Here is a 72,089-nt window from a genome sequence, read left to right on the forward strand (position 1 = left end):
GTACACCAGCAAATTTCAGCCGGAAAGTTTTATAACCCCAACGAAGACTAAATACCACATTTCAGTCGTTTTGGTGAGATATTAAGACTACAACCTTAAAATTCCGAAAATCAGGAGGTACCTTTCTATGGGGGCTATATGAAGACGTGGACCTGTACCGAAATATTTCAGTTGGAACGTTTTGTACCACCAACGAAGACTAAATACCAAATTTCGGTGGGTTAATGAGGCTTAAACCTTTAAAATACAGAGAGTCGGGGCACCGTTCTGCGGGCGCTATATGGAGACGTGGACCGACAAATTTTAGGTGGAACGTTTTGTACCCCCAACGAAGGCTAACTACCGAATTTCCAAGGAGTAATAGAAACTTCTATACCAAATTACAAAACTTGCTTACTTAGCTGGCCCATTACAGAACATTTGTTCCATAGACCGAACTAAGAAAAGATCTCCAATCCTCTCTGTTTTTCGCTTCGCTTTTTGGAATACCGCGCCTTTTCATTTCTTCGTCCACATGTATGCTCCATCGAAGCTTAGACCTGCCGATTCTGCGTGCACCGCCATGTGGCATGTATTCATACGCCTTTTTAGGGGGTCATCATCGCTCATTCTTATGATATGGCCTAGCCAGCGCAATCGTTGCATCTCGATACGTTTAACTATATTCATGTCTTTATATAGCTGATATAGCTCGTGGTTCATACGACGTCGATATTAATTGTCAACGCAAATCGGCCCGTAGATCTTTCGAAGAATTTTCCTCTCAAACACACCATCACTGCCTTGTCTGCTTGCGCAAATACCTATGCTTCGGAGCCATACATTAGCACGGGTAGTATCAGCGTTTTGTATAGTGTTATTTTTGTTTGACGAGATGTGGCTTTGTTTTTAAATTGCTTACTTAAACCATAGTAGCATCTGTTGGCCAATACAATTCTTCTTCTTGTTTCACAACTGATGTTGTTTGTTGTGTTTATGGCAGTGCTGAGGTAGACGAAGTCTTTAACTATAGGCACCAACCTTCACAGTTGGTCAATTTGGTTTTTTTTTGGGCGTTTACCGCCAGACCCACTTTCGCAGATTCTGCTTCCACCTTCCTAAAGGTATCAGTTACTTCCTTTACTGATCGTCCCATAAGCATAAGCAAGTAACATGTGGCTATTGGTGTAAATTGTGAAATTTCTTTTGACATTTGCATCTCGTTTTTTTTCCTTTGTGGAGGTCTCTGGAATCCAAATATGGATTTTGCGGCTGTTTGCATGGAGTGGGCAATATGTTGCCATTGTGTTGTTATGTTATCGGGACAAGGAGTGCTCGCATTAAGCAATTGGGCTAGTTGAGTGGAATATGCTGTGGCTATCTGTTGTGTTTGCAGCCTATCGATGTCCAACTTCCGCGGTGTGTCTGTTCGTGCTTTATTTGCAACGTTTAGACGGGTACGTACCTTTGCTACAACAATGTTTGCGCCTCGGAACGATCGTACATCCAACACACTCGATGAATGTCTTCCATCTATCACAACATGATCAATTTGATTACTTGTTCTTTGCTCTGGAGACAGCCAGGTGCCCTTATGAATATCGAGATGATTAAATCTGGTACTGCTAACAACCATGTTTTTGCAGCTGCAAAGTCTATCAGCCTCATACCATTGTCAGATGTTTCACTGTGGAGACTGAATTTCCCGACTGTTGGGCCAAAGATATTCTCCTTTCCAATTTTGGCACTAAAATCGCCTAGTATAATTTTAATATCATGGGCAGGGCAACGGTCATATGTTTCTTCTAAGCGCTCGTAAAACATACCTTTGGTTTGTTCGTCCTTTTCGTCAGTGAGAGCATGAGCGCAAATAAAGCTGATGTTGAAGAATTTAGCTTTTATTCGAATTGCAGCAAGTCATTCATTCACTGGGGTGAAGCTGGATACCAGATGTTTTAATCTCCGACTAACTACAAATCCGCTACCATACTCATGCTTTACGTCATGGCAGCTATAATACAGTGCGTCACCCTTAGGGGTATTGTTGGGACGCCTTTTCCAATCCATCGTATTACCTGTATGGCAGTAATATCGGCCTTGTACTTTTCAAGAAGGTCTGCCAATGCGAAGACTGCACCTTCTCTATAAAGAGTGCGAACATTCCAGGTGCAGGTTCGCAGATCATGGTTCTTAAAACGTTTGCGGGGTTCGTCAACTTTAGAGGGGTTTGTTTTTCTTTTCTTTCGTTTTTTCATAGTAGGCTGTTTTTTCTAAGGAAGGTTTACTAAACCGACGCCCAAGCCCATGTTTTTAACGTTCTTATGGGTAAACGCGCGGCACATGTTAGCTCACTACCTTTAAAGGATGTTAAAGGCAGTTCCCTAGGTGACACCACGGGGAGGTCAGTGTCCACTTGAGATGAAAGAGGGACCAAGAAAAATCCTGGGCTTTGCCATGTTAAAACGGGTCAGGACCGTTCCTTGGTATCTTCCATCCCATACGTCACCCAAAGTGTATCTTAAAAATTGCGAGCTGTTTCTTGATTTGAACAGAAGGACGGACGGACAAACGGACACGGAAACTAAATACGGAATTAATTCCAATTTTGATCGGAATTTGTTTCTGTTACATGCCCTAAAACCCAAAATTTGATATCAATTTAAAGCTCAGAATGTCTTCATTAATATAGGCCGTGTATGTTGAAATGCAACCAACCAAAGCTGGAACATTCGTCAGTACAATTCAAATCAAAGAATGGAATAATGGGATGTATGCCATCTATTTTGATCATTGTAGAGGTCATCTTTTCTTCTTCCATTGACGGGCTTTGCTTTTAGAATACCCGGATATATTAGCATTAGAATAAAACGTTGAATTTTCCTCGACATATGCAAGTTATTTTTCCAATTCTGACTGCTGAATATTGCCCCACCATCACCAAAATCAATAGCCTTCTTCCTGCCTGGTACCCCCATCATCCCCCAACATTTCGTTACAATCCGATCTGACCTGTAGCATGATTGCAGAAAAATAGGATGGACCAGACTTTAATTTTGGAAGGCCACTCGCTATTAAATTTAAAATCCCAACAAGTAAGATAGTATCATTCAACTGTGCTGACGGATATATAACATCAGCCACCGACAAAACAAAACAAAAACAAGTAAAAAAGCGTTAAGTTCGGCCAAGCCGAACTTTTCATACCCTCCACCATAAAATATTCTGAACTAAAATGGAATAATTAGTTTTCATTCCTGTCCCCAACTTTAAGTGGGTACGTTAAACTGTCAGATAATGTACATAAAATGTTTCATTCGGTAGGCCCTTTTTATGGTGCCTATATCTAACTATGTATGTTGACACTTTTTGGTGGGCTAGAAATTGGGAGGTACCGTTATATAGGGGTTATAATAAAACATGGACCTATGTTGACAGTTTTTGATGGGAGCCTTTAATGTCAAATAACTCCTAACTCTATTAAAAATTGTAGCTACAATCCTCAAAATACCGAAAATCGGTACATAACGTGGGAACTTCAAATGTCATTAACAGCTAGTTCGGAGGTATGTGGGCTATACGAAAATATGAACTTAAATGAACAATGTTTGTTGCAGATTTACATTTAGATTACAGAAAGTTCGTCCAAAAAATAAAGCAAAGGTACGGAAAATCGTGAGGTTTGTTTTGGGGCTATACCAAAACATGGACCTACGTTCGGTTAAACATTTTAAATAAAATCCTCAAAGTACCGAAAATCGGGAAGTATCGTTACATTGGGGCTATGTTGAAAATTGTTGATGCAGATGTGTGGTGACCACTACAACCTTCAAAAGTCAAATTACAGTTAGTTCGGTTAAAAATTTTAGCTAAAATTGCCAATTACTGAAAATTGGGAGGTACCGTTATATGGGAGCTACATATATCCGAACATGGACCTATGTTGACAATTTTTTATGGAGAGGTGTTGTGACCACTAAGAACTTCAAATGTCAAATTACTGCTAGTTCGGTTTAATATTGTAGTTAAAATCATCAAAATACTGAAAATCGGGAGGTACTTTTATATGGGAGCTTTATCAATACATCGACCTTTCTTAACAATTTTTGGTGGAGAGGTGTGGTGACCACTAAGAATTTCAAATGTCAAATGTTCAAATTACAGATAATTCGGTTAAAACTTGTAGGTAAAATTCTCAAAATACCGAAAATCCGTTATATGGGGATACCGAATACCGAGGTACCGTTATATGGGGCTATACCAAATGATGGTCCTACGTTCATAATTATTTCGAATATAAGTTTTTTGGTCACTAAGAACCCTAAATATCAAATTATAGCTAATTCGGTCTAGAAATGTGAATTTACACGTCAAAATACCTGAAATCTGGCGGTAACGTTATATTGGGGCTATTCCAGAACATGGATATATGTCCACTAGTTATATAAGTTTATTGATATTTTAGAACCCTAAATGTCAATTTATAGCTACATCGGTCTGAAAATGTAGCTAAAAACTTCAAAATACCGTAAATCGGGGGTACCGTTATATGGGGGCTATACCAAAACGTGGACCTATGTCCACAACTTTTGTTATATAAGTTTATTGACACATAAGAACCCTAAATGTCAAATTATAGCTACAAAAAACACAACAAACATTGTTCCACAACATCCCATACGGGACAAGGGAGACTTCTCTCATATCAATGAGTGCACCCCGATTCATATTTAGCTCAATGATATGGGACCTACTGTTTATCGCCGAGTCCGAACGGCGTGTCTTAAGACACCACTTGTGGAGAAGTTTTTCAAGGCTGAAATACTCAGGAAATGTCGCCAACATTACTGAGGGGTATTTTGCCACCGTTGAAACATGTTTGATGTTGCTTGGCCGAGGAATCAAACCCCCGACCTTCTGCGTGCAAGGCGGGCGTGCATACCATTGCACCACGGTGGCACCCAAAATTATAGCTACATCGGTCTGAAAATGTAGCTAAAAACGTGAAAATACCGTAAATCGGGGGTACCGTTATATGGGGGCTATACCAAAACGTGGACCTATGTCCACAAGTTTTCTTATATAAGTTTACTGGCACTTAAGAACCCTAAATGTCAAATTATAGCTAAATCGGTCTGAAAATGTAGCTAAAAACGACAAAATACAGTAAATCGGGGGGTACCGTTATATGGGGGCTATACCAAAACGTGGACCTATGTCCACAACTTTTGTTATGTAAGTTTACTGGCACTTAAGAGCCCTAAACGTCAAATTATAGCTAAATCGGTCTGAAAATGTAGCTAAAAACGACAAAATGCCGTAAATCGGGGGGTACCGTTATATGGGGGCTATACCAAAACGTGGACCTATGTCCACAACTTTTGTTATGTAAGTTTACTGGCACTTAAGAACCCTAAATGTCAAATTGTAGCTACATCGGTCTGAAAATGTAGCTAAAAACGTCAAAATACCGAAAATCGGGGGGTACCGTTATATGGGGGCTATACCAAAACGTGGACCTATGTCCACAACTTTTTTTATGTAAGTTTACTGGCACTTAAGAACCCTAAATGTCAAATTATAGCTACATCGGTCTGAAAATGTAGCTAAAAACGTCAAAATACCGAAAATGGGGGGTACCGTTATATGGGGGCTATACCAAAACGTGGACCGATATAGCCCATCATCGAACATGACCTGCCTGCAAACAAAAGACGCATTTTCCCAAAATTTCAGCGTCCTATCTCCATTTTTGTGGATGCTAGAGTGATTAACACAGACGGACGGACGTGCACAGATCGACTCAGAATTTTACCCTGATCAAGAATATATATACTTTATAGGGTCGCAAATGAGTATTTCAATGCGTTACAAACGGAAAAACAAACTTAATATACCCTCCATACTATGGTTGAGGGTATAAAAAAACCAAACACGTTAAACAAAGTTTGGAACAAATTTTTGAAAATTTAAGAGTTGTCTTGCACAGTAACCATTGTATCTCAGGAAGTATTGACTTACTCCGGAAAAAATGTGCCGTTGTAAATGAGGCCGTTAGAACAACCTACTGAAAAAACGATGCCAGGGGAGCTCTTAAACTTCACTTTACCCGAATTTTGTTGGGAGGTACCCGAAGGAGTGGACTGATATAGACCATATTCGAACCCGATCCATATCTTGAAGGAATAATTGGATGTGCAAAGTTTAGACCAAATCGATTGGTCCCTTCGAGAGTTATCGTTCACACCATTTTACAGCAAATTTTGAACTTTTGTGGGGGGTACCCGAAGAAGTGGACCGATATGATACATCTTGGAACTTAAACTAAGTTTGGACAAAATATTACCATCCCCAAAATTTGGTTCGAATCGGTTAATCCGTTCGAGAGTTATCATGCGCACCGTCCAGCCAGACAGACGGACGGACATGTCCAAATCGACCCCAAATGGTCTGAAACGAATTTTATCCAAAAACCGTTATTTTGAGATACATTTTTGGTCGTATCAAAGGGTATATACCCTTTCTTGCCTAAATTCTGAGGGTATAAAAATGAAAACTTGGGTTGGATTGCGATAACTCCGTTGTATAACCACCTACGCCAACATACTTGGCATTGTTGTAAAAGTGAAGTTTTCTACTTTCATTATAATGCATTGCTTTTGGAATGCTCTTAACAAAAGCGGAGATAGTTTAAACCTTGTCTTCTTCTCCACATAAGTTTTTTACCCATTCCGGCACCAGAATATGATCCGACCATTACCAAAATTAATAGGCTTCTTCCCCACCAAGAATCTCATCAACCCTCGATTTCGTTACGATCCGATCAGTATTGCTAGATGTAGCGTAGTTACAAAGACGGCAATACGACAATAATTTCGTACGTTACAAACTTTTTGGCCAAAACTATCTTATAATCCCCTCGCCACATAGTGCTGTAGGGTATCTTCTTCTTCTTTATTTGCACATTCGTTTTCCGAATATTAGCAACCAATACAATTTAATTACAATTATCATATATACATTATTTGTTTTCATACATTATTTATCAAATCTGCAAATCCCTCTCTGTCTCTCGCCATGCTTAATAGATTTGTGACATCTCGAATACCAGTCCATTCCGTGATGTTATCAAGCCATGTTAACTCTTTTCTTCCTCTAATGGGGTTTCCTTCAATTTTTATGCGGGTTATATTTTGTAATAATTTATATTTTTGATTCCTCATAATATGGTGTAGGGTATAACATTATTAAAGTTGTCGCGCCCCACATTCAACTATTATAGAGAAAAATACAATCATACATACATTTGTTCCCACAATATCCCCGAAGAGACAAGGGAGACTTCTCCCATATCAATGAGTGCATGCCGATTCATATTGGCTCAATGATATGGGACCTACTTTTTATTGCCGAGTCCGAACGGCGTGCCTTACGGCACCACTTGTAGAGAAGTTGTTCGTGGCTTAAATACTCAGGAAATGTTGCCAGCATTACTGAGCGGGGATTTCGCCACCGTTGAAAATTTTGATGTTGCTTGGCCTGGGATTCGAACCGCAGACCATCTGAGTGCAAGGCGGACGTGCTAACCATCGCACCACGGTGGCCCCCGAAATACGAAAAATACAATTATTATAATCAATTCAGTTCTGAAGTTAGCATCTCTGGAAAAAATAGAAGGATTATCATAGCTATAGAGACAAAGAAAAAATGAAATGAATGAACATATTCACATTGGTTGTGCACTACTGTAAAAATAAGCTACTACTTAGAATACGATTAGCCAGTTGATTGTGCCTGTTGGGACTAGTACCACTTGTTTTGGCACATTGACAAAAATGAATAGGAAAACGGAAATGCTCAAATAAAAACAACAATAATACTCACATAAAAATATAGTTGAAATGGGCAAAAAATATAAAAACTGATTGCCATATTATGCTTATTATATTGTGTCGTAAATTCTATATAAATCTGCTGCAAATACTTTCTGTCAAACACATTCATTTATCTATTTGTCGTCTACTTATTTGCTATGGGAAAACAATCATTTCTGGTTGAATGTTGTAGATTCAACGAATGTCGATAGTATCGGACCAGTTGTTGTGTAAATTTAGACAACCAAATTGTGTTTGTAGCCTATATATAACGATGTAAATGTATGTTCATGTGGATTTAGAAGAGCAATGTTGAACTCATCAATATAATTAGCTATTGACCTAATTTTTACCCAATATAAGAAATAATATATTTAAATGAGAACATGAATTGGAGTTCATCACTCTATGTCAAATACTATAATATGGATTTAGCTTTAGATCCAGCCAAATATATAATTAAACCATTGAATTTTAGGTTAATGAGATTTTTTACAAAAACAAGTAAGAACGGCGTTAAGTCCGGCCGCGCCGAACTTGTTATAACCTCCACCAGTTGTTTTATTGATATAAATTGGAACAATTATGAAGAAGCCTAAATACCAAATTTCAGCAATTTCGCTAAAAGTAAGTGGCTTAGCTAATCTTCAAAATACCGAAATACGGGCAATACGTTCTAAGGGGGCTACATCAAAACTTCGATCTATACAGACAAATTTCTGGACGAAAGTTTTTAAACTCAAAGAAGACTAAAGACCAAATTTCCGATATTTCGGCAAGACAATGTGGATACGAATTAAAAAATACAGAAAATCCAGAGGTACGCTTCTATAAGGGATATTGGTAGGCGTGGACCAATACTGACAGTTTTCTTCTGGAATATTTTATAACCCCATGAAAGACTAAATAACAAATTTCATTCATTTCGGTGGGATATTGACGTCACAAACTTCAGAATTACGAACATCGGGAGTTACTGTTCTATGGGGGCTATATCGAATATATCGAAATGTGGATCTATACCGACGAATTTCTGTCGGAAAGGTTTTTACCTCCAACGAAGACTAAGTACCAAATTTCAGCCATTTTGGTGTAATAATGAAGCCATTTTCCTAGGGGAGGTGGCCGCCTTCTCTGGAATTCAAAATACGTTCGGGGGCCATCCATGTTCATCCCTGGCAATTTCAGGAAAATCGGTTCAGTAGTTTTTGTAAAAAAAAATGAAAGTGAAAATTGAAAAAAGTGGCTGTGCCAAAAAATGTCTTTCTATAAAAACCTCAGATGAATTATGACGGCATTTGGTTTTTATTCATACAGATATGGGCTTTTTTAAATATGGCAAAGGGAAGTACTCCTATCTTTTTTTTACCGTAGGCCATACCTGTACATTCCCTGAAAATTTCAGGAAAATCGGTTCACTAGTTTTGTAGATGTAGCATATTTTAAAAGTGGGCATGACCAAGCCTTTGGATTCTAAAAAAGTAGGTAAGGTCGGAGACACAACCACAAATGTCACGTAAATTAATTTCTAAATTCCCAAATTTTGTGTGGGAGGTGCTCCAAGGACGGGACCGATATAGTTCATATTCCAACCTGATACATGCCTGGATGAACTTTTACGATGTGCAAAGCATGGACCAATCAGAAACTCTCTGCTAGTGTTATCTTGCGGATTTGTTTTTATACCCTCCACCATATGGAGGGTATAATTAAATTTGTCATTCCGTTTGTAACACATCGAAATATTTGTCGGATACCCTATAATGTATATATATATTATTGATCAGCATAAAATTCTATGTCTGTCTGTTGAAATCAAGATACAGCTCGCAATTTTAAAGATAGAGAGTCAATATTTGGTACAGAAGTTTTTATTGCTTGCAGGATGGTTGGTATTGAAAATGGGATATATCAGTCCACGTTTTGATATATCCCCCATAGAACGGTATCTCCCGATTTTTGGTATTTTTAAGGTTTTAGCTTCATTATCCTACCAAAATGGCTGAAATTTGGTACGTAGTCTTCTTTAAGGGTATAAAAATTTCCCCCAGAATTTTGTCGGTACCTGTTCACGCCTTCATATAGCCCCCATACAACGGTACCTCCCGATTTTCGGCATTTTGAAGGTTTTGTCTTCATTATCACACCGAAATGGCTGAAATTTGGTAATAAGTTTACGTTGGTGGTATAAAACTTCCCCCAAAACTTTGTCGGTATCGGTCCATGCCTTCATATAGCCCCCATAGAACGGTACCTCCTGATTTTCGGTAGTTTGAACGTTCTGACCTCAATACTCCACCGAAATGGCTGAAATTTGGTATTTAAACTTCGCTGGGGGTACTCAAACTTCCCCTTCAAATTTGTCGGTATAGGTCTACGCCTTCATATAGCCCCCATGGAATGGTACCTCCCGATTTTCCGTATTTTGAAGGTTGTGGCTTCAATATTCCACCAAAATGACTGAAATTTGGTATTTAGTCTTCAATGTGGTATAAAACAGTTCGCCAGGAATTTGTCTGTACAGGTCCACGCTTTCATATTGCCCCATTTCCGACTATAATTCGTCGGTATAGGTCCACGTTTCGATATAGCCCCCGTAGGACGGTACCTCCCGATTTTCGTAATAATGAAGATTGTGACGTCAATATCCCACCGAAATGGCTGTAATTCGTTACTTAGTCTTTCAAGAGTTATAAATATTCCAGAAGAGTATTATCAGTATTGGTCCACGTCTTAATATATCCCCATAGAAGCGTACTTCTTGATTTTTGGTATTTTTCAAGTTTTAGCCATTCTCTTACCGAAATATAGGAAATATGGTATTTCGTTTTCTTTGTGTCTATAAACTTTCCGTCAGAAATTTGTCGGTATAGATCGTAGTTTTGAAATAGCCCCCATAGAACGGTGCCTCACATTGTTTTACCGAAATTGCTGAAATTAAGTATTAAGTCTTCTTCATACACGAAAGGAAACTAATTATTCCATTTTACTTCAATACAACTTGTGGTGGAGGGTATAACAACTTCGGCCCGGCCGAACTTAACGCCGTTCTTACTTGTCACAGCTTACACGCAAATTATCTTTTAAGGCCATATTTCTTTCCAAGAGCGGCGTTAAGTTAATTTGTATAATCACAAGTCGCGTGTTCTAAAAGGGTAAACCGTGGCTTAAGCTACGTTAAATTTTCAAAAATATTGGTGATATACACTGTTAGCCTAAAGGCTGAGGGTATAAATATAAATCTGGTTCGAATATGGACTATATTTGTCCACACCTTCGGTTACCTCCCACACAAAATTTCAGATAAGTTCACTTCAAGACCTGCTCTCTATTCACTTTCATTTTTGTTGAAGCAACTTGCATTCGGTGCCTGAATTAAGACGGTAAAAATTGTTTTCAAGGGCAAGTCCATACTTCTTGAGAAAACAGCCTGATAGGTGTGAAAACCCAATATGGCACCATATGTGCCGATTTGGTCTAAAATTTGGTTTTCGTCATATTTTTGGCAATACCGGCCCACAAATACCGGTACTTCCCCCAATATTTAGAAAATGTCACAAACATTTTTGTCCAAATTTAGGTTAACTTCTTAAATTCCCGGCCAGGCAACATCAAACATTTTCCAACGGTGGCAAAAAACCCCTCAGTAATGTTGGCGACATTTCCTGAGTATTTCAGCCTTGAAAAACTTCTCCACAAGTGGTGTCTTAAGACACGCCGTTCGGACTCGGCGATAAACAGTAGGTCCCATATCATTGAGCTAAATATGAATTGGGGTGCACTCATTGATATGAGAGAAGTCTCCCTTGTCCCGTATGGGATGTTGTGGAACAATGTTTTTTTTTTTCTTAAATCCTACTTACTTAGTTACTTAGCTGGTCCATTAAGGAACATTTGTTCTATAGGTCGAACTAAGAAAATATCTCCATTTATCTCTGTCTATTGCTTCTCTTTTTGGAATACGTCGCCTTGCCATATCTTCATCCACTTGTTTGTGCCATCTATTCCTTGGCCTGCCAATTCTGCGTACACCGCCAAGCGGGTCATATTTATACGCCTTTTTAGCGGGTTCATCATCGCCCATACTTATGATATGGCCTAGCCAAGGCAATCGTTGCATCTCAAATCCTAATCCACATTTTTGTCGGCAAGTTCAAATGCCCAAAAAGGGCCACACAATTCTGAAAAGACCCTAAATACATTCGATATGTCCGTAGATGAAAGTTTCAATTAACATAGGTTGAGGGTAACACTCTGTCGGCAAAGCCGACTGATACTTTTTTACTTGTTTTTAACTCATTTACACTGTGCGGCATTTGCAAGAAGATTAAAATTTCTCATTCATATGAGAGAAGTCTCACTTCATATTTTCGTAACAGGTTCCATTATCATCTCTAGCAAAAGTTCCATCCTAAGTACTTGCACAAGAAAGTAAAATCCTATAGTTTATAATACCACCAATCAGGCAACTGTACAACCCTTTAAAATCCTAATAAACGAAAATTTGTGTAAATCATTGTTTAACATGCCTTAGTTTTAAAATTTAATAGTTACACATATTCCCACATGTAATTCCAGCAATTACAATATTGCTTGCGTTTTAAAACATGTTGTCGCTAGTTTATTTGTATTGCAAATGAATGACTGACTACTACACTTGTTTACACGATATCAAAATCGAAAAATATCGAGATTGCAAAACAAATCCTCCCTCCTATCAGGAAGAAAAACACTATCCCAAAAACAAGCCGTGTTCCAAAACAATAACAAAACTATGTATGTATACCGCCATAAGTTTTATTCGCTGGAAAATGTGTGACATGTATTGCTTACCATAAAACAAGTGTAAATTGTTGACGGTTTATGGTAAAAGAGTACAACACAAACAACAATAAAATAAACAAATATGTTTGTATGTATATACACACATGTTGCAGCATGACAGAGAACAACAGGATAGGAAAAATGCAAATCTGTCCACTGGTGAGCATAGAAGGGCATTGCATTGCAAGAGGGAATATTTTAAGATTGAAATTGAAATAGGATATTTTTTCACGAAAAATAAAAATATTTTTTTGATGAAGACAAACGTTAACAAACAAATCTCGGCAGGCAGTGAGGACTAGCATGCAATCTAGATTTTTCTATGTAAACCGAGAAAGCTTTAATGGAATGGAAAATAGATAGCATATGTGGTTATTCGATTTGATTGTCATCAACTGATTTTCTGTGCAGTATTTTTGATCCCTATTTACTATATCAAATATACTTACTAGTCATTGGCAAGATATTCTAGAAAAAAGTCCTGGAGTATATATATAAAATTTCTCATATCTTTTTTTGAAATGTTCGCATAACCCAACTTAGGTTTTTATGCAAAGAAAATTTGACCACGCCCACTTTTACGCCCACTTTTTTCGATGTTCAATTTTAATCTTTTATACAAAAACTACTTACATTATTTCGTGAAATTGTCAGGGCATGTACAGGGATTGCCCCCGGTGAAAATAGGCTACATATTTTGTTGAATTTCGGAAGAGGCGGGGTACTTCCACTATACCCTATTTCTTTAAAAACGCTATATCTATATAAATAACAAAAATAGGTAAAAACACTTTTTAAGTTAAACGGTTTTATGTTAAACATACATTGCAATGTTTAAGATAAATGTACTAAAAACCAAAAAAATAAAAAATAGATACAGCCGTGGGAATTATAAACATTTGCATAGACTAGACTAAAATAAAACCGTGGGGCACGTCAATTGCCTACAATCGTTGATTAAAATGTTTGTTTTGTAATGTTACACTATAATTAGGCAGTTGTTCAACCGACAACGATGGACGTGTGATAAGTAGGGCTAGAATGTGGAAACAAGCTAGCAAGCTCGATTATAAGCGAGTTTTAGGGTTTCATAGTGTTGAGCGAGTAGTACTTTGTCGATTAAAGACAAACTACGAGCAGTGAAACGCTTCCTCGCCAGGCAGCAGTGTGAATGTCCAACGATAAACTAGTTGAAACATCTCTTCTATTTACATGGAGTGTATAACTATTGGAATTTCCATGAGCAAGGAAATAGTAAGTAATTTCCTCACCGTCTGCGGGCCAACTGCCTAACGACGAATTGAACGATTCTTCTATCGCACATTAAGTCGATAATTTGTAGACAATTGACGTGCCCCACGGTTTTATTTTAGTCTAGTCTATGCATATGTTTATAATTCCCACGGCTGTATCTATTTTTTTTTTTTTTGATTTTTAGTACATTTATCTTAAACATTGCAATGTATGCTTAACATAAAACCGTTTAACTTAAAAAGTGTTTTTACCTATTTTTATTTTCTAGTTTTTAGTTTTTATTTCGCATTCTGTTTAATTCCAACTCCTCTATACGTAGTCCCTGCAAAGATCTTACTCTACTAAGAGCCACGTAGGCTTGACCTTCTTCAAACAGTTTCGCACCTAAGTATACGACTGCGTGATCCACAGTGCTGCCCTGCATTTTATGTACTGTAGAAGCCCATGATAGTATGAAAGGCAACACACATCTGTGTGTATCGCTCCCGTTGTATTGTTAACCTGGCTTCATATTCTTCAGGCGTTTCTGACGCTATCATCTGTGTGTATCGCTCACGTTGCTTTGTTAACCTGGCTTCATATTCTTCAGGCGTTTCTGACGCCGTCATTTGTGTATATCGCTGACGTTGCTTTTTTAACTTGGCCTCATATTGCTCAGGTGTTTTTGACGCTAATTGTTCCCGTCGTTTCTGTAATCGACTATTTCTATCACCTTCACTTTCTTTAGCTCGTTTTGCTTTATACTTTTCTTTCAATTTTTGAAGCCTTCGTTTACGTTGTGTTGCAGTTTCTGTTTTATTTATGTTTGTATTTTTATATATTTTTTTACCATTTTGTTCCCACGAGTAATGGACATTTAAACGGTCGACCCCACAGAGGTCCAATAAAGGGGCAAGGCTATGTACAAGAAGATGCGCCTGAGTCTTGAGGGAAAAACGCTAACGACATATCATTTTTATCCACCCTAACGCCATACAGTTCTCGGCGCGTTTTAACCTTTCACCTTTACTTGGGCGGTTTACCGCTAACGACGTATCATTTTTAGCCACCCTAACGCCACACAGTCCTCAACACGATAAAAAAATCTTGACTTGGGTGGTGGATTCAGGCTGTATTAATCAGATACTTAAATTACAGATTCAATTTCTAAATTTAAATCTTAATTATACGCCATTTAGTGGCTGCGCCCATCTTAAATATTGAGCTTGTATAGTGCACTGTATTGTTCTTGTCAAGCCCTTTTATTTGATACCCATATTGGTGGGATTGATAAAAAATTGTTATCAGCCATTTGGTAGCGGCGGCCATCTAAGATTTCAATTTTGCATAGTAAATGGTATTCTACTTGTTGAGACCTTTCACTTGATACCCATGTTGATGGGATTGATAAAACCTAAGTTATCCGACGTTTTGTAGAGGCCGCCATCTTGGATTTTAATTTTATATAGTACATTGTATTCTACTGGTTGAGCACTTTCATTTGATACCCATATTGATGGGATTGATAAAGCCTACGTTATCCTCCATTTTGTAGCGGCCGCCATCTTGTATTTCAATTTTTTATAGTATATTGTATTCTGCTTATTGAGCCCTTTCATTTGATACCCATATTGATGGGATTGATAAAACCTACGTTATCCGCCATTTTGTAGCGGCCGCCATCTTGGATTTAAATTTTTTATAGTGTATTGTATTCTGCTTGTTGAGCCCTTTCATTTGATACCCATATTGATGGGATTGATAAAACCTACGTTGTCCGCCATTTTGTAGCGACGGCCATCTTGAATTTATAATGATAATGAATAAACATAATTGTATTGTCACCAAAATCCAAAGTGTATACAAAATTTCAGATTAATCGGTTGACAGGAAGAGGGTGAAATTTGAATTACTAAATTTGACCCAAAAATAAATAATAAAACAAACGGGGTGAGCTAAATAAAACCATTTAAAAATCAAATGTCGTTCATTTGTCGTTCGTTGAGAACGGCTGGACCAATTTGGATAACTCCCTTTTTGAAATGTTAGTCATAAGCCAACTTAGGTTTTTATGCAAAGGAGATTTAACTACGCACACTTTTACGCCCGTTTTTTCAAAACTGCTGAATAGGGATATAACTTTTTGCGCTTTTTTGCAAATATCAAAAATACCACCACATAGCCGTGTAGAGCATGAAAAACTATTATGAAATACGGTGTTAATTTTTCTCTATCGCGAAAAAAGTTTCCGCACCAAATGCATCGAAGTTCAGTAATGCATTTTTTAATTTTATCTGTTATAACAACATATTTGCTTTTCATTAAAATTTTTATTTTTTTGTAATCTAATTTAAAATCAATAACAAACTGTTCTGGACCATTTTGTTCTCAAATCGCGCAATTTCGGAGCATATTAGGAACTTTTTACACTATTGCAATTTTTGGTTTTTCTTTATAAACTCGTGAATTTTATGTTTATATTTTTTGTACCTATCGGACAAGAGAATATGGTGTCAGTTGCAAAAAATTCGCGAAAGTTACAGGCCGTTTTTAATGACTGCCTGTGAGAATTGTATTTATTTTCTATAATTATTTATTCAAACAAAGCAAATTTAAAATTTTAAGTAGAAAAAATATCAAAAGGGTTTTAGTAATCACAGTCGGCGCGGAAACTTTTTCAACCGAATCGATCTTAGAAACGCGTTTTCATTATTAGGACAAAATTCCCCACATGGTACTGGTGTTGTATTTTTGTAGAAAACAAATACGATTCTTACAGGTGAAGTCAACAAACACAGCCTGTAACTTTCGCGAATTCGTTGCAAATAACCCCAAATTCTCTTGTCCGATAGGTACAAAAAATATAAACATAAAATTCACGAGTTTATAAAGAAAAACCAAAAATTGCAATAGTGTCAAAAGTTCCTAAAATGCTTCGAAATGGCGCGATTTGAGAACAAATTGGTCCAGAACGGTTTGATAATGATTTTAAATTAGATTACAAAAAAATAAAAATTTTAATGAAAAGCAAATATGTTGTTATAACAGATAAAATTAAAAAATGCATTACTGAACTTCGATGCATTTGGTGCGGAAACTTTTTTCGCGATAGAGAAAAATTAACTCCGTATTTCATAATAGTTTTCCATGCTCTACACGGCTATGTTTTGGTATTTTTTTGGTTATAGCCCTACTGCTGAACTTATTTTCCTGAAATTGTCATAGAATGTACAGGGATGGGATTGCGATAGTTTTAAAAATAAGTTATATTTGCAAAAATTGGGAATGTATCGGTTTAAAAATTTGCGAATTAATCTACAATATAGATACTTCTTTGGGGCCTAAAGACCCGACCACGCCTGTTTTTATTTTAAATGCGTTATACTACGATTTCCATAAAATTGCCAGCAAAAGTCAAAGGTTTGCCGTTTTTATGTATTTTTTATGAATTTCGGAGGAGGTGGGGTACTTTCCACGCCTTTCTTTCAAACGCTATATGTATAAGCATACTAATGATTATATCGGTTTCAGCATAAATTATGGGAGGCAATGTGGTTGTGTGTACCCTAGGTACATATTTTGAGCCAAAATACCGCACCACGCCCAATTTTTAAATATGTTATATCTTGAAAACTGATGACAACACCCACTCTTTTCAACACATTTGTTCCAAAACTACTGAGCCTAGTTTCATGCAATTTTCACAACATGTTCAGGAATGTCCCGTGGTACAAAATGCTGTAAATTTGTCAAACATGACACCTATGTTGACAACATTGGTGTAGAAAGCTATTGGGATTACGAAGTTTAGCTAAAATCTTCAAGATACCGAAAATCGGGAGGTACCCTTCTGTAGGGGCTGTACCAAAACATGGAGCTATGTCTACAATTTTTGGTGAGGAAGTTTCGTCACAAATGTCAAATAACAGGTAGTTCCGTCATAAATTGTAGCAAAAATCGGGTGGTAATGTTATGTTGAGGCTAGACCAAACAATTTTTTGTGATGAAGTTTGGTCACCACTGGAAAATTCAAATGTCAAATAACAGGTAGTTCGTAGAAAAAATGTAGCTAAAATACGGAAAATCGGGATGACAATTTTCAGTGAAGAAGTTTTATGACCACTGGGAAACTCTAATGTAATATGAAAAATGTAGTTAAAATCTTCAAAATAGGAAAATCGAGAGGTATCGTTATATGGGAGCTATACGAAAACATGTTAACAGAATTTGCTAGAAAAGTTTCATGACTGCAGGGAACCTTAAATTTCAAATTACAGGTAGTTCAGTCAGAAAATGTTGCTAAAACCTTCAAAATAAAGCAAATCAGGAGGTACCGTTATATGGGGCTATACCTAAACATGGGATTATGTTAAAATTTTTAAGTGAAGTTTTATGATCCCTAAAATCCTTAAATGTCAAATTACAACTAGTTGAACAAAAACTGCATCTAAAATCCTCAAAAAAAACTAAAAGCAGAATGTACCCTTATATGGGGTTTGTACCAAAACGTGCTACAATGTTGACTAAGACGTCTTGTTACCACTGGGCAACTCAAATAACAGTATATTTGGTTACAGAATGTTGCTAAAATCCTCAGAATACCGAAAATCGGGAGGTACAATTATATGGACAAACAAGTAAGAACGGCGTTAAGTTCGGTCGGGGCGAACTTTTTATACCCTCCACTACGACTTGTATTAAAGTAAAATGGAACAATTAGTTTCCTTTCGTTTATGAAGAAGACTAAATACCAAATTTCAGCAAGTTTAAACTACCGAAATTCTTGAGGTACCATTTTATGGGGACTATATAAAAACTTCGATCTATACCAAAAAAAATCTGGCGGAATGTTTTTATACTCAAATAAGACTAAATACCAAACTTCCGATATTTCGGTAGGATAGTTTGGCTAAAACCTTCAAATACTGAAAATCAAAAGTGTGCACTTTTATGGGGGATATTGAAAGATGTGAACCGATACAGATAATTCTCTTCTGGAATATTATATAACCCCATGGAAGGCTAAATACCAAATTTCAGTCATTTCGGTGTGGCTTGTGGCCACATCCTTCAAAATACCGAAAATCGGGATGTACCGTTCTATAAGGGCGATATGAGGGCGTGAATCTATACCTAAAAATTTCAGGTGGAAAGTTTTGTACCTCCCCACGAAGACTAAATACCAAATTTCAGCCACAACCTTCAAAATACCGAAACTCGGGAGGTATTGTTCTATGGCGGCTACATGAAGGCGTGGACCTATACCAACAAATTTCATATGGAAAGTTGTGTACACCAAATGAAGACTAAATACCAAATTTCAACAATTTCGGTGCAATAATGGTTCCACAAACTTCAAAATACTTGAAATCCGGAGGTACCATTCTATGGGGGCTATATGAAGGCGTTGACCTATACCGACATAATCCTGACGGAAAGTTTTATACCTATAATGGCGACTAAGTGCGAAATTTCAGCCTTTTTGGAGGAATATTGAGGCCACAACCTTCAAAATACCGAAATTCGGGAGGTATTGTTCTCTGGGGTCTATATAAAGGCGTGGACCTATACCGTGGTGTCGATGCGCAAAGCAGCCATAAGCTCGGAACAACTGTGGAAGTTGGTACCTATAATTTTGAGGTAGTTAAAGACTTCGTCTACCTCGGCACTGCCATAAACACAACAACCAACATCAGTTGTGAAATAAGAAGAATTGTATTGGCCAACAGATGCTACTATGGTTTATGGCGCGGTATTCCAAAAAGTGAAGCGAAAAACAGAGAGAATAAGAGATCTTTTCTTAGTTCGGTCTATGGAACAAATGTTCTGTATTGGACCAGCTAAGTAAGTAAGTAAGGTCCTATACCGAACGCTTTACACCGCAAATGAAGACTAAATGCCAAATGTCAACAATTTCAGAGGAATATTGATGCCACAAACTTCAAAATACGCGAAATCCGGAGGAACCATTCTAGGGGGGTTATAGAAAGGCGTGAACATCTACTGAAAAAAAGCATATGGAAAGTTGTATACCCCAAATGAAGACTAACTACCAAATTTCAGTCATTTCAGTGGATTATTGTGGCCACAACGTTAAAAATACCGAAAATCAGTAGGTACCGTTCTATGGGGGTTATATGAAGGCTACGTTAACGCCTTCATATAGCCACCATACCGACAAAATTCTGGGGTTGTATACCCCCAACGAAGTCTATGTACCAAATTTCACCCATTTCGGTGTGACAGTAAAGCTAAAACTTTCAAAAAAATAGTAAAAGAAACTCCACACCAAATTTCAAAGCTCTATCTTAAAAATTGCGCGCTGTATCTTGATTTTAACAGACGGACGGATAGACGGACATGGTTGTATCGACTTAGAACTTTACTCTGATCAGTAATATACATACTTTTTATGGTCTCCGATGAACATTTTGATGTGTTACAAACGGAATGACAAATGTAATTATACCCTCCATATTATGGTGGAGGTTATAAAAGTTTACCTGAAACCTCAAAATACCGAAAACAGAACAACAAACTTGATATACCCGCCATACTATGCTGGAGGATATAAAAACCAACTTTTGTTAAAACGGGTAAAATCATAATATGACACACCTCGTCGCTGATATAATGAGCCTCAATATCCTACACTCACTACAAAAATCAAAGTATTTTTTTTCATTACGCTAATGATGACAAAAATAAAATAAATAAATTACATCTAATCTAAAAACCGCCCTTGCCACAAAATCCAAGAAGAAAGAATTAACACAAAACTTTGAATTTTAAAATTTACTTGCAGGACGTGTTCTAGGTTTGGTATTAATCAAATCAAACAAACTTGAACAAATATAATTACGTTCGCCATTTGAAAGAACTTTTAACATCATCACCACCATCGTCATCATCAACGACCAACAACAACAGCATACACAATATTTTTTACGAAATTTAACACATAAAACTTTTGTTTTAAACTTATATTTACAGAGTGAACACTTCGTAAATAAGGAACTGTTTATTCGGGGGATGTGTGATCTCAACCAAAGAGACAAAAGTATGTATGAAACAATATATTCTATTGAAGTGGCTTCTAAATCTAATCAGAAAATAAAAAGACATACGTTTTACGTTTTTACAATAAAAGCAAAAGAAAAGAACATATGTAAATATATTTTACCGCAAATTAAATATGTGCCTCTATTTTGATTCAAAATGGAAAAAGTTACTTTGGTAAAAATGTGATGCTATACACCTTTTTCAAATGTAATTCGAATTATTTTAATTGTAATTCGAGAATTATATTTGTATTTCGTAACATTCCATATGTAATTTGAAATATTCCATTTGTAATTCAAATTATTCCATTTGTAATTCGAAATATTCCATTTGTAATTCGAGTTATTCCATTTGTAATTCGAATTATTCCATTTCTAATTCGAATTATTCCATTTGTAATTTGAATGATTTCCTTGTGTTTATATGTGTGATGTTACTCATATATTTGACACCCTCCACCAAATATGGAGGGTTTATTAATTATACCCTCCACATAATATAGAAGGTATAATTAAATTTGTTATTCCGTTTGTAACACATCGAAATATTCATCGGAGACCCTATAAAGTATACATTAGGGTTATGACTTTTTGACATTTTTTCTCAAAAATGATTTCCTGTAGCAGGGATGAATGAACTTTTGACTAATAATCACTACGCTATCGTTTATTCCATTGAAATATAAAAAAAGTTCACGCACAAATCGATTTTAAAAATATAATTTTTTAAAAAAATTTATGAAATGAAAAAAAAAATTTTTTTCAAAAGTTATTTTTTGTTGCACGTATGAATAAATATAAGCCTACTAATAACTATAATAATGTTTATTTCATTTAAATATTGAATAAGGTTATGCACAAAACACTTTGAAAAAAAATTTAAGTTTTTTGTTTTTTGTAAAAAAATTATATCTTTAAAAAAAGGGGTTTACGACATTTTTACGATTCTCAGAATTGCAGAAAATTAGTGACAAATAAATGTTATGTCAGTTTAGTTATCTCATGTGACTCTAAAGTTTATTTTCAATTGTATATCGGCTTGCAGTGACTTCAAAAATATTGTCCATAATTTTGAGAAATTCAAATTTTAAAATCATTTTGTGCGTGAGGTTTTTTCGCCGAATCACCTTATAATTATGATTTTATGTAATCTTATGGCAAAACTCATCACGCTATGATACAGGGATATGAGGTTGTAAAAAAGTCATAACCCTAGTATACATATATTCTTGAACAGGGTAAAATTCTAAGTTGATATAACCATGTCCGTCTGTTGAAATCAAGGTACAGCTCACAATTTTTAAGATAGAGCTTTGTAATTTGGTATAGAAGTTTCTATTACTCCTAGGATGTTTGGTATTGCAAATGGGCTATCTCGGTCCCCGTTTGATATAGCAACGCATTGAAATAATCATTTGCTACCCTATGCAACATAGGGCTTCTACAAGATTGTTCCAACTTATTCTATCGTTACATAATAATTTGATATCATGTAAAGTTGTGTTTTTCTTTCTTCAGCTCATTGAGTATGGTTCTGCGCCATGTAATTTCTGGGCGGCCAGGGCGTCTGCTTCCTTGTGAGTTCCATTCCAAAGCTATTGTGTGGTTTTCGCAACGTATGCCCTATCCATTTCCATTTTCTCCTTGCAATCTGCCGGTCGATTGGTTCATCATTTGCCATTTGGTATAGTGCAGGGTTTGAGATTTTGTTGGGCCAAAATATTTTGCTTATTATCCGGAGGCATTTGTTGACGAATACCTGGAGTTTTTGTGTTCTGGCGTTTGTTACGGGCCAAGTTTCGCTTCCGTAAAGCAATGTGGATTTCACACGTGCATTAAACAAACGCAGTTTTGTTTTATACGATATTTGGTTTGATCGCCAAGTTTTGCTGAGTCTTCCGAATGCGGATCTAGCTTCTTGTTAACATCCTCTTCTACACCATTTTCTGATGACATAGTAACCCCGAGGTAGCAAAAATTGTCTACATATTTTAAGGTTTTGTTTTTGATATTAAATGCGTTGTCGCTGGTGGTGTTTATTCGCATTGGCCCTGTTTTACCAATGTTTATTTCCAGTCCAGCTTTGTTTGCAAGCACAGTCAGGTCGTCCAGTTCACTTTGCATATCGCTGAATTTATGGGACAAGAGACATATATCGTCCACGAAGTCCAGGTCTTCAAGGCGATTGTTGAAACCCCATACAATGCCACGTTTCTTTTCGCATATTTTAATCATTATTTCATCGAGAACTACTGTAAATAAGAGAGGTGAGAGAGGACATCCTTGTTTAACCCCCGCATTGGTATAAAAGGATTCGCTTTTTCTGCCTCTGTGTAGAACGCAAGTTTCTGCATTATTGTATAGGCCTTGGATTATTTTAATTAATTTCATAGGCACGCCTTTCGCTTTTAGTGCGTTTCATATTTCAGAACTTCTTATCGAGTCAAAGGCTTTTTTGAAGTCTACGAAAACTATAAAAAGAGGTGTTCTCCATTCTAGCGTCTGTTCAATGATTATTCGTAGGCAGCTTCTATGGGGGCGAAATCCGGCTTGTTCGTCTCTGAGCTTTTTTTCGATGACTTGCAGTCTATCGTTTAATATGATTGCCATTATTTTGTGGATGGTGTTGTGTAGCGTGATACCTCTCCAGTTGTCACATTCAGATAGGTCATTTTTCTTGGACAGTTTTATTATAAGGCCTTTGTTCCACGAGATGGGTAGTTGCTCGTTTATCCATGCGTTTCGAATATGGGGATATAACATCTCTGCTGAAGTTGCTGGATTACCTTGTAGGAGTTCTGGTGGGATTCAATCTTCACCTGGTGCCTTGTTTCGTTTCAGTCTTAAAATGGCTTGTTTTATTTCGTTCGGATTTGGTGATTCTGTGGATATTGAATTGTTTATGTGGTGCTCCATTAACAATTCTGGGTTCGATAGATTATCTTCGTTTACGTTGCTTATAAACTCAAAGTGTTGTTTCCATCGGTGCGTTTGTTCCTCAACTTGGGTGATGGGTTGGCCGTTTTTATCTTTCACAATGTGATCACAATTTCTATTTTGATTACTTAGTCGCCCGATAAGTTTATGCAATTCCCTCATGTTTGCTCCTGCAGCACCTTCTGCATCATTGGCTACATTTTTAAAATAATTTCTTTTATCTTTTCTGGCAGATTTTTTCACAAATGTGGCTACAGTTTTGTATCTTTGTAACGCTTCATCACTGTCAAGTTTGCGCCTTTTCCATTCATTTATTTCCTGTATAAGTGTCCACGTATCTTCTGATATCCATGCTTTTCGATTTTCCTTTTGTTTGTAACCGATTATGTCTCTTCCGATATCCTGTAGTATTTTGCATGTGTCTTCCCATGATGTTCTTTCTACACTTGATTGCGAATATTCTAAGATCTTTTGATCAACGAATCTTCTCTTTGTTTCATCTCTGAGTGATTGGAGATCCAGGCGCCTGATGCCTTCTGTTGAGCCAGCCAAAGATATTAAGGAGCCAGCTGCCACTCCTTAAGCTAGATTTTGGTCACCCCAGGTATTTTATTTCCCTGGTACTCCACCTTTCGGCCAGAGCGTCCCCAATTCGCCAATGGGAGGGTCCCGATGGAGGATCTAGCTAACCCCACACGGGCCCTATGCAATATATATCACCAATATAGTCAATTATTTCAAGTTCCATTTCAAAAAAGGTTATTTTTCATGCACCTATGTAACAAGGTTAAGAAAAAATTCTCAAGTACGAATCTTCTCGCGAGCCAATTTTCGGTTGTTGTGGACAAAAGTTATGGCGGTTTTTATTTCGTCTTTTAAGAAAAAAAATTAAAAGAACGATAATTATTTTAATGAACACAATAGTTAATAAAAAGTTCTCTCGAAGTTTCTTCAGCGAGTAGATTGCATAATACATGTAAAATGTTACTCAGTATTCGCGGAATGTACACAAAACCGATAAATTATTGAATTTATGACAAATTTTTTCAAAACAAGTAAAAAAGTATCAGCCGACTTTGCCGCCAGAGATATACTCTCAGCCAAAGAAATACGTTTTTTCCAAAAAAAAAAAAAAAAAAAAAAAAAAAAACTGTATGGGCGTATGAACGGACAGAAATATGGATTGGATTAAAGCTCATAAATTTGCGGGGAATATCGATATATAGGGCTTTTGTACCATACTAGCCTACGAAAAGCATAATATCGGGCCACTAGGGAAAGCTTTTGTACAAATGTCCAAAGGATCCTCGAGTAGACCCTTAACTACACAAATATGTTAAACATTTGTATGGGTGGTACCCCAAGGATTGGACCGATAGGGCCCAAATTTGAACATTGTTAGCCTATGGACAAAATTTGGAGCAAATCGGTAGCTACGCTTGTGAGATATTGCGCTTATCATTTTAGCAAATATTTTCGAACTTTTGTGGGATAGGTACCGGAAGCAGTGGACCTATAAGAACTACCTTCGAATTCCATCTAATATTAGAAGAAATATTACGATATCCAAAGTGTGGAGGAACGCAGTATTCGGTTCGTTCTCTACAGCCACTACATATGGTGCCATAGCGGTTTTTTACTCCTTTCGGGCTGCTTTCTCAAAAAGTATGGACTTGCCCCTGAAAAAAACAGACTCAATTGAGGCAGAGAATGCAAGATTCTTCAACAAAAATCAATGTGATTCGAGATAGGGTCTTAAAGTGTATTAATCCAAAATTTTGTGTGCGTGGTACCCCAAGGAGTAAATAAAACAAATAGAGTTCATATTCGAACCTGATCTATACCTGGTAAATATGTTAGGATGTGTAAAGTATGGACCAAATCGTTCACTCCCATCCAGAGTTATCCTGCGCACAATTTTTCCGAACATTTTTGAACTTTTTTGGGGGAGGTACCTGAAGGAGTGGACCGATATGGCTTATCTTCGAACTTTAACTAAGTTTGCACAAAATATTACGAAGGCCACATTTTGGACCGAATCGGTAGATCCGTTAGAGATTTATCTTGCAATCCAACCACTACACACGGTGTCATAGAGGATTTTTGCACCTTTAAGGCTATTTTCTCAGGAAGAATCGACCTGCCCCTGACAAAAATCAAAGCGATTCGAGAGATGGCCCTAAACTGAACTTTTCCGAAATTTTGTGTGGGAGGTACCCGAAGGAGCTTACCGATTGACTCCATATTGGAATCTCACCTAAGTGTGGTAGTAATTTCACGATATGCAAATATGTGGACTAAATGCATTACACCCTTCAAGAGTTATCGTGCGCACAAATTTTCCTAACATTTTCGAACTTTTGTGGGGGAGGTACCGGAAGGAGTGGACCGATATAACCCATCTTCGAACTTAAACTTAGTTCGGACAAAATATTACGATAGCCAAATTTTGGACCGAATCTGTTGATCCGTTCGAGTGTTATGGTGCGCTCGAGCCAGTCAGCCAGCAGACAGATGGACGGACATGGCTAAATCAACTCCAAATTGTCTGAAACACATTTCGTCCAAACATACTTGGCGTCTACAACCATTGTTTCGATGAGACACATTTTGCCCGTTTGAAAGTGTATATACCCTCGTTGGCATAAATGCTGAGGGTATAACAAAGGTCCATTTAGCGGTCATAAAATTACATACAATTTATTGTGGATCAAAACATAACGGGAATTAAATGAGACTAAAATCATACAGATTATATTATACTAGCAAAGTACCCGCTACTTCGTATGCGGAAAGGATATACAAAACAAATAAAAATATATAATATAGAACATTGAACATGGACAAATTTTTGTACTAATACCTATTTTAATTGATATTTATTTTTATGTAAGCACTATTCGTACCACATAAGTCCGATTTTCCTCACGCCTACACATCAAGAGCCAGCCATAATTGTTGATATATTTTAATTGGGGTGCTCAGCGCCAAGACGGCTTAACCCACCAATCGCGATTCTCATTTCCAGTTTTATCTGTTCCCCTAAAACAATATATAGTACTATTTAGTACTTTACATATAAATACGAACCTCCTCCTAATATTTCAAAATTCCCTCTTACACAATAACAAATTGTACCAAATCTTGTGCCATATAGTACAATTCGTATATTTATGGTACATATTTCGTAAATCTGGTGTTATTACCAAATAATAACAGTAATCTTAGTTCTAAATCTAACGACTCCAGGTCTATTCGTTAGTCCAATACAAAATTGTATCATGCATTGAACCATCTTCGTACCCCTAAGACTACAAAATCCTAATTGTACCAAATTTAGTACTTTTTGTAAACATAAGTACGAATTTCCCAAACAAACTCCAACAGTAATATCAATTCCAAATTTCAAGATTGCAGCTCTAGCCGTTCGCTCAAATCCAAATTGTACCAAATTTTGGTACCACTTATAACCAAATATTTCCAAAACTACTTCAATCCTACACTTCAACAGGTATTTTAGTTCCAAATTTAAGGATTGCAGCCGCATCAGATACAAATTTTCAAAACTACATCAGTGCTAAGTTCAAACAATAAGCTTAATTCCGAATTTCAGGATTTCAGATAGATCCGATCACTCAAATCCAAATTTGGTACCATTTAGTACATTTCGTATCCAAAGTACGAATTTCCAAACCTATCTCTATCAACACTCCGACAGTTATCGTAATTCAGAATTTCAGGATTCCAAATGTATCCGATCAAACAAATCAAAATTGTACCAAATTTGGTACCATTTAGTGCTCTTCGTACCCATAACTAAAAATTTCAAAAACTTCATCAATCCTACACACACACAGTAATCCTTATTCCGAATCTCGGGATTCCAGCTATATCCGTTCACCCAAATCCATATTGTACCAGATTTGGTACGATTTCGTACTTTTCGTACCCATAAGTACAAATTTTCAAAACTACCTCAGTGCCATGTTCAAACAATAAGCCTTATTCCGAATTTCAGGATTCCAGATACATCCGATAACTCAAATCCAAATTTGCTACCATTTAGTACTATTCGTATCCAAAGTACGAATTTCCAAACCTATGTCTATCAACATTCCAACAGCACTTTTAATTCCGAATTTCGCGATTCCAAATGTATCCTATCACTGAAATCCAAATTTAGTACCACTTAGTACTTTTCCTACCCATAACTAAAAATTTCCAAAACTTTATCAATCCTACACTCCAACAGTACTCCTTATTCCAAATTTCGGGATTCCAGCTATATCGTTCACCCAAATCCAAATTGTACCAAATTTGGTACTATTTAGTACTATTCGTACCCATGAGTACGAATTTCCACAACTACCTCAACCGTACACGCCAACAGTATCTTAATTCCTAATTTCAGGATTACAGCTGCATCCGATCACCGTAATCCAAATTGTACCAAATTTAGTACCATTTAGTACTTTTTGTTCCCATAGGTCCGAATTTCCAAACCTACCTCTATCCAACACTCCAACAGTAATCTTAATTTCGAATTTCAGGATTCCAAATGTATCCGATCACCCAAATCCAAATTGTACCAAATTTGGTACCATTTAGTACTTTTCGTATCCATAAGTACAAATTTTCAGAAGTATCCCAATCCCACACTCCAATAGTAATCATAATTTCAAATTTCATTATTCCTGCTCTATACGATCACTCAAATCCAAATTGTACAAGATTTGGTACCACTCAGTACTTCTTGTACCCACAAGTACGAATTTAGTACTTTTCGTTGCCATAAGTACGAATTTCCAAAAGTATCCCAATCCCACACTCCTATAGTAATCTTAATTCCAAATTTCACTATTCCAGCTCACTTAAATTCCAGATCACTTAAATTCATATTGTACCAAATTTGGTACCATTTAGTACTTTTCGTACCCAAAAGTACGAATTTCCAAAATACCTCCATCCTACACTCCGACAGTAATCCTAATTCTAAATTTCAGGATTACAGCTCAATCCGTTCCCCCAAATCCAAATTGTACCTTATTTGGTATTATTTAGTACCTTTCGTACCCATATGTACGAATTTCGAAAACTACCTCCATATCTCAAACCTACACTCCAACAGTAATAGTTATTCCAAATTTCAGAATTCCAACTTTATCGGTTCGCCCAAATTCAAATTGTACCAAATTTAGTACTATTTAGTACTATTTGTGCACATGAGTACAGATTTTCAAAACCATCTATCCGTTCACATAATACAAAATAGTACCAAGTTTAGTACATTTTAGTACTTTTCGTACACTTCGATTTCGAATTTCTAAAAACCCTGTGGTACATCTATCCTACACTCTATTAGTGACTCTCGTTCCAAATTTCAGAATTCTAGCTCTTCCCGTTTGCCTAATACAAAGGGTACCATATTTAGTACCTTTTAGTACTTTTCGTGCCGTTCTAGTTCGAATTTCCAAAAACCCAGCCTTATCTGACACCTTCGGACCAAGACTGACCTTCACCCTAAATTTCAAGATTCTAGCTTCAGCCGTTTGGTCTGTGCGTTGATGAATCATTAAGTCAGTCAGTCAATCACTTTACTCTTTTATTAATATAGATTATAGTTGTATTATAGTTTTGATGTTACAGCCAAAATAAACACATAGTTTAGTCAAAAACAAATAATAGCGGTATTCACTCATTGTGGTAGATTTACAACTCTTGTTAATGTACTATATGTACCAGGGTTTTTTACAACGAAGTGTGAATGTCTTTTTTGTGAATATCGTAAACAAATCAAAGCATCTTAACGTCGTCGTAAGTCTATCTTTTAGTTTCAGTTTTATTACACTTTTTTCATAAAAAAATATTTTTTTCTTGGCCTCCATTATTTTATTATCTTTTATTCTTTTTATTTTTCCCATTTTTCCACCAAAAAAACAAAACTCCAACATAAAATAAAACTCACAACAAAGTGACGGCACAACAATCAGCTGTTCTAGCCCTTGTAAAAGTACAATGGAATGTTTACAAGACTTTTAGGTCGAGTAAATTAACAACCCTGTGGTAAATTAAACTTTCATGTATTTTGTTGTTGTGGTATTGTAAACACTTGTAGATCTACAATATTAACAACATGTACAAGATCTACAATGCCACTTTACAACGATGAGTGAATACCGCTAATGTTTTGTTTGAAAAAAAATTTTTTCACATGCTTATGTACTAGAAAACACTGAAAAAATCTAAAGGAATACTTCCTTCATTTTGCTTAAACCTCCCAATAAAAAAGACGGATTTTGCTTTATACAAATTCATATTAAAGCTTTCCCATTGCGGAAGATATTTGGGTTTTTAAGGATATATCTCAAAGCTTCTGATATGCATTTTAAAATACGTGTAAATCAAAAATTATTTTGTCCGCATGTGATTTTCATGTACAGCAAGAATATATCTTTTAAGTTGTATATATTTTTCGAAATTTAATTTGGAGGCTAAGATGTAGCATCGGCTGCATCTTAGTGTTCTAAAAGCTATAAAACATCGTTTGCGCAAAGTGCATAACATTTTTGTCGGCATCCGATTTCAGTGTTCACCATGACAATCTGTATCGAACCGTGGATGTAGCATCACACACTATTTTTTGACATAAAATGATAACGAAGCTATAACAGTGAAGTTTTAAAAATTCCGTTTAAGCAAAAACGAAGATGCTGCACTTGTTTCTTCATGTCAGTGGAAACGGCCCGCCGAAAAAACGCGATAAAATACGCGATATATTAAAAAACAATTTTAGGCGATTTTCCTACTTTGGAATTTTTCGTAACACCCGTTTTAGTAGATAGATTTTCACGGGGAATGATTTATTAGATACGGAAAGTAAAAAAAACTAAAATGTGAATAGAGTACGAGCTAATCGAATGACAATTGCACATATTAGACTCAAAAATATGATTTTAGAAAAATGTTCGCACAAAATGTCCTCATTTGGATGCAGATTTCTGTGAAGCTGTGCAGACTACATTTACGATATTCGTACCAAATAATTCAGAATCGCAAGTACTACAGTCCTATAAATGATTTTTTGAAAAACATGTTTGCGGAACGCAACTTGAAGAAAATGTAAAAAAAATGAAAATCTGGCTTCAAAATATCAGCATAATTTATTGATAGAAAATCGAGAGAAAAGACAAGGCTTCAGCCCATTTTGTAACATTAACATAGTTACAGCTTCCACGCAAATTATCTCTTAAAGCCAATATTTTTGCCACGTACAAAAACATTTAATTTTATCCATATATATTTAACTCTCGAACGGATCAGCCGATTAGGTCTAAAATTTGGCGTACATAATATTTTGTCCAATCTTAGATTAAATTCGAAGATATACCATGTCGGTCCACTCCTTCAGATACCTCCCCCACAAAAGTTGGAAAATGTTCGGAAAAATTGTCGCACGATAACTGTTGAAGCGAGTAACCGATTCGGTCCATACATTGCGCCTCGTGAAATTTCTACCAGACATAGATGTGATTCCAAATTGGACTCAATCGGTCCACTCCTTCGGGTACCTCCCACACACAATTTCGGAAAAGTTCAGTATAGGACCTACTTTTGAATCGCTTTGATTTTTGTTTGCAACGACTTGTGTTCGCTACCTCCATTAGGACAATACACTTTTTTTCAGGGGAAAGTCCAAACATCCTGAGAAAATAGTCCGAAAGGTTTAAAATACCCCTATGGCACCATGTGTAGTGGCTGGAGCGCACGATAACTCTCGAACGGATCAGCCGAATCGGTCCAAAATTTGGACTTCGAATCCCTTTGTGCTTTGTTGTAACAACTTTTATTCGCTTTACCCATTACGACGGTACACGTTGTTTTAATGGGCAAGTCCTTACTTCTTCAGATAAATGTCCAGCAGGCACCAACTAAACTAGGCAGTAGTAAGATAACCCTCGAATAGACGTCAGAAGTATTTTGTGTAAGTTATTTTCTTTAGGTCCGATACTGAGTGTATATCTTTGTCGGCCAAGCCGACTGATACTTTTTAACTTGTTCATTTTGCATTTTGGCCTGCAGCAGCCAAACCATTGAGATTTTTGATGCAATACTAAGACAAGACTTTTAGCACATAACAAATAAATTGGAACGCTTCTTCAGGGAGTTCTGACCTTGTGAATGTGCAAATTCTGGTAATTTATAAATATTTTAAATTTTTTCACAAGCAGGCTACGTTCGAAAATGGGTTACATCGGCTCACGTAGTGGTATAGCCCCCGGTTCGATATACTGAGGGTTTTAGCTATAAGTAGTTAACGAACTAGCTGTAATTTGACTTTTAAGGTTCGTGGTAGTTCCACAGCTTCTATACTAAGAATTGTCAATATAGGTCCATGTTTTGGTATAGTCCCAATATATCGGTGCCTATCGATTGTGGTATTTTCAGAACCTAAGCTACATTCTATGACCGAGCTACTTGTAATTTGTCATTTGAAGTTCACGGAAGTCACAACACTTCTCCACTAAAAAAATTTCGGTATAGGACCACGTCTTCATATAGCCCCCATAAAACGGTACTCTCCGATTTTCGGTGTTTTGAAAGTTTTAGCCACATTATTCAAAAGAAATATCTTAAATTTTGGTATTCAGTATGCGCCAAAGATACAAGACAATACATCCCTCGAAAAGGAAGTCAGACTGTATAGGTTCACGTTTTGGTATAGCCACCATCATTTTTGGTTTTTTTGAAGATTATAGCCATATTTTTCTACCGATTTGTTCGTTAGGTTGAGCCGGTATTGCCCAGTTTTGTGTATTTCGAGGTCAAATTTGCGAACCGAGATTGCTGTAATTTAATATTGTGTTTTGCCAAGAGTTCAAAAGCTCAATTCGGAACGGCATTAAGTTCGGCCTGGCCGAAATTTTTATACTCTCCACAACGAGTTGTATTGAAGTAAAGTGGAATAATTAGTTTCCTTTCGTATGTGAAGAAGGCTAAATACCAAATTTCAACAAGTTCGGTAAAACAATGCGGCTAACCTTCAAAATACCGATATTCGGGAGGTACTGTTCTATGGGTGCTATATGAAGGCGTTTAACTATACCGACAAATTTCGTATGAAATGGTTAATACCCCAAATGAAGACCAAACACCAAATTTCAACCATTTCTTTGGAATATTGAGGTAAGGTTGTGACCTCCATATTCCACCGAAATGGTTGAAATCTGGTATTTGGTCTTCATTAGGGGTATTAAAGGATCCATACGAAATTTGTTGGTATACTTAAATGAGTTTCCGCAAATGGGGAGGTACCGTTGTATGGGGGCTATTTGAAGCGTAAATCGATATAGCCAATGTGCAATGCCAAACATCATAGCAGTAATAGAAACTTCTATACCAAATTGCAATGCTCTATCAAAAAAATTGCGAGCTGTATCTTAATTTCAACACAGGGACGGACGGACGGACATGGTTATATCGACTTAGAATTTTACCCTGATCATGATTATATTTGGATGTGTTACAAACGGATTGGCAATTTTATTATATCCTCCATATTATGGTGGAGGGTATACAAATCGGGAGGTACCGTTCTATGGGTGCTATATCGAAATGTGACCTATACTGAAGAATTTCAGAAATGTTTTTACCTCCAACATAGTCTAAATACCAAATTTCAGCCATGTCGGTGGGTTGTGTGGCCACAACTTTCAAACTACCGAAAGCCGGGAGGTACCGATCTATGGGGGCTATATGAAGTCGTGAAGCTTTACCGATTAATTTCATATGGAATGTTTAATAACCCATGTGAAAACCAAATACCAAATTTCAGCCATTTCGGTGGAATATTGACCTTCTATGGGGCTAGATGAAGGCATGGACCTATACTGACAAATTTCTGGGAGAACATTTTATACCCGAACGAAGACAAAGTACGAAATTGCAGCCATTTCGGTTTAATAATGAGGCTAAAACCTTCGAAATACCGAAAATCGGGTGGTACCGTGCTATGGGAGCTATATCAAAATGTAGACCTATATAAAACCTTTTGCATACCTAACATCCTAGGAATAATGGAAATTCTATACCAAATTACAAAACAATATCGTAACACGTAAAAAAGTATAAGTCGGCTTTGCCGACAGAGATATACCCTCAGCCTGTGTGGATAGAAACACTTTTTCCCAAAAAACTAATGTATTTAAAGTGGAGTTTTCAAAATATTGGGCTCAAAAATATGCGGGGGATATATATAGATAGGGCTTCTGTACCATACTTGGCTAAGAAAAACATATAATCGCTGTACACAGGAAAACCTCCGTAAATTTTCCAAGGGATCCTCGAACAGACCATAAACCACACAAAACTGTTGTACATTTGAACATAAATAAAGTTTGGACCAAATCGATTGCTAGGTTTATGAGATATCGCTCTTACCATTTTAGCGAATATTTTCGAACTTTTGTCTGGGAGGTACCGGAAGGAGTGGATCTATAAGCACCACCTCCGGATTTCATTTAATATTCAAAGAAATATTACGATATCCAAAGTGTAAACGAACGCAGTATTCGGTTCGAGTTTTCTAGCCACTACATATGGTGCCATATGGGTTTTTACACCTGTCGGTCTGTTTTCTCAAGAAATATAAACTTGCCCTGAAAAAATTTGTACCGTCGTACTTGAGGCAGCGAGTACAAATTGCTTCAACAAAAATCAAAGTGATTCGGGAGCAGGTCTTAAAGTAAATTTATCCAAAATTGTGTGTGGGAGGTACACGAAGGAGTGGACAAATATAGTCCTTAATCGAACTTGATCTGTGTCTGGTAGATATATTAGGCTTTGTAAAGTATCGGTCACTCTCTTCAATAGTTATCGTACGCACAATTTTTCCAAACATTTTTGAACTCTTGTGGGGGAGGTACCTGAAGGAGTGTACCGATATGCTTTATCTTCGAACTTAAACTAAGTTTGCACAAAATATTACGAGGGCCATATTTTGGACCGAATCGGCAGATCCGTGCGAGAGTTATCTTGCGCTTCAACCACTACACACGGTGTCAAAAGGGTTATTTGCACATTTCAGGCTATTTTCTCAGGAAGTATAGACTTGCCGCTGATGAAACTTGTAACGTCGCATGGGGGGTAGTGAATACAAGTTGTTACAACAACAAATAAAGCGATTCGAGAGCAGGTCCTAAACTGAACTTTTCCGAAATTTTGTATGGGAGGTACCGGTAGGAGTGGACCGATTGAGTCCATATTTGAACCTCATCTAAGACAGGTAGAAGTATTAAGATGTCTAAAGTATGGATCAAATCCGTCACCAGCTTTAAGAGTTATCGTTCGCAAAAATTTTCCGAATATTTTGGAACTTTTGTGGGTGAGGTACCGGAAGGAGTTGACTGCTGTAACCCATCTTCGAACTTAAACGAAATTTGAACAAAATATTACGAAAGTCAAAATTTTGATCGAATCGGTTGATCTGTTCGAGAGTTATCGTGCGCTCCTGCCAGACAGACAGACGGACGGACATGGCTTTATCGACTCTAAATTGTCTGAAACACATTTCGTCCAAATATACTAGGGGTCTTAACCCATTATTTCCATGAGGCACATTTTGCCCGTATGAAAGTGTATACAAAAATTAGGCACATTTTGCCCGTATGAAAGTGTATACAAAAATGTCCAAATCTTCTGATACAGAAGGACAAATATAAATAAAGGTCGAAGAAGGCTACCATAGTATTTATAATAAAAGCATTGAAGAATAAGGTTGCCAGCCAAGTGGGACTATAGGAAAGGTTTGGAACTAAATAACTGACATTAATTCGTATATACAATTTTCAAATGATTTACGTAAAAATGGTAGTTTCCAAACTAAAATACCTGATGATTGGACTTAACAACCCGTGAAATGTAGCATAATGTTGGGATTTCGGAGAACTCCTAATTTTTCATAGGTCACAACAGCTTAACTCGAAAGGAAATTAATTCAAATTAGGCATTTTTTATATGTTTGAGCTACTTAGCTGGCCTTTTACAGAACATTTGTTCCATAAGCCGAACTAAGAAAAAATCTCCAATCCTCTCTGTTTGCTGCTGTATTTTCCCAATCTGGGATATGTAGCTTTGTGATATCTCGTTTTACTTGTTCGCTCCAACGAAGCTTTGGCCTTCCAGATCTGCGAGAACCTCCATGCGGCCCGTATTTATACGCCTTTTTAGCGGGTTCATCATCACTCATTCTTATGACATGGCCTAGCCATCGCAATCGTTGTATCTCGATTCGTTCAACTATATTGATGTCATTGTATAGTTGATACAGCTCGATGTTCATACGACGCCGATATTCGCCGTCAACACAGATTGGCCCGTAGATCTTTCGAAGAATTTTTCTCTCAAACACACAAAGCACTGCCTTATCTGCTTGAGCAAGTACCCATGCTTCGGAACCATACATTAGCACGGGTAGTATCAGTGTTTTGTACAGTGTTATTTTTGTTTGACGAGAGGTGGCTTTATTCCTAAACTGCTTACTCAGCCCAAAGTAGCATCTGTTAGCCAACACTATTCTTCTTCGTATTTCACAACTGATGTTATTTGTTGTGATTATGGCGGTGCCGAGGTAGACGAAGTCCTTTACTACCTCAAAATTATAGGTACCAACATTCACAGATGGTGCGGTGTTTATGGACATATTACGCGTCGATACCATCAACTTGGTTTTTACGCCGTTTACTGCCAGACCAACTTTAGCAGATTCTCTTTCGACTTTTGCAAAGGTGTCAGTTACTTCCTTTACCGATCGACCCATGATGTCAATGTCGTCAGCATAAACCAGTAACATATGGCTGTTCGTGTATATCGTTCCATTTCTTTTGACCTTCGCGTCTCGTATGACCTTTTCCAGCAGGATGTTGAATAGATCACACGACAGGCCGTCTCCTTGTCTGAAACCTCTTTTGGTAGTAAACTCTTCGGAGAGGTTCTTTCCAATTTTAACTGAGGATCTCGTCTCAGTTAATGTCATTCTACAAAGTCGAATGAGCTTTGCAGGAATACCAAAATCAGACATGGCTTGGAACACCTTTGAACGTATAGGGCTGTCGAATGCTGCTTTATAATCGACGAAAAGATGGAAGGTGTCGATCTGCATTTCTTGGGTCTTTTCCAGGATTTGTCTCAAGGTAAATATCTGGTCAATGGTGGATTTGCCAGGTCTAAAGCCGCACTGATAGCGTCCAATAATTTCATTGGCCATAGGCTTTAGTCTCTCACACAATATGCCAGATACTATCTTATATGCAATAGGGAGCAGACTTATGCCCCTATAATTGGAGCACACAGTCTTATCACCCTTCTTGTGGACTGGAAATAGGATGCTCACCTTCCAATCGTCGGATACGCGTTCTTCCTGCCAGATGGTGCTAACTAGCTGATGCATACACCTTATCAGCGTGTCGCCTCCGGTTTTGAACAGCTCGGCTGGTAGGCCATCTGCTCCTGCCGCCTTATTATTCTTCAGCCGGTTTATTGCTGTCCTTACCTCATCTTGGCTGGGCGGTATACATTCAATACCATCATCTGGGATTGGATCTGTGGTATCTTCGCCGTCTTCACTGCTATCGGATACCAACAGTTTGGAAAAATGTTCTTTGCATATCCTGAGCACACTAGCTGTATCAGTTACCAAATTACCTTGTTGATCTCTACAGGAGGATATTCCTGTACCAAAGCCATCAGTTTGATGCTTCACTCTGTGGTAGAATTTTCGGACTTCGTTCTGTCTCCTGTACATCTCCATTTGCTCACACTCCCTCTTTTCCATTTCTCTCTTTTTCCTGCGGAAAAGACGTTTTTCCTCTCTCCTTTTCTCCCGATACCTCTCTCGTGCGCTACGCGTTGCTACTGATTGTAAAGTAGCCCTATATGCCGCATTTTTTTCTTCGGTAGCAGCACGGCACTCCTGGTCATACCACGGATTCTTTGGTGGAGGTCTCTGGTATCCAAGTACTGATTTTGCGGCTGTTTGCATGGAGTGGGCAATATTTTGCCATTGTGCTGATATGTTATCGGGACGAGAAGCGCTATCATTAAGCAATTGGGTCAGTTGAGTGGAATATGCCGTGGCTATCTGTTGTGTTTGCAGCTTGGCGATGTCCAACTTTCGAGTTGTGTCTGTCCGTGCTTTATTTGCAACGTTTAGACGGGTACGTACCTTTGCTGCAACGAGGTAATGGTCCGAATCTATGTTTGCTCCTCGGAACGATCGTACATCCAACACACTCGATGAATGTCTTCCATCTATCACAACGTGATCAATTTGATTTATTGTTCTTTGGTCTGGAGACAGCCAAGTGCCCTTATGAATATCGAGATGCTTAAATCTGGTACTGCTAACTACCAAGTTTTTTGCCGCTGCGAAGTCTATCAGCCTCATTCCATTGTCTGATGTTTCACTATGTAGACTGAATTTCCCAACTGTTTGTCCAAAGATATTCTCCTTTCCAATTTTGGCATTAAAATCGCCTAGAACAATTTTAATGTCATGGGCAGGACAACGGTCATATGTTTCTTCTAAGCTCTCGTAGAATATATCTTTGGTGTGTTCGTCCTTGTCTTCGGTTGGGGCATGGGCGCAGATAAAGCTGATGTTGAAGAATTTTGCTTTAAATCGAATTGTAGCAAGTCTTTCATTCACTGGGGTGAAGCTGGAGACCAGGTGTTTTAAACTCCGACCAACTACAAAACCGCAACCAAACTCATGCTTTGTGTCATGGCAGCTATAATACAGTGCGTCACCTTTAGATGTTGTTGTGACATCTTTCCCAGTCCATCGTATTTCCTGTATTGCAGTAATATCGGCTTTGTACTTTCCAAGTACGTCTGCCAATGCGAAGACTGCACCTTCTCTATAAAGAGTGCGAACATTCCAGGTGCAGATTCGCAGATCATGGTCCTTAAAACGTTTGCGGGGTTCGTCAACTTTAGAGGGGTTTGTTTTTCTTTTCTTTCGTTTTTTATGTTTGAGCTAGGATAGTGTAATATGAACAATATTTATACAAATCTATTTTATAAACCAACATTACCACCATTAGAAGATACATAGCTGATTGCTTCCGAACGCGTCAATAATCTGCGGATAGTAAAAAAAACTGAGAATAGTTGAAAAATCCGCGCCTGATTGCTGGCAAGCCTATGAAAAATAGTCTTTGAAAAACCCACACCTGATTGTGAACGATTTAGTGACTAGGCCAAGCTAGTCCTGTTCTGGCGTATACGTTATATTGTTGTTTTAAATTATATTTTTCATACGCAGTGTTGTTCCATATTCGTACAACCATAAAGGCTTTTTAGAACTAAACAACATTAAATTTTAAGCCTTTCCATTAAAGTTGAAATATTGTGGGCGTTCTACTTACCAACATCCTGCCAAATGTTAAAAACAATAGCAGCAACAATACGAACCAACCCACCATAAACTAAAGCAAAATAATAGAAGCAGAAACAAGGGCGAAAGTGCATGTGCTCCACCTCGTTAAAGTGTGGAATAGTAGGTGATGCTCCTGATGATTGGTGTTGCAGGTAGAAATGTTGCATGCACTTAAATGGTGTTACACTGCAACACCTTTACAAACTCTGGAGAAATTTAAAAGAACCGAAAGAAGTGAAAGGAAAAAAATACACCCATTTGCTGTGCGTGTGTGTGTTTGCTATATGTATTTGTTATTGCTGTTCCATTTTAAATGTGTGGAGAAAAGAATTGAAATGTGAAAAGAAGTCTTGTTTATCCCTGTTTTGTTATTCTGACATCTACAAAATGCAACAAAAACATACCTGGCGAGGAATTCTGATTATACTAAGGGAGTTTGCTAAATAAATGTAAAAAGTGCAATGAAATGTGGTACGAATACTATCTGAATACTATCAGACCATGTTATACTATTTCGGAGAAGTGACTTAAGGGGAAACGTTTAAAATATTATAGCTATGAACTATTATTTTAAAATAGGAAATAACTATTTACTACTCAGAAATTTAGGTGTTTTAGATTCTACAGAATAATATTTTTTCGTTGAACTAACGCCTAATGTTTCCATTTCTATTACTTTAATTTTTACATCTACCTCGATGCACTTTAACCTATATTCAGAGTTCTTGTTGACTTCTGAATACAATGGGGATAATATTGAAACCAGGAAATACATAGAAACAAATTTAACATATATTTGATGAAAACATCAATGGAGCTTTATCGATTGAAGTCATTTGTTTTGCATTTATGTATATTTGGATTAAAAAAAACTAAACTTCAAAGCATGCTATTGCAGTCATAACAACAAAGATGTTGGGTTAAAAGCTAAAAGTGAAAAATTCAGATTATTTTAACATTGTGAATAGAAACATAAATTTCAATATTTTAATATAATATCTGAATTAAATAAAAAGTAAGCAAAGGCTAAAGTCGGACGGAGCCTCCACTACAAGTGACAACTTAGGACACGCCTTTCGGATTTTGCGATAAAAACTAGGTCACATATCAATGACCTAATATGAATCCATTGATATAAGAGAAGCTTCCCTTTCTTTCCCTTTATACCCTTTATACATTTCTAAAAAATATGCCAACATTGGAAAATTCACATCCTGTTACATCTTTAAATTATCTTTAAGTTTAGGTTCCTTTTTGAAATAACCCTAGTATAAATATATGACGAAAAGTGAAAAAAATTCACATTGATGAAGCCAAGGTTTGCACTGTTATAATTCGTGAAATATTGCAGTGTACCACGAAATATGACAGTTGGGTCAAACGAAGTGTTTTTAATCAAAGCTAAAAAAATGTGGCTAAAAAGTTAATTTGCGCGGAAGCTATGACCGCGTAAATGAATAAAAATAGGTAAAAACACGTTGAAGCAAGCGAGTTTTTTACGTTGTTATTCGATTGGAAAATTCACATTGATTAGCATATCCTGTTACATCTTTAAATTATCTTAAAATTTTAGGTTCCTTTTTGAAATAAACCTAGTATAAATATATGACGAAAAGTCAAAAAAAAAAATCACATTGATGAAGCCAAGGTTTGCACTGTTATAATTCGTGAAATATTGCAGTGTACCACGAAATATGACCATAGTTGGATCAAAAGTTAATTTGCGCGGAAGCTATGACCGCGTAAATGAATAAAAATAGGTAAAAACACGTTGAAGCAAGCGAGTTTTTTAAGTTGTTATTGGATTAGCGGTTAAACCGTTTAAATTATGGATATCTGTCCAAACAAAATGACAATTACACTTCTAATGTATCACATTTCAAAATCTCCACTACATCCACTTATTATGGATGCTGACATTTTGAAGCCAGATTTTGGGTGTTTTTTGTATTTTTGATAAAACTGCGACGCGCATTCGGGTATTTCGGAAAACATATAATAGAATTAAAGTACTCGCATAATTTGATATGTATATTGACTATGTAGCCCAGACAACATCACAGTAATCCACTTCCAAAAGACAAAACTTAGTGCGATATTTTTTCGAAAAACCTTATTTTTTGGGTACAGTGTTTACAATATACTTTTGATTGTGCTGGGACCCCGAGATAATTTTTTTTTTGACGGCCCGGATATATAAGTCATAGATCGTGAAAATCCATCCACTAGAACTTCGAAAACAGCAACTGCAAAAACCGAAAAATGTGAGTAAAATGTTTTTGGAAATATCGCGGATTTAATCGCATTTTCTGTGGATCGTTTCCTTTTCAATGAAGAAATTGACATATCACTCGCGTATTTGCGAAAACAGCGGTTTAAAAAATTTAGTGGCATGGGAGCTGTATCCTATTTATCCCAAAAATAGTGTGTGATGCTACATCCACGGTTCTTGATGAATTTTATCGAAATATGTTTAGATCCATGTATTTTTTCATAGATGATAGTGAAATCGGATGCGCATAAAAAGTGTATGCACTTTGTGCAAATTATAAGCATTATACAGTTCGTTGCACACTAAACTGCAGACGATGCTACATCTTAGCGGCCAAAGTGTACAAATGTGTACAAATTAAAAGAGATCAGTCTTATCTCGTCAGTGAAACTGTGAACACAAAGTGCGGACAAAATTTTCAAGTTCATTTCATAAAAACAACAAAACAGTAAAGAAGTATTCTTATTTCTAAAACAAACAACAACATATTTTTTATTGTTGTTAATCGCGAAAAAAGGGATTAGTGCTCTGTCGCAGAGTCTAATCCACTGCAGTGTTCATCATGACTGCGGACGAAGACGAAGACAACGTAGGTTGGCAAACACCTTCCAAAAAATATACAACAAAATCGACAACAACAAAACGACAGGCAGGTTCGCCAAATATTTATGACAGAAAGAGACTCGCAACGTCAAACAATGCAAGCACAAGTAGTAGCGGCAATAAATTTGCACCACTCTATGCAAACAACAACATCAATGATGATGACAATGAAGACGAAGATCAACAACGCAATAGCGATATTAAACCGCCTCCAATTATTCTACCGAATGTCTCCAATATTAAGCTTATGGTAGCGGAAATATCTACGAAAATAAAACCTGATGAGTTCTCTTATAAGTCCTCTAGAGAAGGCCAAGTAAGGCTAATGGTGAAAACCATACAATCATATAGAGATGTTGTTAAGTTTCTTGATGATAAGAAAATAAGTTTTCATACATATGTATCAACCCAAACAAGAGAGATCTTACAGAGTTGTCATTAAGGGCTTGCATTTCTCAACGCCTATTGATTATATTAAAGCTGATCTTGAGGGAAAAGGTCACCAGGTTCGCAATATAAGTAATATAAGAAATAGAATGTCTAAACAACCCATGTCAATGTTTTACATTGATCTTGAACCTCGACCTAATAATAAGGATATATAAAACATTAAAGGTGTTGGAAAAGCATCGGTAACAGTGGAACCGCCAATAAAAACAAATGAAATTGTGCAATGCCATAGATGCCAACTATTTGGTCATACAAAGGCTTTTTGCAGAAATCCCTTTGCGTGTGTAAAATGCGGTCTAAGTCACCAAACTGCAGAATGTGATAAACCAAAAGATGTACCCCCTCAGTGCGTTAATTGCCTACAGCAACACCCAGCAAGTTACAGGGGATGTAAGGTGTATCGAGAACTAATTCTCAAGAAAAAAGAAAACCAAAGGCACACTGAACGAACAGGATTCGTAAATAACCCTATTAACATAAATAAAAATGATTTTCAAAATCAAGACACCATAAACAATGATGGGCGTGGACAATTCACCTACGCAAATGCTATTAAAAATAATCATACTCCAGAGGAACCAAATACTTTTAAAAACATAGAGATACTGTTGCAAAAGCAGACAGAGCTTACTAATACGTAATTAAATATGATGTCATTAATACTATCAAAGTTATGCAATTAAATTTACGTCTAGCGATATGGAATGCTAATGGAATTTCCAACCACACCAGAGAAGTAGAATCTTTCCTTAATTTAAATTTCATTGATATACTACTTATATCAGAAACGCATTTCACGAACAAAATTTTTATAAAAATAAACGGATACGATTTCATTCATACAAACCATCCGGACAACATAGCCCACGGTATTCTAATAAAATCGACTATTAAATATTCAGTCTTAGAAGGTGTACGTGAAAACTAAAGGGTGTTTTTTTAAGCTAGATAGAACTTTAAATTGTAAAAAGTAACACAAAAAATTAAATTTTGATGAAACTTTATTTTATTTGTTTCAGTATACTTTGAAAATCAGTCGTCGATTCGCGCAACTTATAGACGACTTCGTCATTTGTATGGCGTTCAGCGATGAGGCGCATTTTTGGCTTAACGGGTTTGTTAATAAGCAAAATTGCCGCATATGGAGTGAGACCAATCCACAAGAAACCCTACAGACTCCATTACATCCAGAAAAATGCACCGTATGGTGCGGTTTTCACGCTGGTGGCATCATCGGACCTTATTTCTTCAAAAATGGGGCCGGAGCTCGCGTTATGGTCAATGGAGATCGTTACCGCACCATGATCAATGATTTTTGTTTGAAAATATGGATGACATTAATCCGGAGGAGATGTGGTTTCAACAGGATGGCGCTACGTGCCATACGGCGAACGCAACCATCGACTTATTGAAATCAAAATTTGGCGATAAGTTGATTTCGAGAAGTGGACCTGTCAATTGGCCTCCAAGGTCGTGCGATTTGACACCTCTCGATTATTTCCTGTGGGGCTACGTGAAGTCACTGGTTTATGCTGATAAACCAGCAACAATTGATGCCTTGGAGGCCAGCATTGTTCGTGTTATTCGTGAAATACGGCCAGCAGTGCTCGAAAAAGTTGCCAAAAATTGGACGTCCAGAATGCACTTCGTCAAGAACAGCCGCGGTGCCCATATGCCCGAAATCATTTTCACGTATTGATCTTTCAAATGAAAAAAAAAAAAATTGATTACAATTTAATTTTTTGTGTTATTTTTTACAATTTCAAGTTCTATCGGGCTTAAAAAACACCCTATACCTACAAGCGACAAATATTCAACTGAACTCCAGGGGAATCAGTTTAACAATTTCTTCTATATATTTTCCTCCTCGGCATAATATTACTTGTGCTGAATATGAACAATTTTTCAACTCACTTGGCAATAGATTTTTCGTTGGGGGAGACTTTAATGCAAGCATCCGTGGTGGGGTTCAAAACTTATCAATCCAAAGGGAAGGGTGTTATACAAATGTATAGGAAAAAATGGGCTTTCGACCCTCTCAACAGGCACACCAACCTACTGGCCAACGGACATAAACAAAATACCAGATTTATTAGATTTCCAGTTTATAAAGGAGTTCCGAGACAATCACTGGAAATAAAAGGTTGTGATGACCTCAGTTCAGATCACACTCCAATCATTATAAGTTATCATACCACTATAAATATGAAGCAGAAACCGTATAAAATAATTTCACCACAAACAGATATAAAGCTGTTTCAGAATTTCCTCGATAGGCAAATTGATCTACGTTTAAATCTAAAAACCCCATCTGATATAGATTTTGCTGTCGAACATCTGACAAATTCCATACACCAAGCCGCTGCTATGGCAACTCCAGTTGATAATAATGACGCAACAGCGAATGTTCGTACTTCTAATTTTCACATTTCTGAAAATATACGGCGGTTGATACAGCAAAAGAGAAGATTGAGACGACAATGGCAAAACTCCATAAATTTAAATTACAAAAGAAATTTTAACAAAGCGTGTAAGGATCTGAAATCTATTTTATTTGAGTACAAAAATGCAAAAACTGCGGAGTTTATTGATCAAATAAACAACTCTAGATATGATGAACATCTACTTTGGAAAGCAACAAAGTATCTTAAAAGACCAACCAAACGCAACATTTTAATACGAAAACAAGATGACACATTTTGTAGAAACGATAAGAGTATTGCGGATACTTTTGCAGAACATTTAAAAAACACTTTTAAACCGTTTTTATTCAACAACATTGAAGACCAAAGTAATGTCTCTGAGTTTTTGGACTCTCCACTTCAAATGGATTTACCAATAAAACACATTTCTCCAGCCGAAGTTCGAGACGAGTAAAAAAACTGAATAATAAGAAAAACCCTGGATACGATAATATTAATGGGCTCGTTGTTAAAAACTTGTCACAAAAAAAACATTATATTTCTTACTCAAATTTACAATTCTATCTTAAGACTTGGTCACTTTCCATCGCAATGGAAATGCGCCGAAATCACAATGATTCCAAAACCTAATAAGCCTGAGAATTTATAATCTTCTTATAGGCCCATCAGTCTATTAACAACAATCTCTAAAATGTTTGAAAAGTTATTTATGCGAAGATTGTCTCCAATATTGGAGAACACCGTATCATTCCTGATCATCAGTTTGGATTTAGATCAAAACATGGAACTCCGGAACAAATCCATCGCATAGTTAATACTGCCACAGATGCGTTTGAAAGGAAAAAGTACTGCTCAGCCGCATTTCTTGATGTTCAGCAAGCAACATTATCCCAGAACAAAACACAGTCAAATATCTTGGCATGGTTCTTGATAGGCGACTAACATGGAAACCTCATATTCAAGCTAAGAAGAAACAGCTCAACATCAAAGCAAAAAAGCTATATTGGTTATTGGGTCCAAGATCTAAATTATATCTAAATAATAAACTAAGTCTTTATAAAGCTATGTTAAAGCCTGTTTGGTCTTATGGAATTCAGCTATGGGGAACTGCCAGTAATTCTAATATAGATATACTTGAACGATTCCAATCAAAAATGTTAAGATTAATAACAAATGCTCCTTGGTTTATAAGAAACAATTCCATAAGAAAAGATCTTAAAATTACATCGGTAAAAGAGGAAATAAAACTTGCGAGTGAAAGATATTTGGAGCGTTTAAGCAATCATGTAAATCCTGAAGCTATATTATTACTAGATAGTACAAATGAAATTAAAAGACTTTGTAGAACTCATGTATTAGATTTACCTTTTCGAAATTAAAATTAGGTTATATATAGCATTTTAAATATTTTAAATAATCTAGCTTATATCGCTTATGTTTTATGTTGTGTAACTTAGTGAAGTACATAACGTCTGTCATTGTAAATATATCATATCATTTACTTATTGTCCTCGGACAGATTGTAAATAAATAAAAAAAAATAAAAGAGAAGAATTCGCTGTATTGTTAAACCGCATCAGATGATTTTGAAGATTTCGCAATTACCCGATACAGTTTTATTACACGATTATATCGCATTTAAAGGAACTCAACACCTATTTGAACGATACCCATATCTTCCGCTAGACGTTAGCGTGTGTTCGAGAAGTGAATATTATAAAAAAGGTGATTTTTTTGCGTGAAATTTAACTAAAATAGAAGAATAAATCCGACCTATTTTTCCTACAATTTCTTCAACTAACTCACAAAATAAATTTTAATATATATTTTCTCTTACAAAAATTTTATAAATTTCCTCAATGTATTTTTGTTTGTGTTTGCTATAATATGCAAACCACTAAACAGATTTGTATAGTTTTGGTTTCATTTGAATCTTCGCGATGTTTAGATTACGTATATTTTCTTAAATTTAAAATTTGTTCCTAAATTAAAAAATACTCCTTGGGTTTTCATAAAATTCATATAATTCTTAGAAAAATTCACATATTAAGAAAAGTGTCCAATTGTGTAAAAAGTATGTATATGGAAAACGTTTTGGAAAAACATACATTTGTACCCATGTATTTCAATAAATTCAAAACGGACGGACGGGTCTGGTACATAAGGATATATGGGCTGAAAGAAGACACTCTCAGGCATCATTCAGTGAAAACGCTGTTCCCTAAAATTCTGAAATAATAATTGTTCCACAAAACATCCCATAAGGGACAAGGGAGACTCCTCTCATATGAATGAAAGCACCCCGATTCATATTAGCTCAATGATATGAGACCTACAGTTTATCACCGAGTCCGAACGGCGTGTTCTAAGACACCACTTTTAGAGAAGTTTTACATGGCTGAAATACTCAGGAAATGTAGCCAACATTACTGAGGCGTATTTTGTCACCGTTGAAGTTTTTTGAATCGGGGAATCGAACCCATGACCATTGCACCACGATGGCACCCCTCTAAAAGGAATTTTACTAAAATTTAGTAATTGTGGAAAAATGAAATAGGTAATTTATTGGTCCTAAAGACAACAATCCTATCTACCTAACAAAATAATAATGAATTCAATATCTGTTATACCTTCCAATATTTTGACATACGTTTTTGTTTTCGTTAGTTTCAATATGTTTACTATCGAATCCCTTATGAAAATTGACAATCGGTTTCTGAACCCACCGCTCTGGGGTTCTTACATGTTTTATTTATAAAATAATAGAACTGGATGGAAACATTTACCTGAAGATGAAATTCACAGAATTTCGAAATATTGGAAATTAAAGCAAATGAAAGGCCTAAAACTCAAACCTCAAAACAATTACTTTATTAACAATAAATTACTTACTTACTTAGCTGACCCATTACAGAACATTTGTTCCATAGGCCGAACTAAGAATAGATCTCCATTCCTCTCTATTTGTTGCTTCGCACTCTGGAATACCGCGCCTTTTCATCTCATCATCCACTTGTTTGCGCCATCTATTCCTTGGCCTGCCAATTCTGCGTGCACCGCCAAGCGGCCCGTATTTATACGCCTTTTTAGCGGGTTCATCATCGCTCATTCTTATGATATGGCCTAGCCAACGCAATCGCTGCATCTCGATACCTTTAACAATATTGATATCGTTGTATAGCAGATACAGCTCGTGGTTCATGCGACGTCGATATTCACCGTCAACGCAGATTGGTCCGTAGATCTTTCGAAGAATTTTTCTCTCAAACACACCAAGCACTGCCGCGTCTGCTTGCGCAAGTACCCGGGCTTCGGAGCCATACATCAGCACGGGTAGTATCAGTGTTTTGTAGAGCGTTATTTTTGTTTGACGAGATGTGGCTTTGTTTTTTAACTGCTTACTTAAACCAAAGTAGCATCTGTTGGCCAATACAATTGTTCTTTTTATTTCACAACTGATGTCGTTTGTTGTGTTTACGGAGATGCCGAGGTAGACGAAGTCTTTTACTACCTCAGTATTATAGGAACCAACTTCCACAGTCGGTCCGATCTCAAAGGACGCATTGCGCGTCGACACCATCAACTTGGTCTTCTCACCGTTTACCGCCAGACCCACTTTAGCAGATTCTCCTTCGACCTTCATAAAGGTATCAGTTACTTGTTTTACTGATCGGCCCATGATGTCTATATCATCAGCATAAGCAAGTAACATGTGACTGTTGATGTAGATTGTGCCACTTCTTTTGACGTTTGCCTCTCGTATAACCTTTTCCAGCAGGATGTTGAAGAGATCACACGAAAGGCTTTCTCCTTGTCTGAAATCTCTTTTGGTACCAAACTCTTCGGAGAGGTTCTTTCCTATTTTAACTGAAGACCTCGTGTCAGTTAAAGTCATTTTACAAAGCCGGATGAGCTTTGCGGGGATACCAAATACAGACATTGCGTGGAATACCTTTGATCGGAGGGGACTGTCGAATGCTGTTTTATAATCGACAAAAAGGTGGTAGGTGTCGATCTGCATCCCTTGGGTCTTCTCCAGGATTTGCCGCAGGGTAAATATCTGATCAATGGTGGTCTTGCCAGGTCTAAAGCCGCATTGGTATGGTCCAATTATCTCGTTGACCATAGGCTTTAGTCGTTCGCACAATATCCCTGACATTAACAATAAATTAATAGGTTTAAAAAAGAAACTAAAATTCTCATTTATTTAATTGTTTGCAGCGGGAATACTAAATTGTTCAGTCCATACTATTGTTATGCATTCTCTGACATGTGTTTACCTAAGACTGCAAACTTCCAAACAATTTCCAATGTCGAAGTTAATGCTTATATGCAAATTTTTGTGCTCGTACAATAGGCATAAATGACATTTGGTGGTACTGATTTCAAAACAATGATAGAGACACCGAACTAAATAAAAGTTAGGACAAGAAAGCTTCAACTAGTTGCGAGTTTGCAATTTTAATACGGGTCAATATAAAAAAAAAATAATTCTAGAACCATACCTCTATATAATAATGCTTTAATTTATCTATGTTGACATTGGTTAATATCTTTCTTTGAATGACATATTGGCGCATATAGAACATCCTAAAAAAACAAAACTTTAAGCTGACACTTCTTTAAAATAATTATTTTTTCTACAATTTCCCAAATTATCACAACATTGCCGGCTTTCGGTAGGTACTTAAACTTTACCATCGGATTATGAAATAGAACCCAGAAACACAGGAAGTACTTTGCAATGAAACCTCATAAGTCTTTGGAAGCAATTTATTTTTACTTCTTATGGTGAGGATTACACAACATTTTGTTGCTCAATTGAATGAAGAGGAGACATTTTATTTTTACATGTTGTTGAAACAGACAGGCACACTACTTAGTCTACCATCTTAGTTTTTTTCGAGAGTAACACAGGTGTACATTTAAACATAGGACGATATAATTTGCGGTATAAATATACATATTCCAATGTACGATTTATTGACATACATAAAGACAGTACATTTAATAGTACGACAGGATGAAATATTCAAGTTTACTACAAATATACAGACATCTACCGACAAAAAAAAAAAATACATACCATTTCGTAAAGTCCCTATTGTTTCCACAAAGTCTTTAAAAGACAAACAAACAAGCATTCCGTGATATATGGAAAACACTTTGTCCTTGGCTTAAAAACAATAAAAATAAATAAATATTTGTCAATTTCCAGTAACAGAGCAGAGAGAAATACTTGAATGTCATTATTTAGATTTTAGCTTAAATGCGTTGAAATCAATTTCGCTTAATGCTCTAAACAATTGTGGTTTTAGGGGATTTATCGTGTGTTTCCTTTAAAAGAGCAGTGCTTTATTTGTATTGGTTTTTGTTCGTGCCAAAGCAGATGCAACTTTAAAGTTTGAAACATATAATACAGTTATCGAACAAAAACACTAGCAAAAAAGTGTAAGTAATTACATAAAAATAAGCAAAGTAACAGTTCTGAGGGCATTCCATATAAGGAATTTAAAATTTAATAAAGGAGAGATCGCATGATCATGGAGGCAGAAACAGTACTGTGGTTTACTACCAACAGGAATAACGTGGTGTACAGGGATTTGCTTGAGTCCGCAGAGATGACGAAGAAAATCAAACAACATATACCCATAGCGTGTTAAAATTTTTTCTGTTCTTATTGAAAATTAACAATGGGGAAACCCCACTGGGTAAATATCAAAAGAAGGAATGTACATATGTTCGTATCAAATTGGCATAAAATCCGATGGGTTATCGGATTTTTGCATATTTTTGAAATTTCAACCAAATGAACCTACGTTATTATATAGAACAAGCCGGCCCGGTCCGCCTTACTGGCTCTTGAAACAGTTTTATGTTACCTTTTCTTAAGTAAATTATATTTTTCTTGCATCGCAAATTAGTCGGGAACTGCAAGTGGCTATAAATAAAACATCTTCGGAAATGTTGGTGTCTATATGCAATTTTGGCGGTATGTTAACTGATGACTTGAGACATGCATTTATTTCATCTGCTGGAATATTATAACTGAAAGTGTTTGCTGAAATCTAAACGTGAATTGCTCTTAAATCCTTCAAGAATCGTTCTAAAGCTTCTTGGGAATTTTTATGTGTCATCGTACAAGCGTGCCAGATGATAACTTCTATTTAATATTGCATGTGCCTTCTAATTTAAAGACTTGCTTTCCAATAAGATCAAAGCTTCGTTATGCATAACATCTGGTATTTCCATTAATTTGTAACATATTTCAGGAATTGGGAGTGATCGGGTCTTAATGCTAAAATATGTAACACGGGTTGGGAAAACGGACACGTTCTTAAGTTTATATAGCCTATTTCCGCCAACCTTGTACATCATCTGAAATTAAATTGGAAATCGGTTCAAAAGTTTTGGAGATATAACGTATTTAAAAATAGGCGTGCTAAAAGTGTTTTAAAATAAGGAGGGCATGGGGGAGGTACCCCCGTCCCATCCGTTTAAAAAAAAATCAATTCAAAAAAATTTATAGCCTATTTTCACCATGATATAACATAATAATAATTAACAAAGTGGACATGGTCGGGTCTTTAAGCCCTAAATAAGTACCTAGGGTCGAAGATTCAACCACCGTTGTCTCGCAAATTTATTTTCTAAGCCATACGTTAGTAAATTTTGTTGCAAAGACAGAGTTTAAATAAAATAGGGCAAAGGGGAGGTAGCCCGCCCCCGCAGAAATTCAACAAAACATATAGCCTATTCTCACCAGGGGTCATCACTATCCATTCTCTGAAATTTTCAAGAAAATCGTTTTAGTGGTTTTGGATATATAAGTTATTTAAAAAGTGGGCGTGGTCTGGTTCCAAATGAGTGCATAGGGTCGGAGACACAACCACCATTGTCATCAAATTATTTTTCTCACCGATACGTTCTTCAGTTTTGTTAAAATACCGTTTTAAAAGAATTAGGGCATGGGGGAGGTCCCCCCAGGTTCAACAAAATATATAGTCTATTTTTACTACGGGTCCTCCCAGTAGATTCTCTGACATTTTCAAGAAAATCGGTTAAGCAATTTTTAATATATAAGCTATTTAAAAAAGTGGACGTGGTCGGGTCTTTAGGCCCCAAATCAGTACCTAGGGTCGGAGACACAACAACCATTGTCTCGCAAATTAATTTTCTCTCCGATACGTTCGTCGATTTTGTAAAAATAGAGTTTTTAAAAAATAGGGCATGGGGGAGGTTCCCCGCCCCCTCCGAAATTCAACTAAATATATACCCTAATTTCACCACGGGTCCTTACAGTAGATTCTCTGAAATTTTCAAGAAAATCGGTTAAGCAGTTTTTGATATATAAGCTATTTAAAAAAGTGGGCGTGGTCGGGTCTTCAGGCCCCAAATTAGTACCTAGGATCAGAGAAACAACAACCGTTGTCTCGCAAATTAATTTTCTCTTCGATACGTTCGTCAATTTTGCTAAAATAGCGTTTTTAAAAAATAGGGCATAGTGGAGCTACCCCGCCCCCTCCGAAAAGCAAAAAAATATATAGGCTATTTTCACCAACGGTGTTCCCCGTACATTCTCTGACATTGTCTTTTATATATAAGATTACATCGTTCCAATGAGAGAAATTCGATGTCATATTGGATCACTCAATAATACGTACAAAGCTCCAACTTCTATTGCTTAATAAACGAGTTGTTTGCGTTATAATTTTCAAAAATATGCAAAAATTCGATGTCTATTTATAGGACAAAATGCAGACAAATGGTTAGGGACAACATAAGATAAACATAAAATTAATCAAAAATTATAAATCACCTATAGCGAATTATGGGGTAAGGGATTCTGAATTATCCCAGAGTTCAGGAGTAAAAATATGACAATCACTACTAAACGATTCCATGATATATTCTGAACTTTTATAGAACACTAGAAGAACGCTATTGCTGTTGGTGAAAATCGGTTCAGATTTGGATATAGCTGCCATATATATTTTCGGACCATTTCACGTATTTACTGCACCAAGCACGCTATATATGTCCAATTTCGCTGAAATTTGGAATGTGTGCTTCAATTCGATCTAGAAATAAATGTGCCAAATTATATCGAGATAGGTTCAGATTTGGATATAGCTCCCATATATGGTAACATGGGGCGCCTTCGCCACAGGGGCGGCTACGCCATCGCCGATTTTCCCGCAAACTACAAATGATAGAAAAAATCCGTTAAAGGAAAAATTGTGAGTTTAATGTAGATCTATCATCTCCCAAAAGTTGACAGTTGTGTCATAGGTACGATAGCGGACGCATATGGTTTTGTGTTTGCAGGGTATTTGGAAAAATAATTATTGTAGGTATTTTTTGTGATATCTTCTTTACCTTTTGTGATATCAAAAACACATTTTATGCCGTTAGAAGACAACTACTGAAGAATATAAATCCCAATAATTCGCATGAAAAAAGCAATTGCAATTGTCAATATATTAATATTATGAAATATGTAAGGGGTGGGGCGCCTACGCCATGATATGGACGTGGTGGGTTAATGTTAGAAATTGGTCATGTTTAACTTAAATTCTTTATACCATAGATATCCCACACTATAATGTGAAGTTAAAATCAAATATTATGTTAAAGGTATCTTGTTTTAGTTATATTATGATTTTTGTACCTAAATTCAAGGTACCTACTTCAATTAACCGCTACAATTGGTTACTTTTTGTGAATTTTAAAATCATTTTTGATTACTCAATAGAAAACACGTTCTTTTTTGCATAATGTTGATACTTAAGGAAGAAGTGTGGTAAATTACCGTTTAGAGTCCGTTGGAGAATGTTCAATATCGATGGCGAAGCTGCCACATGGGTGGGGAGGCTTCGCCACTTTTTAGACATTTTGTATATTCTCAAAAATAATATTTTAAAAACAAAAATATAACTATTTATATATCAAAACTTATAGTCAAGATATGCTAATATTTGTACCAAAAATAATATTTGAAAAAACTTTAACGATGTTGGTATGATAACATTTTGAACAAAAACGTGGCGAAGGCGCCCCATGTTACCATATATTTTCGGCCGTATTTGCTGCACCCAACACGACATATATGGGGATTTCTGAGTGAAATGGGACAGTTATTCAAAATGAGGTTTTTGGTTTCATTTATTTTTTGCTGTGGTGATGCTGCTCATCGGAAAAATATTTCAGTATATATTCACTATTTTTTTCGACTTTTGGTCCAATTTGAACAAATTTGTTTGTATGTTTTGCTGTTTTATCATTTATTTACTAAAAAATAAAAAAAATGTTGCTTAGTGGGCTTACAATGCAAACTTCGCATTTTAATATTTAAAATCAATTTTTATCAATGATTGTACTCTTCGATTTTCTTGACATTTTTATACCATCCACCATAGTATGGTGTATTGTATTTTGTATTTCCGTTTGTAACGCATTGAAATACTCATTTGCGACCCTATAAAGTATATATATTCTTGATCAGGGTAAAACTCCGTCCGTCCATCCGTCCGTCTAGCATCCACAAAAATGGAGATAGAACGCTGAAATTTGGGAAAATGCGTCATTTGTTGGCAGGCAGGTCAAGTTCGATGATGGGCTATATCGATCCACGTTTTGGTATAGCCTCCATATAACGGTACCCCCCGATTTACGGTATTTTGCCGTTTTTAGCTACATTTTCAGACCGATTTAGCTATAATTTGACATTTAATGTTCTTAAGTGTCAGTAAACTTATATAACAAAAGTTGTGGACATAGGTTCACATTTTGGTATAGCCCCCATATAACGGTACCCCCCGATTTACGGTATTTTGACGTTTTTAGCTACATTTTCAGACCGATTTAGCTATAATTTGACATTTAGGGTTCATAAGTGTCAATAAACTTATATAACAAAACTAGTGGACATAGGTCCACGTTTTGGAATAGCCCCCATATAACGGTATCTCCCGATTTTCGGTACGGTACCTCCCGATTTTTACCTACAAGTTTTAACCGAATTAGATGTAATTTGAACATTTGACCTTTGAAGTTCTTAGTGGTCACCACACCTCTCCACCAAAATTATCTGAAATTTTGGGAAAATGCGTCTTTTATTTGCAGGCAGGTCAAGTTCGATGATGGGCTATATCGGTCCACGTTTTGGTATAGCCCCCATATAACGGTACCCCCCAAGTTACGTTATTTTGACGTTCTTAGCTACATTTTCAGACCGATGTAGCTATAATTTAACATTTAGCGTTCTTAAGTGCCAATAAACTTATATAACGAAATTTGTGGACATAGGTCCACGTTTTGGTATAGCTCCCATATAACGGTACCCCCGATTTACGGCGTTTTGACGTTTTTAGCTACATTTTCAGACCGACTTAGCTATAAATTGACATTTAGGGTTCTTAAATGTCAATAAACTTATATAATCATGTTTTGGAATAGCCCCCATATAACGTTACCGCACGATTTCAGGTATTTTGACGTTTAAGTCACATTTCTATACCGAATTGTCTATAGTTTGATATTTAGGGTTCTTAATGACCAAAAAACTTATATTCGAAAAAATTATGAACATAGGTTCATGTTGTGGTATAGCCCCATATAACGGTACCTCCCGATTTTCGATATTTTGAGAATTTTACCTACAAGTTTTAATCGAATTATCTGTAATTTGAACATTTCACCACACGTTTCCACCAAAAATTGTCAAGAAAGGTCGATGTATTGATAATGCCCCCATAAAAAAGTTCCTCCCGATTTTCAGTAATTTAATGATTTTAGCTACAATATTAAACCGAATTAGCAGTAATTTGACATTTGAAGTTCTTAGTGGTCACAAGACCTCTCCATCAAAAATTGTCAACATAGGTCCATGTTCGGATATAGCTCCCATATAACGGTACCTCCCAATTTTCAGCAATTTGGCAATTTTAGCTAAAATTTTTAACCGAACTAACTGTAATTTGACATTTGAAGGTTTTAGTGGTCACCACACATCTGCATCAACAATTTTCAACTTAGCCCCAATATAACGATACTTCCCGATTTTCGGTACTTTGAGGATTTTACTTAAAATGTTTAACCGAACGTAGATCCATGTTTTGGTATAGCCTCAAAACAAACCTCCAGATTTTCCGTACCTTAGCTTTATTTTTTGGACGAACTTTCTGTAATTTGAAATTTAAAAGCCAACAAAAATTCAGTAACAAAAATTGTTAATTTAAGTTTATATTTTCGTATAGCCCACATACCTCCGACTTAGCTGTAAATGACATTTGAAGTTCCCACGTTATGTACCGATTTTCGGTATTTTGAGGATTCTAGCTACAATTTTAACCGAATTAGGAGTTATTTGACATTAAAGGCTCCCATCAAAAACTGTTAACATAGGTCCATGTTTTATTATAACCCCTATATAACGGTACCTCCCAATTTCTAGCCCCCAAAAAATTTTCAACATACATAGTTAGATATAGGCACAATAAAAAACGGCCTCCCGAATGAAGCATTTTATGTACATTATCTGACATTTTAACGTACCCACTTAAAGTTGAGGACAGGAATGAAAACTAATTATTCCATTCTAGTTCAAAATATTTTATGGTGGAGGGTATTAAAAGTTCGGCCCGGCCGAACTTAACGCTTTTTTACTTGTTTGTATTAACTACAATTTATTAATTAACATTTTAAAGTCCTATTTGGTAGTTGAATTTGAAGTATTACTATGTATTTTTTCTGATTTTTTAAAATTTGTGAATACAATTTTTCCTTGTTAAATATTTGTTATTTTACCAAAACAATACAAAATTAAATGCTACTCCGTTTTCAGCATCGAAAAATGGCACAGTTTTTAAGATATTTAAGATAAATTCCCAATTAGGGTTTTCGTAGTCTCAGTATGTACTTTCAGAAAATACTGATTTGAAGTTGTTTGCATTTTCAGTGTTGCACATTGTTATCGGATCCATTAGCATTATCATTGTAGAACATTCTACGTTACCCTGCCAAAAATTCGAAGTGAGTTTCACACTCCCTCGCCTAAGAGGTCACTCCGGAGACACGCCATGGAAGATCGTTGGTGAATTACACAAACAATTTCTATAGCCTTATTGTGATTACGTTTTATCGCGTATGCCGACACTTCGGAGTGACTTCCAAGGCGATTGTTTACATTTATTTAATGATTCAACACATTTGAACAAATATAGAGCATTTTGCTATCTGATGATTATATGAGACGGTGGTGCAGTGGTAAGCATACTGGCTTTGCACTCTGAAGGTCCGGGTTCGCTTCCCAAGTCAGGCAAGAAAGCATCACTTTTTAAAATGACAAAATTAATGTAGGCGGAAATTGGAAAGAATAATTTCTAAAAGAGAAGAAAAATAAAAAATTAAAAAATAAAAAGAAATAAATAATTACTTGTTTTTGTTAGTAATTCGGATTTGTTTTCCATTTATTTATGTTCAGTTCCATCGCAGCTATAACTTCTCCCTCATATTAATACGTGCATGTCGATTATATTTTATTTCATCGAATCCTTAACCCCTTGTCCGAATGAAAATAATTCGACACCATTCGGGATTTAACCATCGTGGAAAAGTGTGATGTTGTCCTGTTGGCTGTCTTTAATGTGTACATCTTATATCAATTATAACTACATTATAATACTTTTGGATCCTTATCTTTACCAAAAATGTACATGAGTGTATGTAGTTTTTTATTTCTGTTTTTTCCCGTAAAGGATAACTCTTTAATTTAACATAAAGTTGTTAATCATTTTGAAACGAAGGAGTTGACACAAGGCTGCTGCCTGATGTTGTACATCAGATGTTACTCATTTATGTTGCAACATTTACTTTTAGTGTGGTGCCAAAAAAAAGTTTACTTTTAACATGTCCCTTTTTCTGTTGGCTGTTCATCCTCTCACCCATATCTCCTTATATCATCCCCCAATCCTTTGTTCTCACTCTGTGTGACATTGATAAATGAGTTAAAAATTTGTGCAGCAAAGTTGGGTTCAAGTCATAAATGTTCATTTGCCTGGTAGTAATTGATGTCATATGTAAATCATCAGCAGCGCTAGCAGAATACAAGAAAATTAAAACATAAAACTACATCTTGAAATAAATTAATTTTCTTTCAAAAGATACATAAATGTAAATGTATGGGTTTACACATTTGTATATTATATATGGTTTCGAAAAAGGTAGTACAGCTTGCTGAACATTTTAGAGATAATTAAGCAATGATCATTACGGAAACGTCAATAAGTAGTGTAGAAGAAGTAGTTCATAAATGCGTTACATATCGACTATTCTATGAAACATTAAAAGTTGCCAACCGTCTGCATTTTGTACAGAAGATTGTGGTTAACACCGGTCACACAATGTCAAAATGTTCTATTAACACGCTTATGAGAACATCAAAATTTCCATGAATATGGAAGGTCATGAACTCGTATCACCAGGAGTCGTTACATCCGTTGCCCCCGAATTGATTTAACAAATTAATGTTTGTAAGGTACCACCAATTAATGTTTGTAAGGTACCATCTCCGTGCGGAGTTTTTTCTTTCTTTTTTCTCCCATCGGACGCCTCCCCAGGTGGTGGATAGGGGAAAGCTCATCAGATATGACGGGTACCGCAAAAATAAAATATGTGGGGCGAACCAAAAATAAAAGGAAAAAGGCAGCGTCTGATCGAGATTCGGCGGCAGCAAACAGCGTCTGTACTCCATTGGAGCGGCTGAATATGTAGACGGATAACTATAAACCCTTCAGAAGGCAACGGGAAACCACTGAAGTAACATCCCTTGAAAATCGTACAACATGAACAATACAACGCAAAATACACGGCCCTCAGTCTCCGGCCAAGAGAGGGTGCTAAGAATCCCCGGAGGTAAAACCAAACAAAAATTAACAATTGGGACATGGAATGTCCGAAGTCTTTATGAAACTGGAAAACTGAACAACACCATCAGTGAAATGAATCGTCTTAAAATAGACATATTAGGTGTTAGCGAAACATGGTGGAAGGACAGTTGTGATTTTAGATCAGAAAATGTCACTGTTTACCACTCAGGAAATCAGCGCGGCCTTCATAGAAATGGTGTATGTATCATTGTAAAAAACCACATAGCCTCATGCGTAACTGGGTATGTTCCACTATCAGATAGAGTCATCCTACTCAAAATAATGGCAAAACCAATAAACATCAACATAATCCAAATTTATGCTCCCACATGCGATGCAAATGCCAATGACATCGAGGAATTCTATAACAACATTTCGCAACTATTAAGAATGACAAAAAGTCATGAAATAAATATTATACTAGGTGATTTTAATGCGAAGGTTGGTAACGATGAAGTTAAAGACATCACTGGGAAATATGGTCTTGGAGACCGAAACGAAAGAGGTGACCGACTTATCCAATTCTGCCAAGAAAATAATATGAAGATCATGAACACATTTTATCGTCTACACCCCAGGAGATTATACACATGGAAATCACCGCAAGACAACCATGGACATATAGTAAGAAATCAAATAGACTATATATTGATAAACAAAAGATATAACTCCTGTGTTTCCAAGTGTACAACATATCCAGGTGCAGATGTTCCAACAGACCACAATCTATTGGTCTCAAAACTGCGCCTCAAACTCGCGCTTATACGGAAAAAGAAAACCCAGCCAAAAATCGATATCGGAAAACTTAGCGATCCTACCATAAAAAACCAACTGCAACATCAAATCAATGGAGAATTAGAAAACATCAAGGAAGACAATCCGGATCTACTGTGGAACAACCTAAAAACTACTATAAACACAGTAACTAAAAGCATCCTGGGAAACCGATCAATGGCAAGAACTGAAGACTGGATAACAGACGAAATTCGAGAACTTCGGGAAGAAAGAAGTAGACATAAAAATAAAAATTATGAAAGGTACTGGGAAATAAACAAAGAAATAAGATCGGCAATCCGCGCAGCAAAAAATTACCAACTAAATAGAAAATGTCAAGAAATTGAATTTCTACAGTCCATACATGACGACTTTAACCTACATAAAAAGATAAAGGAATCTGCGGGGACGTATGGAAGAAAGACAAGTGCAATTATATTTAATGATAATAATGAAGCAGTGTTTGATATGGAGGGAAGAAAGACTATATGGAAAGATTATATAGAAAAACTTTTCACGGATGAGCAGCGAGCACCTCTTGAGAATAATTTAAGCAATTATCTAGTTGGATCATCAATAACAAGATTAGAAGTAGAACGCGCCGTACAAACTCTAAAAGATAAAAAAGCCACAGGACCTGATGAAATACCCTCTGAAGTCTTAAAGGTAATAGATTCCAGCAATAAAGAACTCCTCATCACCCTTTTCAACCATGTATACGACACTGGACAATATCCAGAAGATTGGCTCAAATCTACTTTCATAGCCATTCCCAAGAAAAACAATGCAAAACGATGTTGTGAATTCAGATTAATAAGTTTAATGAGTCACGTACTGAAAGTATTCCTAAAAATAATACATCAACGAATATATAGCAAGTGCGAACATGCTATGGGAAAAACGCAGTTTGGGTTTAAGGAAGGGATGGGTACCCGAGAAGCTCTATTCTGTTTACAAGTCTTAGTCCAGAAATGCAGAGAAGCCCAAAAAGATGTTTTCATCTGCTTCATCGATTATGAGAAAGCCTTCGATCCGGTTAACCATGATAAATTAATGAACATTTTGACATCTATCGGAGTACAAGGAAAAGAATTACGATGTATTAAAAATTTGTATTGGAACCAAAAAGCACGAATCGACGTCAATGGTGAACAAAGTGATGAAATTATTATCTCAAAAGGAGTTAGACAGGGATGCATACTGTCCCCATTACTATTCAACGTGTACTCGGAAAAAATATTTCAAGAAACGCTAGATGGAGGAAATATTGGAATAAAAATAAATGGTCATATTGTGAATAATATAAGATATGCAGACGACACCACACTACTGGCTGAGAGCATATCAGGTCTACAGAAACTTATAGAAAAATTGGCACTCACAAGTGAAAAGTATGGTTTAAAAATTAATATGAAAAAAACTAAATACATGATAGTAAGCAGAAAAAACGAACATCGCAACGTGAAGCTTACTATAAAGGAAACGGAAATCGAGAGGGTACACACATTTAAATATCTGGGAGTACTAATAAATGACAGTTGGGACTACTCAAAAGAAATTAACAGCCGAATAGAAATAGCGAGAGATGCCTTTTTTAAACACAAAAAAGTATTAACAAGTCACGACATAAATGTGACAACAAAAATAAGATTTATCAAGTGCTATGTTTGGTCAGTCCTCTTATATGCTTCCGAAGTCTGGACACTTAAAATGTCCGATGAAAGAAAATTGGCAGCTTTTGAAATGTGGACATTCCGACGAGTACTGAAAATACCCTGGACTTCAAAAATATCAAATGACGAAGTACTTAGAAGGATGAATGTGAACCGACAGCTAATCTCAACAATAAAAAAGCGTAAAGTCTCATACCTTGGACACATACTTAGAAATAATAAATACAAGATTCTACAAGCAATCCTTAAGGCAAAAATCGACGGAAAGCGCGGAAGAGGTAGAAAAGAAACAACCTGGCTCAAAAATATCCAGACATGGACCGGCTATAATGATGAATACACACTTTTACAAGCCGCTAAGAACAGGGAGCTGAACATCATTGTGTAACAACAAATAATTATAAATATATACTTGGTATCATATATGTATCATTGAAATATTATTGTACGATCACCAATATCCGAATAACGGATGAGTAAATAAAGAAGAAAGAAGGTACCATCAATACGTAGCACATCATACGAGTGAAAACAATGCGTTAATTCGAATAAACAATTTAAAGACATAATAAGGACAACAGATTAGTAATCTTACTTGTACTTATTCTTCAGAATCGTCTTTCCTGGTCAAAATTCTGTAACTTTTAATATTTTTGCAACACTTTGAAGTATTCGTAAGAAACCTTATATCCCACATTATACATATCATATTACTGATCAGGAAAACATTCTAAGTCAATATAACGATGTCCCTCTGTCCGTCCATCCGTCTGTTGAAATCAAGATACTGCTCGTAATTTTTAAGATAGAGCTTTGTTATTTGTTATTTAAGTTTCTAATACTCCTAGGATGTTTGGTATTACAAACGGGCTATATCGGTCCACTGTTTGATATAGCCCCATAGAACGATACCACCCAATTTTCGGTGTTTTGAAGGTTTTAGCCTCATTATCATACCGAAATGGCTGAAATTTTTTACTTAGTCTTCGATGGGGACAAAAAACTTTCCCGCAGAAATTTGTCGCCATAGGTCCTCTCCTTCATATAGCTCCAATAGAAGGTACCTTCCGATTTTTGGTATTTTGATGGTTGTGGCCACAATTATCGACCGAAATGGACAAAATTTAGTATTTAGTCTTTATTAGAGGTATTAAACGTTCCATATGAGATTTTCGGTATAGGTCCACGCCTTCATATAACGCCCATACAACGCATCTCCTGATTTTGAGGGTTTTGAAGGTTGTGGCCTCAATATTTCTCAGAAATGGCTAAAATTTCGCTGAAATTTGGTACTTAGTCTTCGATGGAGGCATAAAACTTTCCCGCAGAAATTTGTCGCTATAGGTCCTCTCCTTCATATAGCTCCAATAGAAGGTACCTTCCGATTTTTGGTATTTTGATGGTTGTGGCCACAATTATCCACCGAAATGGACAAAATTTAGTATTTAGTCTTTATTTGAGGTATTAAACGTTCCATATGAGATTTTCGGTATAGGCCCACGCCTTCATATAACGCCCATACAACACATCTCCTGATTTTGAGGGTTTTGAAGGTTGTGGCCTCAATATTTCTCAGAAATGGCTAAAATTTGGTATTTAGTCTTAATTTGGGGTATACAACCTTCTACCAGGTCCACGACTTAGTATAGACCTCATACTAAAGGTACCTCCCGATTTTCAGTTCTTTGAAGGTTCTTGCCACAGCAAATCACCGAAATGGTTGAAATGTGGTATTTAGACTTTGTTGGAAGTAAAAGCCTTTCTGACTGAAATTCGTCGGTATATGTCCAAGTTTCGAGAACGGTATCTCCCGATTTTCGTAATTCTGAAGGTTGTAACGTAAATTCCCGCTGATAGTCTGAAATTTGTTATTTAGTCTTCCATGTGGTTATAAAATGTTCCAGAGTAGAATTATCAGTATAGGTCCAGGGGTTCCTATATCCCCCATAGAAGCGTACCTCTTGGTTTTCGGTATTTTGAAGGTTTTACCGAAATATCAGAAATTTGTTATTTTGTCTTCCGCCAGAAATTTATAGGTATAGATCGACTTTTTGATATAGTCCCCATGAAACGGTACCTCCCGAAATTCGGTATTTTGGAGGTTAGCCACATTGTTGTTATACCCTCAGCATTTATGCTAACGAGGGTATATACCCTTTCATACGGGCAAAATGTGCCTCATCGAAATAATGGTTTTAGACCCCAAGTATGTTTGGACGAAATGTGTTTTAGACAATTTGGAGTTGATTTAGCCATGTCCGTCCATCTGTCTGTCTGGCTGGCTGGAGCGCACGAAAACTCTCGAACGGATCAACCGATTTGGTCCAAAATTTGGCTTTCGTAATATTTTGTCCAAACTTAGTTTAAGTTCAAAGATGGGTTAAACCGGTCAACTCCTTCCGGTACCTCCCCCACAAAAGTTCGGAGATGACCCACAAAAGTTCGGAAAATTTGTGCGCACGATAATTCTTAAAGGAAGTAACCGATTAAGTCCATACATTGCACATCCTAAAATTTCTACCAGACATAGATGAGGTTCTAATATGGACTCAATCGGTCCACCCCTTTCGGGTACCTCCCACACACAATTTCGGAAAAGTTGAGTTTAGGAGCTGCTCTCGAATCGCTTTGATTTTTGTTGTTGCAACTTGTATTCACTGCCCCCCACACGACGCTATAAGTTTCACCAGAGGCAAGTCCATACTTCCTGAGAAAATAGACTGAAAGTTACAAAAACCCCTATGACACCGTGTGTAGTGGTTGGAGCGCAAAATAACCCTAGAACGGATCTGCAGACTCGGTTCAACATTTGGCCTTCGTAATATTTTGTCCAAATTTAGTATAAGTTCGAAGATAAACCATATCACCACAACTTCTGGTACCTCCCCCACAAAATTTCAAAAATGTGCGCACGATAACTCTTTGAAGGGAGTGACCGATTTGGTCATACTGTACACATCCTAATACATTTACCATATGTATATTAGGTTTGAATATGGAATATATTTGTCCATTCATTCGGTTACCTCTCACACAAAATTTTTGATAAATTCACTTGAAGACCTGCTATCTAATCACATTGATTGCAGTTGAAGCAACTTGCGTTCGCCGCCTCAATTGGCGACAACTTCCTGTACTTCCCTCCAATATTTATGGTATGCACGATATTCCTTAAAAGGGGAAACCAAATTGGTCCAAACGTTGGATCTGCTAATATTTTGTCCAAATTTATTTTAACTTCTAAAATGACCGATGTCGATCTTCTCTTTATGTTACCTCCCCCAAAAAAGTTCAACAATTGTGTCGACCTGTCCGTAGATGAAGGTTTCAATTCAAGTAGGATACGGGTATATCTCTGTCGGCAAAGCCGACTGACACTTTTTTACTTGTTTATTGCTGAAATGTTGTATTAAATATTCTTCTTACTTGTTCAGAATAGTTTTTCCTGGTCGAAATTCTGTATCTTTTGGACGGATAGACACATTTTAATATGTTGTATACATTTTGAAAGAAGATCCCCGTTATTTGATGTACCCTGTAATCGCTAAACTTCTCCGCTAAAAATTGCCAATATAGGTCCATGTTGTAGTATAGCCCCAATATAACGGTACCTCCCGATTTGCGGTATTTGGATAATTGGGAATAGCCCCAATATAACGGTATCACCAGATTTTCAGTATTTTGAGGATTTTGCCTGCACTTTGTTGACAGAACTATCGTAATTAGATATTTGATTTTCCCGCGGTCACGAAACTTCTCCACCGAAAATTGTCGATATAGCCACCTATAACCGTACCTTCCATATTTGTACATTTTTAGGATTTTATGTAGAATTTTTATACCCTCTACCATAATATGGAGGGTATAATTATATTTGTCATTCCATATGTAAAACATCAAATATTCGTCGGAGACCCTCTTATCAGCATAAAATTCGAAGTCGGTATAACCATTTCCATCTGTCGTCCGTCCTTCCCACCGTCTGTTGGAAACAAGATACAGCTCGCAATATTTCAAACAGAGCTTTATTTGGTACAGAAGTTCCTATTGTCCATACTATCTTAGGGGGCATATCGGTTCACGTTTTGATATAGTCCCCATAGAATAGTACCCTACGACTTTCGGTGTTTTGAAGGTTTTATCCACATTACTCAACCGGAATAACTGGTTTTGGAAAGAAGAACGATGGCGTCCCATATGAGCTCATTTTAAGAGAGTGTTATCAATTAAAATATTATGCTCCCGCAAGTAATAAGACGATCAGTTTAGTACTTTCGTTTATGTTCCTCTTATTGCCTGCAGGAGCAGAATATCAATCGTTCCTATTTACTGCAATACAATCTGTGGTGGAGGGCATGTAAAGTTCGGCCCGACCTTAACGCCGTTCTTATGTTGTAATTATACCCTATACCACAATGTGGAAAAGGGTATTATAAGTTTGTTTTGGTAAAAATTCATGTAACACCGCGAAATATTCGTCGGAGACCCCCATGTGGTATACCATTTTTCATATCTCGACGAGATAAAGCGATTTTGAGATGTGTGTCCGTCCGTCAGTCCGTCCGTCCGTCCGTCCGTCTGTCCATTATAAATTGTAAACACGCTCCAGGCCGCAATTATGGACCGATCGTCACGAAATTTTGTATGGAGGTCGGGTTCAGATCAGAATAGATCCCTATTCTTATTGGTGATGATCGTGAAATATTTAGCGGGTGAAATGGACCAAAAACATAATATTTATCCAATTTTGTAGCGGCTCTGTAGGTCTCAATAATAGTCCGATAAACGCTTAATTTTAAATAAGGTAAGAGTATATCACAAAGGAGAAGCTTGCAATTTGAGATGGCGATCGGATAATATTTAGAGGGTTAAATGGACCAAAACTTTTGTGTGAAAATTGTGAAAAAATTTAATATACAGCTTATATCTTAATTCCTGGAAGTGACATTCCGGACAAGTGAGATATACTTGAAAGTGGAACGCTTGACCTTTCAATTGATGCCAATTATGTTGGTGTGCATGATCAGATAACAGAGTTACAGCCTAATATATCCCGTTATTTGTTTGTAGTGTAATAATAAACTCGCTAGAAGTCGCAATTATACATCAATAGTCACGAAATTTTGCACCGGGTAAGAGTATAGGTCGAAAAAGATGCCTACAATTTTGAATGATGATCTGATATTCTTTAGCGGGTGAAATGGACCATTACTTTTGTATGAAAAATATAAAAATTTTATTTGTGGTCGATATTTTAATTCCTTGAGGACATATATATTTCGCAAAGTAGCCTACATATGGGAAAAAACTACTGACCTTTCCGCTGATGTAAATTGCAATAAAGTGTTTGCTAGATAAAGGGCCTACTACCTAATATATAATGAGTTCTGTGCGGAGAATCACATTTTTATCCAAAAGTTTATGTAACACCACGAAATATTCGTCCTAGACACCTTATTTGGTATGCCAAAATTCATATCTCGACGAGATAAAGCGAATTAGCGATGTGTGTCCGTCCATTAAAAATTTTAAACAAGCTTAAGGCCGCAATTATGGACCGATTGTAACGAATTTTTTAAGGAGGTTGGGTTCGGGCCAGAATAGAAATGATTAGTTTTTGCTGATGATGGTGAAATGTTCAGGGAATGAAATGGACCAAAAACAAAATTTTAACCAATTTTGTAGCGGCTCTGTAGGTCAATCGATTTGGTCCAAAGTTGGCACATCGTATTATTCCTTCCAGATATAGATCGGGTTCGAATATGGACTATAACGGTCCACTCTTTCGGGTACCTCCCACACAAAATTCGGACAAACTGAAGTTTAAGAGCTCCTCTCGGATCGTTTTGAAATTTTTTTTCAGTAGGTTGTCCTTGTGGCTCCCTTTACGATGTTACAATTTCTTTCTTGTGCAAGTCCATACTTCCTGAGATATTGGCCTAAAAGCTCCAAGGATCCCTGACGGCACCAACCAAAATGGCAAACCCGTAAGATTATTCTCGCATGGAGTTTCTGATTGGTGCAGACTTTGCACATCATATTATTTCATCCAGTCATGTATCAGGTTGAAATATGGCACTATATCGATCCACTCCTTCTGGTACCTCCCACACAAAATTCGTATAAACTGAAGTTTAAGAGCTCCACTCGCATTTTTTTGGTTCCTTTTTCAGTAGGTTATACTAGCGGACTCATTTACAACGGTCTATTTTTTTCCGGAGTAAGTTATACCTTCGAGATAATGACCCAAAAGTTCCAAATCCCTGCCGGCACACATTAAAATGGCTATTGTGCAAGATAACTCTAACACTTTTTCAAAAATTTCTTCCAAACTTACTTTAACTTAATTTAATATTTCCGGCCCTTCTGAAGAAGTTTGGTATAATCGGCATAATTGTTGTGATCGGTTTAGTTTTGTTGTTCTTTTTTTGCCAGTGGCTGAGGTTATATCTCCGTCTGCATAGCTGACTGATACTTTCTTACTAACTAATACTTGGTTGTTGTTGTAGCAACGCAAATGTGTTTGTTCGTGTATTATTTCAGTTATCAGGTTCCTCTGTATCCAGATTCAAGAATTCTGCAACCTGGACTGGTTGCGTCCATAAGCAATCATGAGACAGATGAGTGGGTTTAACATACTGGACATGTGTTGGGTATCGTGGCGTCAATTCGGTCCCAGTACGAATTGATGCGGCTGCATCGTCCGGATCTTAACTGGGCTAAAACCACTCGTGTTTGCCTTGGCAGCTGGCGTTCTTCTGCTGCGATGGACCACTGCCTGCGCAACCATGTCAGTGTGCATGCTATCCAAGCCTGCCTGATAAGCTCGCTGGTCTAGAGGTTCTCTTTTGTACTTTGGACCTCTCTCTCTAGATCATGAAGATCTCTCCTGACGTGCCTGGGTGGAAGAAGCCTGTCCATTAAATCGTGACAGGGATGCTCACTGCGATAACACCCAAGCAGGTACTGCATCGACAACATTTTATTGTATTGATGCACCGGTAACATCTTCGTCTCCTCACTGTTGTCATGAGGAGGCACCCTGTTGCAGTCCTCGGGCCAGCACCCTGTTGCAGTCCTCGGGCCGCACCTCTTTGGGTCATTTACTGTCACGCCGTTGAAAGTAACTGCTGTTCTGTCATCCTTCTTTTCAGGATTCGAGAGTGATTTAACCGTTGCCCACAATTTACTTAATCCTGCACCAATGTTGCATTGCTTCAGGTGGTCCAGCCACTTTTTCCGCTTATGTTCGCCTAATAACCTGTTGACTTTAAGAGTAAGCTCTCTAACTCTTGGGTTTTCAGGGTTCGTTCGACCAGCAGGTATGTATCGAGCTGCAGCGATGATGTCCCGGAAAGTTTTCTCAGCTTACCGAGGATCTGAGGGAGTGGGCAATTCTCTGAAGCGGTGATTGGTAAATTTTCTGAACCGTTGCCAATCAGCTTTCCCATGGTTCAGGAAAGTACGGCGTTCAGAGGTTATGAAATCGGGTGCTCTGTTTACGGAGATGATGATAGGGAGGTGGTCTGAACTGAGGGAAATGACGGATTGCCAGGATACGTCATTTGTCAGACATGCTGACTCAATGGTGATATCTGGCGAGCGGTGGCGTCTTCATTCACCGTACAAAACGTGGAGCTATCAGCCAGCGCTGTACCGCTCTGGTCATTACCTAGTACGGAATGCCAAAGCTCGTGATGAGCATTGAAGTCCCCTAGCACCAGACGGTTATTGTTCTCTAAAGCTGAAAACACATTCAACATTTGAGTAAAGTTTTGTGTTGGGCTTGGAGAAAAAACAACAACAACAGGGTGACGCCGACACCAAAGTCCAGCGTTTATATGTTTGCCGGCATATATTTAAAATGAATTTGAATTTTTCGGCATCATGCCATCCGTGTAAAAACGGCCAAAACAACACAAAACTTTACTCAAACGTTGGATGTGTTTTCAGCTTAAAAGCGAACTAATATCGGGCATATACCGCCGTGCACAGCTATTCATCTGCGGTATGTACACATTAAGCTGCTACCCCCATAAATTCCATGTATGGGTCACTAGAGACAAGCTCAAGCGAGATAGGTCTGTACTGGACAGGAAGGCAAGTCCTCCTCCTCCGCTTCTTGAGCGATCCCTCCGCAAAATGTTGTAACCATCACAACGCAAGATACAGGTGGCGGTGAGCTTTGTTTCTTGGATCGCGGCGACCATGATGTTTTTCCGACTCATAAAATCTACAATTTCGCTGACCTTATTGCGGAGACCGTTGCAATTGAATTGCAGGAAAGATGCATTTCCGGGCCGTTGAACAACAACTTGTGGTGTTAGTTGCTGCATTTGTTGTTGTTGGGGAGACTGCGGGGGCGTCTCGTATTCCGACGACGACGAAGAATCAGACGACGACGTAGAAGACGCAATGGGCGATGCGCTGACGCAGCAAGCTGCAACATACCTATCGCTGTAATCGCGGGTGCTACTAAGGCCAGAGCACCCACGAAAATGCACCCATTCCATACATCCAATACATCTCACCATTGTTGACATGTGGTGGGTGCGGATCTGGCAAACGGAACAGATCCATACTGACCCGGGGTTCATCTCTATCCCGGCACGGACCAGAAGGGCTCGGAGCAGGCATCCCGGGATAAATTGCCGCTCCCATGGTGAAAAAAATACACGAACACAAACACATAATATTTATACCCTACACCACTATGTGGTAAGGGGTATTACGTGTTAGTGCATTTGTATGTAACATACAAAAGGAAGCGAGATAGACCCATAGTTCCTTCTAGGGATATACATAGAATCACTTTCTGAGTCGATTTATGCATGTCCGTCCGTCCGTCCGTTCGCAACATACAGGTCGCATTTGTTGACCGATTTCGCTGAAAATTGGGGAATACCATTTTTTTAGCCATCGGAAGATCAAGTTCGAAGATGGGATATATCGGTCCACGTTTTGGTATAGCCCCCATATAACGGTACCCCCCGATTTGCGGTATTTTGACGTTTTTAGCTACATTTTCAGACCGATTTAGCTATAACTTGACATTTAGGGTTCTTAAGTGTCAATAAACATATATAACAAAAGTTGTGGACATAGGCCCACGTTTTGGTATAGCCCCCATATAACGGTGCCCCCCAATTTACGGTATTTTGACGTTTTAGCTACATTTTCAGACTGATGTAGCTATAATTTAACATTTAGGGTTCTTAAGTGTCAATAAACTTATATAACAAAAGTTGTGGACATAGGTCACCGTTTTGGTATAGCCCCCATATAACGGTGCCCCCCGATTTACGGTGTTTTGATGTTTTTAGCTACATTTTCAGACCGATATAGCTATAATTTGACATTTAGGGTTCTTAAGTGTCAATAAATCTATATAACAAAAGTTGTGGACATAGGTCCACGTTTTGGTATAGCCCCCATATAACGGTACCCTCCGATTTGCGGTATTTTGACGTTTTTAGCTACATTTTCAGACCGCTGTAGCTATATTTTAACATTTAGGGTTCTTAAGTGTCAATAAACTTATATAACAAAAGTTGTGGACATAGGTCCCCGTTTTGGTATAGCCCCCATATAACGGTGCCCCCCGATTTAATGTGTTTTGATGTTTTTAGCTATAATTTGACATTTAGGGTTCTTAAGTGTCAATAAACTTATATAACAGAAGTTGTGGACATAGGTCCACGTTTCGGTATAGCCCCCATATAACGGTACCCCCCGATTTACGGTATTTTGACAGTTTTAGCTACATTTTCAGACGGATTTAGCTATATTTTAACACTTAGGGTTCTTAAGTGTCAATAAACTTATATAGCAAAATTTGTGGACATAGGTCCACGTTTTGGTATAGCCCCCATATAACGGTATCCCCGATTTGCGGTGTTTTGACGTTTGTAGCTACATTTTCAGACCGATGTAGCTATAATTTGACATTTAAAGTTCTTAAATGTCAATAAACTTATATGACAAAACTTGTGGACATAGGTCCACGTTTTGGTATAGCCCCCATATAACGGTTCATTTAAGTTCATATTTTAGTATAGCACAGATACCTCCGAAATAGCTATTAGTGGCATTTGAAGTTCCCACGTTATGTACCGATTTTCGATATTTTGAAGATTCTAGCTAAATTTTTTAACCGAATTAGGAGTTATTTGACGTTAAAGGCTCCCATCAAAAGCTGTCAACATAGGCCCATGTTTTATTATAACCCCTATATAACAGTACCTCCCAATTTCTAGCCCACCAAAAATTGTCAACATACATAGTTAGATATAGGCACCATAAAAAAGGGCCTCCCGAATGAAGCATAAATGTACATAAACATTATCTGACATTTTAACGTACCCGCTTAAAGTTGGGGACAGGAATGAAAAGTAATTATTCCATTTTAGTTCAGAATATTTTATGGTGGAGGGTATGAAAAGTTCGGCCCGGCCGAACTTAATGCTTTTTTAGTTGTTTTTTTATAAAAAATAAATACGTGGTGATATTGATTGCTATGTAGTCCCATAAATTCCATTTTTCTCTTCGGTAGGAATACCACACCACGAGTCCCATTGGAGAAAACCCCTTTTCCCAGTATACGGATTTTGTGACAGTATACTTGCTGT

This window comes from Musca autumnalis, unplaced genomic scaffold, assembly GCF_047663935.1.
Source record: "Musca autumnalis isolate F117 unplaced genomic scaffold, ASM4766393v1 scaffold_2, whole genome shotgun sequence".
In the NCBI taxonomy this organism is placed as follows: Eukaryota; Metazoa; Arthropoda; class Insecta; order Diptera; family Muscidae; genus Musca; species Musca autumnalis.